General features: G+C 33.8%; 7 protein-coding genes across 12 annotated transcripts; 3 read left to right on the forward strand and 4 right to left on the reverse strand.

Moving 5' to 3' along the window:
• The first annotated feature begins 3,507 nt into the window (after positions 1-3,507).
• LOC120075626 (nucleolar complex protein 2 homolog) lies at positions 3,508-11,974 on the forward strand. 3 transcript variants are annotated; one of them, XM_039029195.1, is made up of 12 exons: positions 3,508-3,758; positions 3,852-3,957; positions 4,043-4,167; positions 6,290-6,361; positions 6,453-7,019; positions 7,218-7,520; positions 7,934-8,263; positions 8,364-8,570; positions 9,294-9,380; positions 10,055-10,149; positions 11,137-11,262; positions 11,355-11,974. In XM_039029195.1, exons 2-12 carry the CDS (start codon positions 3,945-3,947, stop codon positions 11,629-11,631), a joined length of 2,202 nt encoding a protein of 733 aa, XP_038885123.1. In that variant the 5' UTR covers positions 3,508-3,758; positions 3,852-3,944; the 3' UTR covers positions 11,632-11,974. The 3 variants fall into 3 exon arrangements, with proteins under 3 accessions (XP_038885123.1, XP_038885122.1, XP_038885121.1); XM_039029194.1 differs by having other exon boundaries at positions 3,909-3,957; XM_039029193.1 differs by having other exon boundaries at positions 3,508-3,957.
• A 1,514-nt stretch (positions 11,975-13,488) lies between these two features.
• LOC120076390 (mavicyanin) lies at positions 13,489-15,326 on the forward strand. The gene is made up of 2 exons (XM_039030204.1): positions 13,489-13,783; positions 14,798-15,326. Exons 1-2 carry the CDS (start codon positions 13,579-13,581, stop codon positions 15,130-15,132), a joined length of 540 nt encoding a protein of 179 aa, XP_038886132.1. The 5' UTR covers positions 13,489-13,578; the 3' UTR covers positions 15,133-15,326.
• A 6,247-nt stretch (positions 15,327-21,573) lies between these two features.
• LOC120076294 lies at positions 21,574-22,698 on the reverse strand. The gene has a single exon (XM_039030061.1). The coding sequence runs from the start codon at positions 22,696-22,698 to the stop codon at positions 21,574-21,576; it is 1,125 nt and encodes a 374-aa protein (XP_038885989.1).
• A 5,239-nt stretch (positions 22,699-27,937) lies between these two features.
• LOC120075664 (chloride channel protein CLC-b) lies at positions 27,938-31,409 on the reverse strand. 2 transcript variants are annotated; one of them, XM_039029260.1, is made up of 6 exons: positions 31,064-31,403; positions 30,766-30,966; positions 30,485-30,662; positions 29,630-30,162; positions 28,314-29,469; positions 27,938-28,243 (listed from the first exon to the last, which is right to left on the reverse strand). In XM_039029260.1, exons 1-6 carry the CDS (start codon positions 31,255-31,257, stop codon positions 28,136-28,138), a joined length of 2,370 nt encoding a protein of 789 aa, XP_038885188.1. In that variant the 5' UTR covers positions 31,258-31,403; the 3' UTR covers positions 27,938-28,135. The 2 variants fall into 2 exon arrangements, with proteins under 2 accessions (XP_038885188.1, XP_038885187.1); XM_039029259.1 differs by having other exon boundaries at positions 27,938-29,469; positions 31,064-31,409.
• Positions 31,410-50,857: 19,448 nt separating this feature from the next.
• LOC120075088 (ATPase family AAA domain-containing protein FIGL1) lies at positions 50,858-57,318 on the forward strand. Of its 2 annotated transcripts, none has more exons than XM_039028251.1 (14): positions 50,858-51,260; positions 51,705-51,840; positions 51,949-52,338; positions 52,626-52,867; positions 53,655-53,782; positions 53,873-53,991; positions 54,060-54,152; positions 54,731-54,832; positions 54,995-55,097; positions 55,648-55,731; positions 55,815-55,910; positions 56,038-56,165; positions 56,248-56,389; positions 57,068-57,318. In XM_039028251.1, exons 1-13 carry the CDS (start codon positions 50,914-50,916, stop codon positions 56,347-56,349), a joined length of 2,070 nt encoding a protein of 689 aa, XP_038884179.1. In that variant the 5' UTR covers positions 50,858-50,913; the 3' UTR covers positions 56,350-56,389; positions 57,068-57,318. The 2 variants fall into 2 exon arrangements, with proteins under 2 accessions (XP_038884179.1, XP_038884180.1); XM_039028252.1 differs by having other exon boundaries at positions 56,248-56,371.
• Positions 57,319-58,202: 884 nt separating this feature from the next.
• LOC120075306 (sulfite oxidase-like) lies at positions 58,203-63,376 on the reverse strand. Of its 2 annotated transcripts, XM_039028574.1 has the most exons (12): positions 63,302-63,376; positions 62,831-62,946; positions 62,677-62,739; positions 62,510-62,546; positions 62,010-62,091; positions 61,818-61,936; positions 61,573-61,668; positions 60,525-60,635; positions 60,337-60,438; positions 60,116-60,163; positions 58,692-58,907; positions 58,203-58,550 (listed from the first exon to the last, which is right to left on the reverse strand). In XM_039028574.1, exons 1-12 carry the CDS (start codon positions 63,374-63,376, stop codon positions 58,434-58,436), a joined length of 1,182 nt encoding a protein of 393 aa, XP_038884502.1. In that variant the 3' UTR covers positions 58,203-58,433. The 2 variants fall into 2 exon arrangements, with proteins under 2 accessions (XP_038884502.1, XP_038884503.1); XM_039028575.1 differs by lacking the exons at positions 62,831-62,946; positions 63,302-63,376 and having other exon boundaries at positions 58,434-58,550; positions 62,010-62,107.
• Positions 63,377-65,135: 1,759 nt separating this feature from the next.
• On the reverse strand, positions 65,136-68,044 carry LOC120075999. The gene is made up of 6 exons (XM_039029768.1): positions 67,861-68,044; positions 67,674-67,785; positions 67,387-67,517; positions 66,037-66,087; positions 65,632-65,680; positions 65,136-65,497 (listed from the first exon to the last, which is right to left on the reverse strand). The coding sequence occupies exons 3-6, from the start codon at positions 67,498-67,500 to the stop codon at positions 65,325-65,327; spliced, it is 387 nt and encodes a 128-aa protein (XP_038885696.1). The 5' UTR covers positions 67,501-67,517; positions 67,674-67,785; positions 67,861-68,044; the 3' UTR covers positions 65,136-65,324.
• Positions 68,045-70,245: the final 2,201 nt, after the last annotated feature.

Here is a 70,245-nt window from a genome sequence, read left to right on the forward strand (position 1 = left end):
ATAAATGAGCTTCCTTCATGATTTTTCTCCCCCAAATTATATTTGAATTTATATATTTTACTATCAAATTAGATTTTATATAACTAGTTATCGAATTAATCTCAATAAACAAAAACTTTCTGATATTTCTCTCCAATTTATATTTGAATTCATCTTTTGTTATCAAATTTGATTTTATCTACTAACTTTTGATTTGTTTAAATGTTTGTTACAAATTCAATTGTATCTAAATAATTTTTTATTATATTATACATATTGCTATCAAATTAATTTGATCTTTTTTTTTTCATATTTTTTATGTTTTCATTTTTTCATATAAAAACACATAAAATGGCTTATTGTGCTTAAAAATAAACATATAAATGGGAATTAAACTTTAAATGTTTAAAACATGTGTGTATGTATATGTGTACACACACACACATATATATTGTTCAGGTTAATAATAATATTATTGTTATCATCAAAATTAGATACATAAAAAATCCTAAATCTCATCTTCTTCATCTTTTTCACTTAGCCACCCCCTAAAATCTATTTTTCTCCTTCTCAATCTCATGTCTCATGTCTACAATCGTTGGCTCAGTAACACTTTCTTGAATTTCATCGTCTTGGCTAGCTTTTAACGACCACCCTCGCCAGGTCACCAACCTTTTTCACTTGTACATATGTTTCCTGTTCTTTTTTTTCTACTTTGAACGTCATTTTCAACAATGACGTTATGGGATTGATAGTGTTTAGAGTTGACTTTCAATATCCTATGAGCAAAATGATCACATGGAATGAAGACGATGAAACTCCCTACAACTTGTTTGGTGTCAAACGCAATCATATTTCCAATAGTCACATCGAGATTGCAATTGTTGAGATTGGTGTCCTAATTCTCCTGGAGTCGCGTTGTTTGTAATATATATACATTGTTATGAATAAAATAAGAGTTATTTCATTATGGCATTTACTCATATCCAATAAACAAAGCTCCATGGTTATTGTATGTAAACTTAAGCATGTATATGAGATATACAAGTGGATCATGCCTTAAGTGATAACCTAAATAGGTCTATAGTATAAGGGTTAAGGTGGGATACCTGATCCTGGTGACACTACGGATACGGCCCGCTTTATAGAGGTTTGCAAGTGTTGTGAACTACTATAGATGGTATATCCTGACCATTCATGTGGAGACATACGAGTGGGGGTGTCCTATACAAAGAGTTTGTATAAGACTTGACCACATTGATACTGGAGACTTACATCTCATCTAAACAACCACAGGTGACATGACTTCAGTCCTGAGTGTTTTGGGAACTCCTGCCTTGAAGGGCGGTCCTTTAATTAGTATGGGTGAGAGTGACCAGATTGCCAACTCAACATGCCTACCTTTTTGGGGACTTATCTGATTTGGGAGTTGAGAACTCAGTTACACAAGATGGAATTCACTCCTTCCCCGAAGCAGGGGTAAGTAGATAGATTACTCCCTTAAGGGCTAATTTTGGGTCTTGAACATAGTGGTCACAACTTCTCTTTAGAAGAGAGGACTCAGTCATAGTAGGACTATGATTTATGTTCATTAGAGAGATCAGTGGTACTTAAGGAGTTAGATGTAATTATAGAGGCATAACAGTTATTGGCCCAACTATACTTACCAGCGATCTGTGAAGGGTTATCGTGTTGTTGATTGGTTAAGATGGACATATAATATACCTATAGTAAGGAGAGTTCAGTTGTCGATTTTTAGTGGAGTGCCTGGTAGTTAACGGATGGTGCATCCCATGACTAAAGAGTTTAGTCAGTTATTCACGTACTGTTGGAGCTTCGAGCTATAGGTTCATAGGGTCCCCTTGGTAGCTCAATGGATTCAAGTTGAGGATCAGTTCTTGGTGTTGATTTGAAATGTTCAAATTGACAAGAGGTAATTTGATTATATATGATATGATCGGTGTGATGTATGAGATACATCAAGTGGGGGATTAATGTAAATGAGATTTACATTAAGTACCATGGAATAGAAAAAGAACTATGGTTTATATGTTTCATGAGATGAAATATTAAAAATATAGGTTATAAATATAATATGATAAGTTGGTTATCATATATATTTATAATAATATTAATTATTGGATAATTATCTCTTTTTCTCTTCAATTAAATGAGAGGTTGTTGGTGGTTTCACGGTAATCCTAAGATAAAAGGAAAAATGTTTTCCTAAATTTAGTAGTTGTTTTTTTTTAGATTTCCATTCTAAAAAATTACTCATGACGGTTGTCAAGTAAATTAGATTTACTGAACGACAGCTTGGAAAGACTAGACGATCGTGGAGTGTTTCTATACGATAGACACTCAGCTAGCCGATTAGCTAAACGATCGTGCAACTTTAGCTAAACGATCACATAGTATTTGTTAAACAATTGGGCATCGTCTATATGATAGACACTGTCATCTCCCACTTGCTCAATCGTTTACACGATTGTTCTCCTCCGATCTCGTCCTCTAACCAAGTCCACACAGAGCCCACACTTCTGGATTTTCACAACGAGAATATCAAGGTAGCCATTGTGGTGGTGTCATACTCAACTCGACACTGTCGAGGTTTATTTGGAGGTCGTTCGTTGTGTTCGTGATCTGGGTGATCGTTGTGTTCGTGGTCGCTGTGATTGTGTAGTGTAGCAGTCAAAGTGTACGAGCGTTCGAGTGTTGCAGTCTTGTGGGTTGTTCAAGCGTTCGTGATCAAGGGTGTTAAAGATGAGTCTTCAAAGGTATGTTAGTTCTATCCCTTGATCTTTAGAAAAGCATGTTGTAATTTCGTTTTGCGCATAGCCTATTGTTTCCATTTGTGATTGTAATTGTTAATGTTCATATACGATTGAAATTTGGAACAATTCTTTCGCTGCTCATGAAAATCCTCATGTCTGATTTCCTTAAGCAATTCCTTTAAATACTCACTTGCTAACAACTTCACTTATACAATCAACTTTGCTATTTTTCACCTTGGAGGAAGTCCATCGTTATAGACATCTATAAATTTCTAATGACCCCCATCATCTGGCCGTCATCTTTCCTCGCATACACACGTTCTATAGGCAACCCGGAGCGTTAAGGACCATATTGGATGATTTTTAGTTTCGACTTTGGAATATTTATTGTGTATTTGTGGTTCTAAAATGTTTATGTAGAGTGTATTTGTGGTATTCGAGTTGTTTTTTAAGCAGGGTATCTTTGAAAACTCATTGTACTTAATTTTGTTGTTTTTAAGATAGTTTTGTCATTTACTAATTAGTATTTTCATTATATAATTTTTTTTTTTATCTATTTTTATAATTTTGAAATTTTTTTTTCCATTTTTCCAAATGAAACTTTAAAATTTACTATTTTTCCTAATGGTATATATATATATATATATAAAGCCCAAGTAAGCAGCCCAACAACTTCCGAGCCTCTCCACAAGTCAGCCCAATGCCGAAATGTGAAAAGAAAAACCAAATTAAAAAAAAAGAAAAAAGAAAAAGAAAAAAGAAAAAAGAAAAAAGAAAAAATCAAAACCCTCCATCACACCACCCACTTCTCGTCCTCAGCCGCTCTCATTCCCAATCATTTTTCCACGCCTCCACCAGTCCACCGCCACCGCCACCGCGACGACTCCAAGTACACCGGCATCTTCACACTGCACGTCGGCACCGGCAGCACCACAGAACCAGGCCCACCTCCACGGCTCTAAGTCCACCGCAACTCTACGAGCTCGCTCCACTGCTCCGAGTCTGGTAAACCGTCATGTTCGGTTTCATTTCTGGTTTTGTTCAAAACTGAACTGAACCGAACCGTAAACACCCTTTGTGTTATCGTCCTCGCCCCAGCCCCCTTCTATTTGTGTTTAGGTGAACTCTAAATTTTCTTCATCGTATCATTCTAAGGCTCCTTAGCAGGATTCCTCTTGTGCTTATCAATTAATGGGTGTCAAAGGTACTGAATATATTATTTTCTTTTTACAATTTCTTCTGCTCACTCACTGTTTTTGAGTAATCAAACTTTATTACCTTCATATCAGCTAAGAGGCGGGACCTCAAACTAAACCATGGGGAGGAAGAAGAAGAAACGGGGAAGAATGCACTTTCAAAAACAGGGGGCCAAGCCAAAGAGCATATTGAGCAGTTGCAAAGACTCCAACAAAAGGTATTTTCGTCTTGTTTACAAGTTGCCAGGGGAAACGATTTCAATGAAAACTTTGTTAGACTAGCTATTTGTTCTTGTAACTAAAATATTTCCAAGGCTAAAGCAAAGTTATGGGGTATGGTCTAATTTTAGTTCTCGATCGATTTGATGTCATTGTTGTAGAGTAAGAGTGTTTATGGGTTGGGTTGAGCAACTTGTTGGACCCATCATTATGTACTTTTATTGTTATAATTTGTAGTTGCAGGTTAGGGTCTTTAGTGTACTCTACTCCCGGTTGTGATTTCTTAAGATGAAGCCATTTTCGTGAGTTACTTTTTGAATCCTACCAAATTGTTTGGTTTAGACATTTGTCCAACTTAAATAAGCCTAGTTCAACAAATTAATCCCATGCAATCCAGTTGTGTAACATATTGGCTTATTGGGTTGGTTTGGGTTATTTAGATCATTTATAAAATTTTCTGTAGAAGTAACTGTAGTTGAAAGATCTAACCCATTGTACTCCAAGGCTTAAGATTCTTTTTTTCTCTCCTAAAAATATATTTGTTCGAGAGTGAGAGTAAGAAGTCTTAAAAGAGTTATGAAATAGAGCGAAACAATTTTAGCTCTTTGGTAGGGAATTGAACTATGGACCTTTAGGATGGTAATTAGCCATCAAGTTCAATGAAAATAAGATAACAAACTTCGTGCATGCCTAGAGGTTTGAAGTGTGCTAAGATGACAGACTTCTTGCTTGCTGGAAGCCAAAAGTGCATAAATTACATTGCATTGGTGAATTGAGGTGAACAATGAAACAGAAAATCGTATAATCATATATTGTTAACAGAAAGTAGGAATACTAAATAACATTGAATATGAAATATATTGTTGAAAATAGAGTTGGATCTGACAAAATTACTTTACTTTGATGTCTTGTATTCAAAAGAGGGTGAACGAAATATGATTTTATAGATATGAAGTTTTTAAAAGTATCAAAGATTGTGTTTCTTCACCCAAGTGTAAAAGGTGATAGAAGGACAATTGAAAGGTGACCAAGGTAGTTGCATGAGTGAAGGTGGTTGCATAGACAACCACAACCACAAGGCTCATCTTGCCTTCCACCATAAGTGGTTGTTTGGGCTCCCCTTGAAATCCTTTGTGTCAATGATATTTTGGTAGTAACATTTGATTGTCCTTTTTGTCTTACTACACCACACAAATGCTAAAACATTTGCTAATTTATTCTTTGATCTTGTTCCTTATTTTGTATAAAACTGCCTAGAGAGAAAGAAAAGCCTATCAGATCAAAAGCCTATCAAATCTCTATGTCTGACAATTTCTTTGGGGAAACATAGTGAACTTAAGCAATTCTAGTTATTAGTTAGATTCTAATAAGACACAAATAATGCTATACATCTTTTGGTACTTAAGCACCTTGGAGAACACCTTCTGAAAAGTTAGCTATTGAGGTGAGAGAGCCAAGCCACTTAACTACCGCATTGGTCATCCCATTCTAAACGATGTGGGACAAAGGTAGCCCATACTACCTCGGTTCCTAACAATACCTCATCCCGGAAAGTCTACGTCGCTACAGCTAGACTGATGATTCTTCACTTGGAAACACCCGGTCAGAACCCTCCTCCGGTGCTCCTCTCCTGGATGTTGACAACTGGCTCTAATGCCATTGTTAGGTACTTAAGTACCTTGCAGAACCGCACCTTAAAAGCCGGCTATTGAGGTGAGAGAAACAAGCCACTTAGGTATCATATTGATCATCCCATTCTAACCGATATGGGACAAAGGTAGCCCATACTACCTTGGTTCCTAACATAATGGTGGTAATATAAATGGAATTTCCCCTCGAGGTCTCTTAAGAGCTCATCTTAAGAGGTTACCTTTTTTTTTAAAATAAATAAAATAAAAACCTAAAACCTTGTGGAATTCAGTTTTTCTGTTACAGTATGGTCAAGTTGACACGAAAGAAATAGATATGCAATTCCTTTATATATTGATGCCACTTTGTACGTTCTTTTAATTCAATGAGTTATTAGGAGAATGTCTTATCCTCCCATTCTTCCATCCATCCTCTGGCTGATGAAAATTTTCTCCCCAATTTGATTGACGTTGTTTGCCATGTTGTTTATAGGATCCGGAGTTTTTTGAGTTTTTGAAAGAGCATGACAAGGAGCTTCTCGAATTTAATGATGAGGATATTGATGTAAGTACACTCGTTTATTTGAGCTGCAAGCTGCCAATGCTTCAACTGTGTGCTACATAATGTGTCTCAATTCCGTAACAATTTGGTGCAGGAGGATGCTGATGATGATCTTGAAGATGCTGATAATGATGTGGAAGATGCTGAGTTACATGAAAATTATAAGAACTACGAACCTGTTGTTTCTGAGAAGGAAGAAACACCATCTAAGAAAGCTGTAACTGCAGAAATGGTTGATTCTTGGTGTCATTCAATAGAAGAAAATGGAAAATTGGTTGCTCTTCGTTCTCTTATGAAAGCTTTCAGGACTGCCTGTCACTATGGTGATGACAACGGAGATGACCCTTCAACAAAATTTAGTACCATGTCCAGTACTGTTTTCAATAAAATTATGTTATTTGTATTAAGTAAAATGGATGGAATACTTAGAAAGTTTCTAAAGCTTCCTAGCACTGGTGGAAAGAAAGAGATCATACAAGAGCTGATGACCACCAAAAAGTGGAAATCATTCAACCATATTGTGAAGTCATATCTTGGGAATGCGCTTCACATTCTCAACCAAATGACAGACACCGAGATGATATCATTCACATTGCGATGCCTCAAATATTCTTCTATTTTTTTGGTTGCATTTCCTAGCCTTCAACGAAAGTACATAAAGGTATTTCCAACTTTCAAATTCATTAATGTTTAATTTTCAAGGTCCTTATGATGGGATAGTCTAATTGTGGTACATAACCCAATGGAATGACTAAGAATAGCTGGAATGTCATTTATCATTATCTATTCCATTCACACAATATTATTTCATCATTATCGATTTTATGAAGGGCATGATTTTATTATCTGAAATTTTCAGGTTGCCCTTCACTTTTGGGGTACTGGTGGTGGTGCCCTCCCTGTTACCTCGTTTCTATTTTTGAGAGATTTGTGTATTCGACTTGGATCTGATTGTCTAGATGAATGCTACAAGGGGATGTATAAAGCTTATGTCTTGAACTGCCAATTTGTAAATGCAACCAAGTTACAACACATTCAATTTCTTGGAAATTGTGTCATCGAACTTTTCCGTGTTGATCTTTCGGTAGCTTATCAACATGCATTTCTTTTCATCCGTCAATTAGCAATGATCCTCAGAGAGGCATTAAACACAAGAACTAAGGTAAGTAAACTATTTTTATTTATTGTGTTTCATTTCTATATATAAATTATTTCTCCAGTGGATGGCTGGAGATTTTCTTCCTGTGGTCTCTACTTTCTTAGGTATTAATTTCATTGGCAATGCCTGTTTTCTTCTAATGGAAAATTGACGTGATGGGGTGAACAAATTGGAGTTATTAATTATAGTGAGTACAAGGAATGATAAAATTAACTTGGTCAGGGTTTGGGGGTTCTAAGAGCATTTCCAAATGGTTGTGTTATAATCAACTTAGTCTTCGCCTCAAATGCGAAAATGTTTTCCTTTTTGTTTGTGTTTTCCCCATGTCCTACATGGCATATATTCAATCACTTCTTTATTTCTAATTGATAGTATTTGTTTGAGTTTATTTCTTGAACTTGATGTTTTTTTTACAGGAAGCATTTCGAAAGGTTTATGAATGGAAGTACATAAACTGCCTTGAGCTTTGGACTGGTGCTGTGTGTGCTTATGGCTCAGAAGTTGATTTTAAGCCCCTTGCATATCCCTTGGCTCAGATCATTTCTGGAGTAGCTCGTCTTGTACCAACTGCTAGATATTTCCCTTTGAGGTTAAGGTGCATTAAGATGCTAAATCGGATAGCTGCTTCAATTGGAACTTTTATACCTGTGTCCATGCTTCTTTTAGACATGCTAGAAATGAAAGAATTAAACAGACCTCCAACAGGAGGAATTGGCAAAGCTGTTGATTTGCGGACCATATTGAAGGTACTTTTCTACCCTTGAGGGTTTCTTTGTTGTGTACGGCAGCTTTTATTTTTAAATCTTATTTATGTTCTTCAGTTTATATAGTTATTCATCTCTCCAGGTAAGCAAACCCACCCTAAAAACACGAGCTTTTCAGGAGGCATGTGTTTTTTCAGTTATTGAAGAGCTTGCTGGCCATTTATCTCAGTGGAGTTATTCTGCCTCTTTCTTTGAGTTGTCTTTTATCCCTGTTGTACGCCTGCGTAATTTTTCTAAATCAACCAAAGTTCAGAGGTTTCAAAAAGAAATAAGACAGCTTATTCGTCAGGTATACCCCTTATGGTTTATCAAATTTCTATTGCATATGTTTACTTTTTGGAATCTAACACTACTTACAGGATAAGATAATCAGGAAGAATTAGGAGAAGCAAGAGGATAAAGAAAACACAGCAAGAGAATAAGGAAAATTACTTGTTGGATCCTAGAATTAAATTAAACTTGAGAAAGAAGAAAAAGCAAATTGTTCACATTTGCTGATGCATGATAAGCAATCTCCATTTTATCTAAAATATTTTCAATAATGAAGGGGTGTGTTTCGAGATGCTCTTAGAAATATTGTATTTCAATAAGGGGCTTTGTTTTTTTAACCTGTTTGGGCCACAAGATAGATCCTTTCTTTTTCAACGGTAGGTCACTATAAAGGTTGAGACAAAGCATCCTATATTCTTAGAAAGTGCCTCTTGTACATTTTTTTTTTTTTGGGACGGGGGACAAGTATTTCATTGATTATGTGAGATATTGTACTTGGAATGGAGGAAAGCCGATACATCTTGACCAGGAAGATTACGAAGAAAGTCTTCCAATTGGCCAAAAGAACATGAAGAGTATAATTGTTAGGGAGTGTGGCATTTATACCAAGATAGAGAAACTCTAAGAATAGATTCTAGAGAACTATCCACCCAGTAGTGTTAATATAACAAAAAGGTTTGTTTAAGTGTTTTGTATACTGCCGAGTTATTGTACATTGACTTTTGTTATCTTCCATATTTAGGTTGAGGCCAACTCAGAGTTTACAAATGAAAGGCGTAATTCAATTTCCTTTTTACCAAATGATCCTGCTGTATCTTCCTTTCTTGAGGTTTGGACTTTTGCTTTTGTTTGTCTTCTTGTTTAGTCTATACACTGTAATGATTGTTGACTTCAGTATGTGCTGAGCTACTCCAGGTTGAGTTTATATGTATATATATATATATATATCTACATTGTCAGAGGCTCACTTTTTACCTTAGGCTCATAGCCCAACCCACCCTAATTTCCAGGGAGGCTTCACCCCCAACCGGCTGACTCCCTGTTAATTTGCATGTTATGTTCCTTTGCTTCTTTCTTGTGGGGGTAAGTTCTCTGAATGGGTGAATGTTAACATTCCATAGAGTAATTTGTTGATGGAATATTTCCGGAGCATGAGAGGAAAATTATCCTTCTTTGACGGTTTCTTTGTGGAATATGGACGGAGAGTGAAAGATCAGGATAAAAATTAATACACCCTCGAGGATAGTGTTGATGAATGTACGGTGTGGGTTAGAGTCTTTTTCCTGGCAATTTTGTGGTCTTTACTCTTTAGTTTAATTTTCTGCACCACTATTCCATTGCTTTTAATTTTTTTGGAAGTTGTGCATGCCTTTTTTATTTTTATTTTTGTTGTTCGTTTTAGCCTTGGATTAGGACTATGAACTAGGCTTTTCTTGTTAATTATATTTTATTTTATTAAAATTGTGCATGTAATGGGTTTTAGTACCATTCCTTATGTTTTAGGATGAAAAGAAGTTGGGGGCCAGCCCACTGTCGAAGTATGTCTCAACATTACGTCAAAGAGCTCGACAACAAACAGATTCTTTATCTAAATCTAGGTATACACGTCTCTGTATGGGGATATTTCTTCTTCTTTTTCCGTTTTTCTGCTTTTATACATTAGAGATGTTATGTTCAATCCAAAAAAAAACTTATATTACTATTAAAAAAGGAAAACATATATGGATAGTGGAGGAAGAGAAAGAGAAGGTATTCTCTCTCAGTAAGAAACGAGAGGAGACTATGCAAGAGATCTGTGTCGGACTTAAACAGCTGCAATATCCCAAAAAAGTTAGATAAAAGACACCACGTGCAAAGGACTTGACACAATATTGCAACTTTTAGGATTCTGAAGATCTATCCTTTAGGCTAGTTAAGAAGAAACACTATTGAATAGTAATGATAGTTTAGACTAGTTCTCTAATAATTTGGCACGCCTAGCAAAGAAAAACTACCGAATAGTTCTGACTCTCTAGGAAGACTTTTCTACACTGCTGCCTGCTGGATAACCAAAGTGGCCAATCATGCAAATCCGGAGACTACTAGATGAGGGATTCTCATGATGTGTTCTTTTAGATGAACTACACCATCTAGGATATAAATAGGTCATTGGCGTGGAAGGGCATTGATAAGTTGGCACAAGGTAGAAACTTAATTTTGAAGTATGAAATGCATGCCATCATAATTTCTTAAAAACGTTATGATGCAAGAAAAGATGGTTGTGAGACCTCCCCACTACTATAGCAAATTAGTGCACAAGTTAAGTGACGTACGAAAATTGGGATACATATTTTTTATTTAGTAGAATCAGAGATTAACATTCAAAGGGGCTACAATCTAAAGGACAAAAGGGGCAGGATGTCCTTTTACTTCTTGCAAGAAGTAAGAATAAGAATTAACATCATAGCTTGTCTTCTGCTTTTTGGTCGACCGCCTTTGATTTTGCTAATTGAAGCAAAGGTTTCGAAGATAATGTCAATAACCTGCATTGGTAATTGATGTGTATGATTTCCATGTTTCCTTTTTAACATGCTTGTACGTTACAGTGTTCTTTACGGTGAACATTCATCTGTATTTGGGAAAAGTGGGTCAGACAGTGAAGACGAGGATACTGAGGGAAGAGAAGGGACCTCTGTCTTTAGTTCCACCTGGTTGCCAGGAAGCAGTTCCAAGTAAGTTAAATATGTAGTCAACATGGCATATTTTTATGCACTTGTTTTTTTAGTATACAAAATGAACCATGGTTGAGCTTTATAATTGTTAGGGAGAAGCATCCAGAAGAAAAGAAAAGTAAGAAAAAGAAAAGAAAGATGGAGCAACAGGATAAGGCAGCTCCTAGAGATGAAGATGTTGTGGAGGACTTAGTGCTCAGTTCAGACGAGGATGACGGACCTTTAAGTGACACTTCTGCTGAAAGTGATGGCAATGAGGACATTGAACCTGTTAGAAAGCAAACTCGGAAGCCGAAAGCGCCATCACGGGGATTGAAGAAGATCCGTTCGCCTGGAAACAAGGCCAAGAAGAGAAAAACTTCTCGATAAAAATGAGTAGGCAGAGATGTTCAGGTTAGCAAAAACACAATGAAAGAAATAGGTAAAAAAAAATGGTGCCATTTCCCATTGTTTTTGGTCTTCATAGGTTGGTTCCAGCTGAAGTCTAAGTTAAGCAATGCAGCTGGATGATGATTTAGGGGGCCATTGGAGGGGAAATTTTCAATGGTCAGTGTCTGTCTTGTGATTGAGAAAATTTTGAGAGAACAAAACACCAAGCGGCTCATGTTGTTTATTTAATTATTTTCTTATTTTCTTTTCTTTCTTTCATAATGTCAATATCTGCATAGGTTTATGAAAATTTGATATAAATTTTGAGGAAGTTCAAAATTAACGGAAGTACTTTGGTTAAATTAATTGCATCAAATTAGATCTCAATATTAGTCATTCAATTGAATTATGGAATGAGTTTTTTCATTCACATTTTCTTGACTTGAACATCGATCATAAATTTATTTTATTTATGCTCCACATCTGTATCAATTTTCATTCAGCAAATATGATGGAGAACAAAAGTCCACATCAAACCTATTAATCTGAGTCCAGTCACTGTGCCATGCTACTTTAACAATTTGATTTTATATGTTTTCATAATTTTATATCTGTAAGTGCATCAATTTCATGCTCAATATTAGTCATCCAAATAAATTTATAGTACATTATGGTTGTATGCTTACAAATCATTAAGTAGTGATATTTTTCTATATAACAAATGTGTAAGGTGGTGATTTCTAAAAGAAGTAAGAATCTATGTTTGGATTGAGCATCCGATTTGTAATACGGTCAAATTCATTCAGTTCTCACAGTTTCAATCCAATTTTTTCCTACCGCTTTTCACTTTACGATCTCATTTCTTTCTACCCTCGATATATCATGTAATGCATTCCAACACTCCTTTGATTTCCATTACATTATAGTCTCCCAAACAATATCTTTAGCTGCTGAACTATGTTTATGTAGACATAAAATACATGTTTAACAAATAATCCGTATTTTCCTAATAGTAATATCTTTAGCTGTTGAGTTATGTTTATGTAGACATAAAATACATGTTTAAGGGGCAATGAAATTGTAAGGCTCTTTGATTCTCTGCACAGAAACAGAAGAAAATAAGAAGAGAATAGAGAATAATAGGGCAAACGATGGTCGTTTATTTATTTATATACTTCCTCTTCAAGACTCAACATAGACACAAAAACTCCCCTGCAATTTCTTCCCAAAATATACAGGAAATATTACTCCCAGCACCTTTGAGAAAGCCCGGCATTTCTCTCCAACCAAAAAGCATGCTCAACTTTCACCAAATTCTTCTCTCCCGTCCTTCCTTACCAATGTTGTCCTTTATAACCGCCTGGTGATTCCCTACTCAACATCTCCTTCCTTTGCTCTCATAGATGATTGTTCAATTCCCTTTTTAGCCCTTCGTGAGTAGGTATAAGTAATTTGTGGTCTTACAGAAATTTGGTTGCTTAAGCAGAAAGATACAAATGGCTGCTAATAATGGTTTGGTAATACAAGGTTGGCATGTCCTGCATCAGGAAAAGCATTATAGTACTAGTTAATAGCGAAAGAAAGCTATCTGAAAATGACAACAATGTTTTGATAATGTAGTGTTGTTTTGTCGTTTCTATGAGAGTGTTTTGAGTTCTCAATCCAACAACTGACGAATCATGTTCTGTATATATACATAGCTTTGTTTCAACTCCAAGCTTTTCTCTTATCTGTTAAACCAACCGCATTTTGCTTTGCGGCAAATCCACACATTTCAACATCAATTACATTTTTTAAAAAGGGAAAAAAGTAGCCTTAATTTTGAGATCTGATCTATTAATTTAGAAGTTTAGAAAAGAAAAGGGGAAGTTGTATAAATAGAGGATTAGAAGAAGGTAGGCATATCAAAAGCTTAAGCAACTAAGAATTTAAAGAAAAGAGAGAGAAATGGAGGGGTTGAGGTTGAAGATGAAGATGAAGATGAAGATGAAGAGAGATGTGTTTGTTGTGATTGTGGCTGCTGTAGCTTTAATGGCGGAGAAGGGTTTGGCAGATCAAAGACATGTGGTTGGGGGAAGCCAAGGTTGGCAAGAATCTGTTGATTTCGATTCTTGGGCTTCTGCTCAGACCTTCAAAGTTGGCGATCAAATTGGTATGTAAATCCTTTTGTATTCATCAAAACAATATATATACATTTGGCTACATTACCTAAAACACCTCTAAAATTTCCTACTTTATGTAAAAAAAATATATTGTAAAAAATAGTTTGACATGCCTTTTAAATTTTAAAAGTTTGAAAAATACCCTTAAACATTTAAAAATATTATTGTTATTAGTTTTAGTATTTTGTTTCAAAAACATATTTGAACTTTTAATTTTTTTTAAAAAATATCTTTAAATTAAAAATAAAAAAATAAATATATTCTTACCATTAGTATTTGAACACAAATCATTAATACTCATTTCAAAAATATCTTTGAACTTTGAAAAGTACCTGAAAATTTTCTAAAATAAAAAATAAACTGTATTTGATTGTGCATGAAAATGCTATCATAACAAAATATGTTTGTACTTAATTTATGAAATTTAACATGACATTCTTATATAATGGTAATAGACTAATTAATTAAACAATAAAACCATTCAATATATTGATAAAAATTAATTAATTAATAATCAATAATAATTTTAATTATAAATATTTGAAATTTGAGTAATTTATAATTAAATAACCAATTAAATATTTAATAAACGTCATATCAATTATAGTCTAATACTTAAATTTTAATTTTAATTAAATAATATAAAAAATATTTTGATAAACAATATATTATATAAAAAGTGAAAAAAAAAGATAAAAATATGATATGTTAAAGAATACTAAAAAAGTTTTACCCATAATGAATGAATTAATACAAATTAATCACAATAAATAGATAATTATAAACAATCCATAGTAATTATAGGTTTATAACGAAGGATGAAATTAAAATTAATTACATAAATCTATACAATTAATTAATTATCTATTCTAAAAAAAATAAAATTAATTATTAAAAAAAAAAAAGAATTTTCGTACGAACTAATTTAACTAGTTTTGATCTTTGTTATTATAAAAATGTTGAAAATGGAAGAAAAAGGAATTCATATTGAGTTTGAAGTACAGTTTTCAAGTACGATTCGGGGCTGCACAGTGTGGTAGAGCTTCCTGATGAGAGTTCATATAAGAAGTGCGACATTGGGAATTCAGTGGAAACGAAGAGTAGTGGGAACGATGCGATCAAATTGACCAAATCGGGGACTCGATACTTCGCTTGCGGCACCATCGGCCATTGCAGCCAAGGAATGAAGGTCAAGATCCACATTGCCACCGGCACTGCTTCCTCTACTCCATCCCCACCTTCTTCTTCTTCCTCTTCTTCTTCTTCTTCTCATTCACATCATTCTCTTTTCGGTTTCTTCCTTATGCTGCTGCCTTTCTACGCCTTGAGATTCATCTGAATTTTTAATTCATTAATTAGTATGCTTTTGAGTTGTATTCTTTTTCTGTTAATTCGTTTTAGATTTGGGTTTTCATGAGTTTTTTGTTTGGGAATTGAAATGGCTAAGTTTATGTTGGTATATTATTAGTATGAATGAGAAGGAGATAATACTGTGGAGTATCATTTATTAGTATGAATGAGTTTTTGGTTTTGTTTGGAGCTACCTTACCTCATGTTCTTTTTTTTTTCCTTATTTCTTTTATGTATATGAATCGTTTGGGATTTATTATATTTAGTAATTTAAGATATAAGGTTGGAACATTCGATTTTAAGAGAAAGCGAGCTATATTCATGTTGATGGATTATTAGTATGAAATGAGAAAGGGTTAATATTGTGAAATATCATTTATAAATATGATATATTGGTCCTACGACGATGGTTGAATCTGATTTTGTAGATGTGGTTGGATTGTTAAACCTTTCAACTCTGATCTATGTAAAGTTAAGTTAATATTTTTGTGAAAGAGACTCTTAACCTTGCTCTGTCCGTAAATATCCTTAATTTTTGTAAGGTTCCTAGAGAAGAGAACGAAATTGTTCATGATATTGCATCTTTGACTTCTTCAACTGGATCTTCTCTGGTTGGAAAGATTCCAACTTTTATCCCTTCTCTTTTTATTGAAAGGGAGCGAGATATTGTGGTTTAGCGTGGTGCCTTTTCCGTTTTGTGTAGCGTAGTCGTTCGTTGCTATCGTGATTCGCTCTAGGAGTGTATTGTATAAAATAAATTGGAAGAATAAGTTCTAAGTATAAGTGATGCGTTGATGCTTTAATGCGTTTAAGTATTTGTAACGCATTAGTGCGCTAGAAAGTTGCAACAGAACGCACAACACTTCTTTTAATGACGTTCAAGTTTTCCTAAACCAGACCCAAGTATAAATCTAATTTAGGTTCCTGGCAAGTCCAGGGTCGAACTTAAGGATTCAGTTAAATAAACACAAACCTTGCGTTGTATCTATTGTAGGGGTTTTCCTAAATATATGAAGAGCAATGTGTTATTTACACTAAAGTGTTGTGCCTGTGCAAGAAGATACAAAAGAGTTGAGTAGTGAGTGATAGATCATGCGAGAATGGAGTTTAGTGTAAGTGGTATGCGTCGGTCTAAAATGAGTATACACAAACCAGAATGAGATGGGATGATTTTCTTATCTTTTGTTTATGCATTAGACATTATTCAACTCTTCTCAATGCAAATAACATACAACACCTATCTCTAGGATGCATGCGTCTAACACAGAATGCAATAAACACCAGTAAGTCTATCTCTAGCTATACTAGGCATCCTACTTGATGCAACTTAGTTATTCTCTCGAATAATCTAAGTTAAAGATACTTTTACCAAGTGATCAAGTCGGCTTAAGCGTTTGAAATGAAGTTTTGCATAAAGTATAAGTGCATTCAACATAAACAAGAAATAAACAATGGCAACATGTGATGGATCAAATATATGAATTTTATAAAGAAGCAAATTGTCTTTACAAAAATAATATTCAATCAAATGCAATGAAAGTGATAAATAAGATAAAAGGAACTGAGTCAAGCCGCAGAGTAGAATCTCTTGTATCTCTTTGGCTCAATTCTGTTGTATACAATCACTTGTATAAGAGTTGGACGAAGTGTCTTTCTCAAGCTTGGCTTCCTCCGCTCCCTGACCGGCGGTGGTGGTGGTTCTCAACCCTTCTCATCGTCTTGGCACCACAGCATAGCTTAAACTACGACTACGCTAATTACAGAGAGTAAGGATCTTGATAATTTCTGAACTGAATAATTTTCTCCCTGCGAACTCTGGAGGGACTTCATCTATTTATAGGCGTTGGTCATGTCCACACTTGATGAATAGGCAGCATTAAAGTCCATACCCTTGTTAGCATTAAAATTCATGCCCTGGTTAGCAGCCTGAATCTCGAGAGCTTTTCAAACGCTGCCTGCTGCAGATGCTCATACTTGCAAGTGGTGATGTGACACAATTAGCCTGGATCAATGAATCTTCTCTGCGTTGAACTCCCTTTGACGCATGGCCCATGCGTTAGAGCTTTCCCTGTGACACCTTCTTGATTATACATTAGCTTTTTGTAAAGATCCTATAATACAATGCGTTAGTGCTGCGATATTTAATAATAAAACTTCTTTTGCATGAGTTTGCTAATGTTTGAATAAATCCATGCATTTCTTCTAAAAATGAGGAGAATTTATCATTAAAAACCTTAGTTGTTCCAACTTAAGAGCAAAAATAACTTGTATTTCTACAAGTTATCACCACCCCCAAATTTGAACAATGCTTGTCCTCAAGCATTCCAAAATAATTCTTTGTTATCTCCTTTGTCTTAAGTGTGCAGAGTTCGCCTCTCATCATATTCAGTCATAAGTTTGAGACAAGAGTTTGGAAAATGCAACTCAGATTGACTCATTTCTGAAAAGGACTAATGTTCAGTTTCAGATGCAGCATGCCTTTTATCAACAACTCCTTTCGTTTCTCAAAATATTCTCGTTTTTTCTAAACCAACAATGCGTTAGATGTTCTTTTTAAGATAAATGCCAGATAAAAAGAAAAAAAATTATGAATTCACTTATCCATGCATTGTTTCAGGTATCCCACTTTTGTTTTGGCTTGCCCCACGGGTGTCATGCGAGTATCCAACTACGGGTGAGAACCCTTCACAACTAAACTCATATCTAATATTCATGCGTTTCAAGATATATTTTCTTCAGACTAGATAGAGGAGTTCTATGGGACGCGTTGGTCTAGGAGACTTAACTTCGTTTTAGCTTGCCTCCACGGTTGTCATGCGAGCATCCAACTACGGCTAAGTTCCTTTTCCAACTTAACTCATGCCATTTTAAGCTTTTTCTTTTGAAATAATGACAGAGGAGTTGCGTTTAACATTTTTCTTATTTTGTTCCCTTTTCTTTATGATGTACTCGTTTGATGCGTCTTAACTCGGATTTCCCTCATCCCCAAATTTGGAGATGAGCTATACTCATCCCAAATTTGGAGACGAGCTAAATCTTCATTGCTAAAAGAGAAACAAAATTTCAAAAAGGCTTTGAGAGTCCGAAAGGAGTTTAAGTCTTGAAGCTTGCACGCGTTAGAAAGTAAACTTAGGCTTTTTAAAGAAGTTCAGGCCTTGTTGATTTTCCTAACGCCTACTTTATACTTATAGATTTCATATAGTTGATATCATTAAGGTCAGACAACACACAAGACTTAGAAAACATCTAAAGAACAAAAATAAAGTATGCTAAGGTCAAACGCAAGGAACAAAATGATAGGAATTTCTCATTCATTTTCATAGATTTACATGAAGCAAACAAACAAGTAAAGCAAATACAAAAGAACATCAATTAAATCAAAATACAAAAATAACCCAACATCCAAAAACTCTATTATGTTGGCGCATCATCTCTGCGTTCTTCTCCAGGGTCTTCATCCATAAAGCGCAGAGGGTTTCTAAGATGGGCAAGCAGTGGAGGCAGAGCAAACATTCCAACCAAGACCTAATTGATGTATTGCATTGTATAAACGAATTGGTCTTGCATCCTTCATGTTTGTTGCCTTAGGTAATTTCTTAGAACCCGATTCTGTTGCTGAAGACCTTCGATGGATGTGGCCAATGGTCTGAGCTAATCACTGATAAAAGTTTTCAACTCTTATAAGTCAACGCTGCATTGAGGTGGTGTTGGTTCTTCACTTCTTCCAACTGGGTCTTCAAAATTTGCTGCGTTGCTCGATCCTAACCCAGTTGGTTCAAAGATTATTGGAGGAGGCACGGAATTGGGAATTGGACTTGGTGGGGACGAAGAAAGGGAACAAGGAATGTCTTGATCCATATGAGTTGGTTCTTGGTGCATTTGATCAGGACTCCCTTCTGACGGGGCCAATGGTGAGTCATGGATAGTAAGGTTGAGGCTTGAGCCCACTTCTTCTTCCGTAAGTTTAAGCTCTGCTTCATACTCTTCATGCTCTGAAGCTTCATCGTTGTGTTCAACAATCTGGACGCATCTTCTTTTGAGGGTGCGTTTGGATGATCGAGGTTTGGTTGCCACTTCTTTGGTGGGTAAGGCAGGTTGAGGCGGCGAACCACGAAGTAGACGCCTTATTAACTTGATATCTATCAAACCATCGATCTCTTCATGATCATCCCCCAGAGGGATGCTCCCTTCACACAAGCAACAGAATCAGCCATGGGAAGTTACAGTTGTCCTTGCGGTTTGGTTTTTGATGCCTTGATCTGATCCCTTATTATTCTTCCAACGTCCTAAAAGGATGCATTGCATGATGCAATAAGGTAGCCAGGAGCGTTCCTTTGACAGTTTCATCATGCGTTGTAGGCATAATGCTTCTTTTGATCAGATAGTACCATAGGTTTGCGTTTGGAGTTAAGTTCTAGAGGCTATATCTTTGCTCCGTTTCTTAGATGTTTGCCACTTGTTTCCAGGTTTTGGCTACTGTCCTTAACGCATCTTCAATTGACTTGCGTTGGCTACTCAGATGCGATTACTTCTGCGTCTGGATTACTATCAAATGTTGAAAACACTTCGTTTGATCTTGTCCACTGAGAAGTGCACTAATACCTCATCAACAAAGGTTGTGTTCTTCTCCATGTCAAACTCGTTGTTGTAGAACATGCGGACGAGGTTGGGCCAAATACGGTGTGCCCAACGTAGAACTGACTCCACCCCAATGCGTTTATTGTTTTTGTTCATGTAATAGGCAGTGGGTGGCGCTCGGGAAAGAAGCACTTTTCTACAAATATATCACTGAATTGAAGCTTTCTTCCCGAGGTCTTTTTAGGTAACGCGTCGGTTACCTTGCGTTTTCCTACCGCGTGCTCTTTGGCTTCTCTTGCCAGCTTTCGCCCTTGCCTCACGGGCTGGTAGTCTTCCAAGTCCTCCTCTAGTGCGTCGTGCCTTGAACAACTCCCATGCGTTGCATCTCAGGACCGGATGTTGATTGTTCATCTTCTTCCTCTAATAATAATTTCCTTTTCCTTGTCACTCTCTTTGATTTTAAAGGCCTTTCATTCGCGTCGGTTTGGTCTGGGCCAATTCTCCCATCTTCTTCTCTATCTTCTTCTTCTAATTCTGCCTCTAGCATCATAGTGTATCGCTCTGCTTCGTCCAACTCAAGTGATGCATTAGGTGGGTTGGAACGCATCAATTGATTTTCCTCTTGGCCTTGATTAAGGCTCGCCAAAATGGCTCCAAATACTTCTTGCTCGTCCAGTCGAGCCAATTCAGCCAACTCTTTAGGGTTATGCTCTGACGCAGAACTGTCAGAGGGGGGTATGGGTGGAGTAAATGGAGGGGTGCCCACTGGGGTATGAGGCGTCCCAGGGGAGGATATGACAATAGGTGAATGCGGTGGTTGGCTTGATGCGTCTGAGTCGACTGGGTAGATGGTTGCTAAAGGTTGGATTGAGAGTGGAAGCGGTGGACGCATGGCTGGTGACGGTGCGTTGTAAAGGTAGGCTAGAAATAGATCATGCGTTGCACCTACCATAGTTATGTTGGAACGAATGGTGGTGGGGCAAGCTTGGTGTAGGGCTTAGAGGCGGCCGTAGATGACGGACGCAACCTCGGTTTTGCAGGTGTTTTGGGCTTTGGCTTAGGGGTAGTTTAGGGTTTTAGTTGAAGGGTCTTGGTCGGAAGGGTAGCGATGACTTTGGAGGTTTTGGAAGGGAGTTTTGTGGGTGTTGTGGTGGGCTTTGACGGCCTTTGGGAGGAGAAGAAGGTTGCTCTGTCGTGCGTGGGTTTGGATTGGATAAAGGGTTTGGAGGTTTTTCTAGGGCTCAAGGGAGGCAAAAGCGAAACAGATGAGGAAAAGTAGGAACTTATCGGCGAGTCGTTCCCGAAGCTTATGGTCTGGTTCTGACTGTCTGATGCTGACGACATTGTGGCCGGCGGGGAGCTTGGGCAGATCGGAGGTGAGGGAAACGGAGAGGCTAGGGTTTTTCTTTTTCGTTTCAGAGATGGCTCGAGTGAGAAATGAGGAAGAAGAAGGAAATCGAAGCATTTGATCTTTTTATAGGCTGGGAGAGTTAGTGGCCACCTGACGTCCGTAATAAATGTGAAGCTGAAGGGACGTCTTGGGTTTCTAAGCACTCAGGTGCTTTTGTATTTTCGAGATGCATCCCTTCAACTAGGCCATGCATTAGACTTAAGTCTAATGCGTCCGTTATTCCCAACTCGATTATACACAACTTTTTAAAAAAAAAAAAACAAGTAAAATTTCCAACTTATGAAGACAAAAACAAAGAACAATCAATCTTTAAAACATAGACAAACAAACAAACCAACAAACTCCAACGCATTGTAAAATACAGAATGCAAAAAGACAAGATAGAGGAAGCGTCCCTGGAATATATGGCGATGCGAACGCAGGGATGCTTCGATGCGGGCCTTAGCTGGCTTCGCGTAGTGTGAGGGACGACTTTTGACGTTCCAATTCATCTTCAAAGTATGGCTTCACTATTTGGCCATTTACTTTGAATGCGTTGGTGCCATCTTCCCGTGTTACTTCCACTGCTTTATATGGAAAGACTGTTTTAATGATGGACCTGACCACCTGGATTTTAACTTCCCTGAAAAAAAAAAAGGCATATTTCAGGTGACTAGGTAACGGTTTCAACTCGAGTTCTGGTGGTTCCTCAAGTGATGGACGTGTTGGTTTTATCCGCCGCTCACTCAGACTTGGCGGCTCTTGTTCTTTCAGATTCTCCTCTAACGCGAGGACCTTGTATACATGGGTCTCTTCTTCAGGAAGCTCAATACTTTTCAGTTGACAATCTTCACTATCTGGGAACTTTAATGCGTTTAATACATTAAACTTCACCTCTTGATTATCGCGCATAGTCAATTCGCCTTTATGCACGTCAATTAAAACTTTCCCAGTAGCTAAGAAGGGGCGTCCAAGGATAATTGGTACCTCCCTATCTACTTCATAATCCAAGATAATAAAGTCTGCTGGGAATATGAAGTTGTCAACCTTTACCAGAACGTCTTCAATCCTTCCTTCTGGGTACTTGATTGTTCTGTTAGCGAGCTGAAGAGTAACAGAAGTGGGTTGTGTTTCACCAATTCCCAATTTCTTAAAGATTGAGAGAGGCATTAGATTAATGCTAGCTCCCAAATCACACAACGCATGACCCACATCCAATCCTCCTATCGAGCAAGGAACTGTGAAACTCCCAGGGTCCTTCTGTTTCTTTGATAGACCATTGCTTACTAATGCGTTGCATTCCTGCGTTAATGCGATTACTTTCGTTTCGCTAACTCTTCTTTTCTTCGTCAAAATGTCCTTAAATTTTTTTACATATTTTGGTATCTGCTCCAGGGCTTCTATAAGTGGAATGTTGATATACAATTGCCTTAGGGGCTCAAGAAAGCACTTGAATTTTTGTTCATCATTCTTCTTCATCAGACGCCTAGGGAATGGTGCGTTCAGCAGCACCTCAGGCTTTCCCACGTTGGACGTACTGGGTTCTGAATGGCTTCTAATCTCAGGCATTCTTTTTTCTTGATCCATTGAACGTGTGATGCGTTCTTTTGAAGGACTGTTGTTTCTTGGATTCATTCTTCTTTCTTCCAGAGCTTTTCCACTTCACAACATCACCGCGTGACATTGCTCCTTTCCATTATTGTTCCCAAGTGTTTCAGTGTTGCTAGATAGAAATCCAGGTTGCCTGCTTTTCAATTCGTGCTATCTGCCTTACCTGGATTTCCAGGTTTCTGATAGACGACGCCTGGCTTTTCAGCAGCGCATCATTCTGGGCTATGTATTCCTTCAATAGGTTCTCAAGCGGAGATCCTGAGCTCAATGTCTGTCCTCCTCTATTGAAGGACTATTGATGTGACTAATGCGTTTGTTGAAATGCAGGCGGCGGTCCATTCCTTTGCTGATGGTTCACCCCTGGGTGGTGCTCCTGATGATTTCCTCCTGTCCAAGAAAAATTTGGATGGTTTCTCCATCTGGGGTTATATGGTTGGAAAATGGGTTATTTTTAATGAAACATACTGACTGAGGATTTTGTGGGCAATCCGCATAGGAGTGAGGATCTCTACAGCCCACACAGCTAACCATAGGTTGTCCAAACGCTTCTATCTGATTCATCTTCTGCTGATTTGATGCGTTTCCTAGCGTTATGTTCTGCAAAAGGCTGGTCATCTAGCCACTTGAGCAGAAAGTGTGGCTATTGTGTTGGAATCGATAGGATTAACGTTCTGAGATCTCTTTTTCCTGTCATCTCTTCCATCATACGTATCGTCCACCCATTCCATGTTGTGTTTAGAAATGCGGTCTAATATCTCTTTAGCCTCAGTGTAAGATTTGTCCATAAGTCCACCAGTCGCTACTGTGTCTGCTGCCATTTGTGATGCTCTATTCAATCCTCCATAAAACGTCTCCATTTGAATAGTTAGAGTAATCCATGGTTCGGGTAAATTTTGACCAAGCCCTTAAAACACTCTCATGTGGCACTTAAGGTCTCAGTGTCTTCTTGTTCAAAGTTCATAAGCTCTCGACGTCTCCTCGCGTTGGTGGTAGGTGGGAAGTATTTTTGCATAAATTTTTCACCAACTTCTCATAATTATAGAGAGTAAGGATCTTGATAATTTCTGAATTGAATAATTTTCTCCCTACGAACTCTGAAGGGACTTCATCTATTTATAGGCATTGGTCATGTCCACTTGGTGAATGGGCAGCATTAAAGTCCATACCCTGATCAGCATTAAAGTCCATGTTCTGGTCAGCCGCCTGACTCTCGGGAGCTTTTCAGACGCTGCCTGCTGCAGGTGCCCATACTTGCAAGTGGTGATGTGACACAATCAGCCTGGATTAATAAATCTTCTCTGCGTTGAACTCCCTCCAACGCATGGCCCATGCGTTAAAGCTTTCCCTGTCGCACCTTCTTGATTATGTGTTAGCTTTTTGTAAAGATACTACAATACAATGCGTTAGTGCCGCGATATTTAGTAATAAAACTTCTTTTGCATGAGTTTGCTAATGTTTGAATAAATCCATGCATTTCTTCTAAAAATGAGGAGAATTTATCATTAAAAACCTTAGTTGTTCCAACTTAAAAGCAAAAATAACTTGTATTTTTACAAGTTATCAGTAGTTTTTTTTAAAAAAAAAAAAAAAGAATGAAAGATATATTGGTCATCCTTTGATGGAATAATTATCTTTGCCAATGTGGTTTATCACAATAAAAAATGGACTTTTATTTTTAAGTTCAACATAATTTGTGAGGTTGAAGGGAATGGGCATGTGTCTTAATCGGTTGATAAGCTATGTTGGTTGTTTAAATATAATTGTGACATTTAGTGAAACAAATGTCACATGATTTATTTTCAGTCTTTGATAATGCAAGTTTGAATTATTCACAATTCTGTGTTAACTTCTTCCATTTTGAACTTTCATTTTTCAAAACCATATTATATGGATAGTAAGATCACCAAAAATTAGAAAACATATAACTTGGTATGTCGAAGAGAATTTGAGCCAAACAACTTAAAGTTGTCTCCTTAAGACAATTTTACTCACTCTAGTACCTGAGTTTCTTGAGTAATTGTCTTATAGGATAGAACAAATTAACTTTCTTATGGAAGTAGCACCTCGTCCACAAAATCCAACGAACTATACTTTGTGGAAATAAATTGAACTTGTACAAATTTATAAAAAGGGAGAAAAGTTGTATGAGAATAAAATGCTAATGAAAAAGTTGTCCAATGCAATTTGAAGAAGAAACATATATTTATAGACTATTCTTGACTATTTGAATAGTCGTGTCTCTTCTTTAAGTTGGTTAATTACGGAAAAAACATGTTTATTCATGAAATAATGCAACTCTACATGAAAGGTCATATACCATTTATTCCAACAATCCTTCCCATAAATGGTAAGTTGACAATTTAAGATAAAAGGAAAAAGAAAACGTTTAGTATTTCCCAATGAAAAATCTGCATCGAGATAATTAGTAAACACTTTAAACTTTCCCTAGTGAACATCAATCGAGTTTACTTAGCTAATTAGTGGATTTGATGACTTGAATTGTCTGTCATTCTAGAGTAAACTAAGACAATTGAAGTCACATTAAGTTGCCTCTCTAGTTAATACTTGAAAATTAAAGGCTTTAATCACATTTTCCTTGATGATCTTTCAACCAACTCTCTAGCTACGCCTTTTACAAGCAGATCCACAATATTATCTTCTAACTTTACGAAGTCAATTGTGATAATTCCACTAGAAAGTAGTTATTTGATTGTATTAAGCCTTCATCATATATGTCAAGACTTATTATTATTCACTAAAGAGGTTTATGTTGTATTCACACTTTAGGAATACCGTACAAAAATTTTATAGCTGACTCAAACATATCCCAACCTCTTTTTAAATTGTTATTTAATATTCTCAACCTTGGATTATCAATTGGGGAATAGACATTTTTCCCACAATAACATAAGATTTTAAGAAGGTTTCAACCTTTTCATAATTCACAAGGAATTTCTTATATTTTCATATATGGAATTCCATATTAAATATAATTTAACTTCATCCATGGGAAAACATATTCACAAAACGTGTCTTATCCCGATTTTGGAATCAATCATTTTATAGATAAAAAAAATTCTGACTATGTTATGATATCTTCTGTCTTATATATATTATTTTTCTCTAATGATTCCATGGCTTTTTTTTTTTCTCAAATCCACCACTACAGACATTATATAGTGTGTTATCTAGTCCACTCAAAATGTGACTCTTACATAAATATTTTGCATATATTTCTATGCCTAAGTGGAAGAAACTTTTCTTTGTTGGCTTCTCTCTCAAACATTACAATAGTATGTTCTTTAAAAAAAACTTGACAAAGTCAAAATCTTATCATCATTTGGAATCATTGCCATTAAATTTCTCCATACTTTTCACAAAAAATGGTGCAAGATTTTGTATCGGTGATGATATTTATGTAAAAGCGATCACCAAATAATTGTGAACCAAGGTAAATACTTTACCGAATAAGTTCTCACGAAAGAAAACTTAGAGACATTATTCATTATGTTTGAAACGTAAAATGATATGAGAAAATTATGTTTGATACCCATTATGCATAATAGTAACAACAGATCGAAATAAACCAATTAAAAAATTGAAATATTGCAATACTCATGACTAAATCAATAGTCATACATATAACTAATATATACATATCATTCTTTCCCAATTCTGCTTTATGCATAATAAAATTTACACAATAAAATGGTTATACCCAACAAAATTCGTTTCTTTAAAAAAAAAAAAAAAAAAAAAAAAACTCAAATCCACCCCACTAGAAAAAGGTGAAAAGTCTCCTTTGATTACCCAACAAAATTCAAATCCACATAACCATTAAGTAAGACACTTTTCTCTAATAACAAAGTGGTTATAGGCACTAAAAAGTTTATGAAACTACACAAAAACCGTGCAAGCACATTTTCACAACTTTTAGTCGGAATAGCCATAACATGAAAAAAAAATTTAAAAAAAAACATACATATATATAATTTAACAATTTCAATATTTTTCCAAACTAGAAAATTACTCAATTTCAAAACGTACGGAACAATTTCTTTTGAAGTCACATCAGATGTATAAATAACTCTAAAATAGAGTACCTTAAACCAACCGAGCAACACACATTTTTCTTTCTAGTGCCGAAGTCTATGCCCACCCTACATTAACAGAGCAGCACAATTTTTTTCCACTAATTTTCTCTTCGTGGATGGTTGAAATGAGAGAATTGTTGTTGTTTTCTGTTTCAATAATTGTAGGGGAAAAATATATGCAACAAATGATTATATATCTATAACTTGGCGTGGGCAACAAAATCAATATAATACAGAATTCAAAAACCAAACATGTAGAGGAAAATTGTCTTAATTTTTTTTAATTAGATTCTGATGTACATAATTCAAACAAAACAGATTAATAAAAATATTAATTGAAACATAGGCACAAAATCGAATAAAAAAATTGCATATCCTAATTAGTAAAAACCATAAGATCATAAAATTGTCTTAAGATTGTTATATGGATAGTAAAATCACCAAAAATTAGAAAATAGAGAACTTGGTATACCGAAGAAAATCTGAGTCCAACGATTGTCTCCATAAGACAATTTACTCACTCTAGAGCTAATTGTCTCCCAGATATAACATAGTAACTTTCTTATAGAAGTAGCATTCCGTCCACAAGATCGAACAACATTTTGTGGAAATAAACCAAACTTGCATAAATTTATAAAAAGGGAGAAAAGTTTTATGAGAGTAGATTGCTTGAAAAAATTTCAATGCAGTTAGAAGAAGAGGCATATACTTGACTATTCGTGGCCATTCAAATAGTTATGTCTCGTCTTCAAATTGGTTAATTACGAAAAAAACATGTTTATTCATGAAATAATGCAACTCTACATGAAATGTCACATATCATTTATTCCAACAAACCAATCAATACATAACAAGTGAATAAAACATCATCATTTATCATCTTGAAGATCGATGATCATCTCTAAAAAAGGAAATAGGAAAAAAACTACCGTTCATGAAGTTGTACACGGATTTGAATTGGCACTAAAACAAATCATATTTCATCACTGCCCAATTCAAAATTTTCATACTTGGAAGCTTGGAAGTTGCTAAAAGCTCAAATAAGACTCTGAGAATCAAACTAGAAGTAAATGTAGGAAATTTTATCAAGCACAACTATATTTCCACAAAAAAGAAAAAGAGAATCAAAATTGAATGGAGAATCCATTTGTTTATTGGAAAATTGAATCAATAGAAGGCCCAAAATTGGTGAAGAAATAATAGAAACAATGATATGATACGAAATACAGCAGAAAGTAAGTGAAGAAAAAAGCTTTTGGAATATGTGAAGAGTGTATATTTTGTGTTGAATCATGAATGAGATGAGAAAAATTGATAGTTCAATTCCGTTTTTCGTTGCCTTTGATTCTTGCCAGATGAGGAAATGCACTCAGAATATTGTATGGCCTCAAATCTTGCCTCGTCAAAATCCCAATCACCGGCGGAACCTGCAATCAACGATGAATGAATGACAGCGAGTTGATGGAGTAATGAAGAAGAAGACGAAGAAGAACTTACCCCAGCTGCTTCATATTTGGGCACAATCAACAAATGGCGGAGCCCTACTTGCCGGAACAGAACCATAGCTTTGGCCACCGACATGCTCTCCATCACTGTATAAGGCGTAGTGTTCGTAAGAGGATGAAGATCAACGTACATCTCCATCTCCTCTTTCGTCACTACAAGCTCTTCGATCTTCCCTTCCCTCTCCGCCAGTTCCACCCATGTAAATTTCTCCCTCACTTCCCATTCCTCCGTTCTCCTCCTCTCTCTCAAGAACCATTTCTTCTTCAGTACCTGTAGCAGATGCGCTCTCAGCACCAGCCCGTGCAGCTCCGTCGCTCCCACCGCCATTCCCACCGGTGGCACCACCGCATCGGCGTCCACAACAGGGAATCCATTGTGCGTCGTGTTCCTAAGAACCTCCACAATGCGGGACACTTTCTCCAATCCCCGCAACGTCACCACCGCCGGCTTCGCATCGGCCAGCTCGCCTACAGTGATGTTCCTCATCCACGTCTCCGGATTCGCGTCCAGGAATGGAAGCCCTTTCAGATGGAGAATGATGTCGTAAATGCTAGGGTTAAAACTGTCACCGACGGTTTTCGCAATCAGAAGAACAATCATGGTAATCGGAAGGAGAAGGAGATTGTTGGTGAGTTCGAGGAATATGACACAGAGAGAAACGGTCATCCGCATGGAGCCGGCCATTAAGGAAGCAGCACCGAGAACAGCCAAGAGTCCTTGATCGAGATTGGTGTAGGGTCGCATGAGGAGGCCGATGAGGCGGCCATAGCCAGAGCCCATCAAGATGATCGGAAGGAAGAGACCGGAGGGGACGGCGATACCGAAGGTGATTAACCCTAACACGCAGTAAAGGAGGAAGAAGATGACGAGGGAGAGAGGCTGATACTCGGCGGGAGTGTTGATGGAGAAAATGTTTCGAACAGCGTCATCGTTGGTGGTGAGAAGAAGGGTAGCGAGGTCGTTGTAATGGCCTTTGGGACAGTTGAATTGCTTGAAGTTGCCGGAGCGGCCATTGGTAGGGCAAGCGGAATCTGGAAGAGAAGGGTTGCAGGGAGTGCATTGAACAAGGTATGGCAAGCTGTATTGACAGATTGAAGTGAAGAGTGATACTCCTAAGCTTAGTAATAGTTTGTGCATTCTTCCCTTCCTGCAAATACCATTTCACCATTGCAATTTCTTATCAGATCATTCTGCAAATTTGCTTGTCAAAATGAAGTTAGAGTTAGCCTAATCATGAAAAATATTTGAATCTAGTTTCCTTTTGATTTACATTGACGTGGAGAGGAAGTGAGAGTGAATTTTCTTACTGATTGATGAGGTTGTAAACTCTGAGGATTTTGTGGAGGAGATGATTGTAAAGGCTTCCAAGGAACCCACCAAGAAGACCAATGATGGCAACAGGTATGATGTCCATTATATGGTAACTAACAGAAACACCACTGACATCAAACATGATAAGCCCTCCTTCTCCAAACAGCCCACATTCACCTGCCTTGCATATTTCAATGAAAGTTCTTAGGACCACCACAACAATGGCAGTGCTGAAGAAGGTCCTCCACAGCAGGGCACTCCTCCACCAAGTAGCCACCTCTTCTAAAGCAAATAGGACACCCCCGACCGGAGCTCGGAAAGCTGCACAAACCCCTGATGATGCCCCACATGTGATAAGATCTCGCCGATCACGATCATTGTTGAAATAGCGTAGCCACGTCCATTTAACTCGATAATTATCTGGACCACCCTGTCCAAGTAAAGAAGCAATGCAGCTGCCAATGTGTACTAGAGGCCCTTCTTTCCCAAGATCTAGCCCAGCAGCCACTGCTCCAATGCTCCCAATAATCTACAAGGATCAAAGTTTATAATGCCACTTGGTTTTATCCAAGAAAGATATCAAAGATCAAAGGAGTAATTGCATCATCAGTTTCAGTTTCTCAGATTGTCTACATTCTGTGTGAGCTGCAGATCAGTCTGATTCATTTTGTAGATTGATCAAGGATTGACATTGACATTCATGGCATTAGAGAACCTGTTTTAATTCTTACGCCTATTCAATCAATCAAAAGCAAATGAGGATATTACAAAAGACAGTGACGACAATCCAAAGATGATTTGATCAACCGTGTTTGTTGTGCTGAGATTCAACAAGTGTGTGGCATACACACCTTAACGATCAACGTCGTGGCACCAAACATATTAGGAGTGTCTATGCCATTGAGATAAGCTTTGATTTCTGGTATGCCAGGCCCAGCTGCGGTGGGAGCAAAGCATACACAGAGAATAGCAGCAACAAAAGTGAGAAGGAAATTTGCAGTGGTAAAGTAGGCGAACCCCATTAAGTACCTAAATCCAAATCATTTCAAAACCAGAATTTTTGAATTCATTAAGTTTCTGTTTTTACAGATCAACAAAACCAAGTCTAATCGGTATGTATATATGTACTTACCTTTCTTCCTTTATGTAACCAACCACTTTCAAAAGCTTGTAGCCAGCAATATTTTCAATGGCAAGATTGATGAGAGTGGCAATGATCCCTGTAAGAAGTCCAACAAGACAAGCCAATGTCCATTTAGAGAATATGTACTGCAACACTTGAACTCTGGATCTGCTTCTCCAATCGTGCTTAAACAGATCGTTCTCATTGATCCTGAATGAATTCAAACCAAACCCAATTCAAGAAATTGGAGAATTCAAGGAAAAAAGGGGAGAAAAAAAAAGAGGATGTTTTGTTTATATATTCTTACTCATAATCCAAGCTTTCAATGAGAGAAACTTTTGCCCCAACAATGGCAAGAGGACTAGAAGAGAGAGTTCTGCTTCTCTTGAGAAGGGGTTGGTTTAAGGGATTGCTTTCTGGGTCTCTTTCTTCTTCTTGAGGTTCTGCTTCCACTGAGTTTGTGAGAGTTGATTCTGTGACAAGGCTTGAATTTTCCTCCATTGATGCAGTGAAATGGACAGAGAGAAGAGAAAATGGTCAAGTTTTGGAGTTGGGGTTGGTTTGTGGATTGGAAGAAAGTGTAAAGTTTCTCCTCTGTTCTAGGATTTTAATGCAACAATGTTATCTCAATCATGCACTTGTCTTGTCACTTTCTCCCTTGTGGTCATTTGAATGGCCAGTTGTTCATTTTTCCCCCATCCTCTTTACCCTTTTTTTTCTTTTCATGTTTTTGGTTTGTCTATAGTTTTTTTTTTTTTTTTTTTTTTTTTTTAGATATTTATTTATTTATTTAAAAACAATTTATCTATAGTTTTCAACAAGGCAACTTGGCACTCATTTAATTTTATACCATTTGGAACATTAGTTTACCATTATGGCACCTTTCTTTTACCAAGTATTGCATTTTTATATTAAAAAAAATACATTTATTCCCTGTCTTTGTAACTTTATTATTATTGTCTTTTTTAATAAAAGAAGCTTGACCCAGGACTCAAGTTGCTTGGTTTGTTAAAAAAAATTCAATAAATAAAAAAATATATATTTGTGATAATCCACTTACTTGAAAAGAAGGAAGATTCATCCCATTTTAGATATTTGATCACACCAGTTATGTAGAAAAATCATTTTTATTATTGGCTTTAAGATATATGTATCGAATTTGATATCAAATTTGATGAGATATACTTTTATTGAAATATAATATTAGAAATATGAAGATAGGAACAAACTAGATAAACGATTGAATATGGCTAAAAACAATTGATTGTTTACTCACCACTTTTAGAAAAGAGAAAACATTAGAAACTAGAAAGTGAAATATATGGTCATTCATAATTTTATAATATGAAAACTTCAATTATGGTTTAAGAAGTTTTATCCGTTGAAAATTCCACTCTATCCATAAAAGAGAGGTCCACTAGGTCTTAACATGCATACCCACATGTGCCATGTGCTACTCTAACAATGTTCATAAATAATTTTACGATATTAAAAATATACTATAGATTATACGTCTCATCTTAATATGATGTGATACTTTTCAATTTTAAATAACATATATATTAAAAAAAAATTAAATGATGAAATTAATCTAAGAATTTATCCCTTAGACATTATCATTAAACGTCAATTTCATGTCTTTTTTATTTTTTTGACTATTAATTAATATGATGCAATTGAAATTAAATTAACACAATTCGTATCTGTCATTTTTTGCAAATATTATTGCTGATTCCTCACGGCTAGTTGGATCCGTGAGATAGGGATGAGCACAAATCGCTAATCCAATTGGTTTGGAACACGTGGTGTGTTGTAGACCGATGGATCAAGAAGAATGGACGGTGGATCATAAATGGCTTTTCGGTGATCGAAGAGGTAAGCCGATCTAAGTTTGGTAATAAAATTGTTATGTGATTTCAATAACTTCGGCCAACAACTTTATAGCTTCGTTTTCATAAAATAAAATAAAATAGAATTATTGCTTTATTTGTCATGTCCGGTCCAACTCGACCAATGTGGAGCTTATGGGTAATTATTATATATTTTTTTCTAATATGGAAATGTAAATGAATATATATTCAAAATGAGGAATAATTACTTTTGGTTTCATTTACACATTTTAATTATGAAAATAATAATATTTGATATCGAATTACTTGTTTGGCTTGGAAACTACTTCTGAAAAGAATAATTAATTATAATCTCCTTTTAGTCGAAACCCTTTTATTTATGATTTAGCCAAACTATAAGGAAAAAGAAAAAATATATTTTTTAAAGAAACTTATTTATTATTTAAACCGATCTAAGATTTTCATAACCTACTAAAAACAGTAAACAAACAAAAGAAAACACCCTAAAGCAGAAACACATATACTTAAAAAAGGAAAATGGAAAGAAAAAATAATAATTTCACGTACAAATATGCATTGAGATTGTATTTGAAAAATATTATAAGGTTATGAAAAATAATTGATAATAATGGTGGCCAAAATGTCCAAAACTAATAAAGGGACAGGTTTCTTTTTCAAAAAAGAAAAAAAGTAATTATAATTAAGGGACAGGTGGCGAATATTTATAGGTCCGATCCACGTAGGAGAGGATGCCATCGAGTCCCCATGAAAGGTCAGAAATATGGATAAATCTCAATTATTATGAAATTATGGGGAATGGTATTGGAATTGGAATTACTTAAAAAAAAAATGGAAATTTTAATGGATGCCCTTTCGGCGTTTGGTTTCCACATATTTCTTTATATTTATATAATTTAAATATGAAAGAAGACTATGTTTGCTTGTTTTGGATGGTAGTACCAATTAATACATTTCATTTATTCACATCGGTTCAATTTTAATTCTACTTTTAAAGGATTTTCTCGGCCACGATTATTTAGTAAAAACGTAAATGTAATAAATTGATGGTAATATGAAAAGTAAGCTCCATTTGATTAAATTTCATGTTATTTACTTGTGTTCATCCATACTAAGTCCATTTCCAAATTTGTAATAAAAAAATGCAAATTGATTAACGAGCGGAGAGTACTCAATCTAATTGCGTATAGAAATTACATCGTATTGTTATTGTTACAGTTATCATTATTGTTACTGTTATAACATGAAGAATTATGAATTTTGTCACATTTATTGTTACTATTATCGTTATCATTACAGGTAGCAGTAATGGTAACCGTAAATGCGACAAAATTTATAATTTTAAGTAAACGTGATTAAAAAAATCCAATTACATTTACAATATGACCTATTTTGATTGATCTATTAATGAAATTTTATTACAATTACATCAATTTTCATCACTGAATGGTAAGCATGGTCTTAATTATTCTTAATAAATCTTAAATTTAGTTTATACGATTAGTTTATTATTTAAAGAGATAAAAAAAATATCTATTAGTTTTTTCATTATAAATTTTAAAAATATATATATACATAGTGTGATTTTTTACCTGGAAATTATGATTATTATTTAATCAGATTTTGAAATAAATTAATTTTGATGGATTAAAATTTAAGTTTTGTTTTGTTTTTCTTTAGTATGAAAAAAATATATATATATATATTACAAATGAAGTCTGTGGAATGATATTTCATTGCATTTATTTCATAGGTATATATCACAGTTATCTATGTTTCCAAACTTGCTTATTAATATTTGTGCTTTTTGCTGGGATGATATTGCAAATATTTGTTTAAATATATTAAATAGCTTTTTTTTAGTACAATATAATAAATAGTTATATTAATGCACATTTGTTTTTTTCTTTTTAATTATTGTATTTTATATTTTATGAATAAACATCGTGTCCATGACTTGCGCAATAACACTATTAAACATAACAAAAGATGGCCCATCTTATCATCCTCAATATTTGAACAATTAAAAACAAAATAAATAAATTTATATAACTTTGAACGGATTTCCATAGTCAATGGAGTATCTAATTTGATTATCCCTAAATTAATATTCTTTCTAAATCATAAAATTAGTTGGGGAAGAAAGAAAAATAAATTAAAGGGGAAAAATATAATTTGACTATAATTATGGGGCACCTTTTAATTATATCGTAACTAATTAAATCTTTTTTTTCCTTTTCCAACAAACAAAGACGGACTTCAGGTTGAGGGAGAAAAGAGAGTGTGAACCGAAACGGTGCGTTCTCGAGACGCCACTTCTCCCCTTTATCTGGGAACATAGAAACAAAAAGCATCTTGGTAATTCCATTTCACCCTTTTTTTTATTATTATTTTCTATTTTTTAAATTTAGTTTTTTTATAAAAAAAAAAAAAAATGTTTCTTAGCGAGTAAATTAAAAATAACATGTGATGATATTTCAAAATGTACCAAAAAAAAAATATATTGTGACGGATATATGTGATCAGGTTGTAATTTCATTACATGATTATATATACAAAATTAATTTTAAAGTATTAAAAATCAACTTAGATATAATTTAAGATTTAACATTGAAGGTTGAATCATTCATTAGACATTTTAATTTTTTAGAATTTCATACTCATTTTATTTTACTTTAATTTTTGTAAATATAATAATTAAGGGTGGAGATCGAACCGACCCCTAGGAAAGAAGATCAAATTTTTGATCGAGGATGTACCCTTGTCCCGTCCTCATTCCCATGGAGATTTGCAATTCTCGTCCCGTCCCATTCTCCGTTTGAGGGAGTCGAGGTCGGGGAATCCCCTTTCAGGAATCAGATCCCATGGAGAAAAATTTTCTATTTCTATTTTATTTTTTCATTTATTTAAAATTAATTATAATTTTGATATTTATATTAAAATTGTAAATACTTTACCTAACAAATTGATATTATTATTATTTTATTTATTTAAATGAAGTTTTTTTTAAAAAAATTAAAAATAGAAACAATAGCTTAATTATTGTTTTATATTTATATAAAGTTATTTATGTTATATATATTAAATAATAAAAAAAAAGTAATTATATATATAATAAACAGTAGCATATTGATTTTTTTTATTTCACTTAACAACATAATTAACTTTTAATATATATATATATATTAAAATATCCAGGGTGGGTTGAGGATGAGAACATGGGACGGGGATACCCTTTCCGTCCCCGGTTGAGGACCCATTTTGTATCCCTGGTTTGACACCATCCCTAATCAAACCATCAAAGCGAGGACACGTAGAACCCGATCCTGCGGAAATTTTTGTCAACTCTATATATATCATATACAAACTCATCTTATATTTTTAAGTTCTATATGATTGTATCTATCTTAGTCTTTGACGAAATCTTGAATTCATGGAAGTTGTTTTAAATAATATAAGTCATTTAGAAAGTTTTCATAGAAACCATCCCAATTAAAGATTTATCTTCCTCAATAAGAAGAAAAAAAATCAAATTAACATACAAAGTTTGAAAACCATGATAATATTTAAACGAAATTTACTTATTATTACTGCCATGTGAGTGAAAAAGTATTATCACATTTTTTTCTATTTTAAAACAAATTATAAGTAACAGGTAGATCATCCCTAATTATAAGCAATTATTGGGTTGCTTTTCTCCCAATTCGAAAAACAATTATTCTTATGTATATGATGTAAATAAACTATTTGTTTTAATAATTATCATAATTTAATTACTCTTCAAGTAATGACTTCTATAATGACTAATAATTTACTACATTATAATTATATCTTACCCTTCCCAATAAATTAAATTAGGAAGAAAATGGTATAATTATTTATGGAAAAGGGTACGAAACTAAAGTTTTCATATTACTAATAACACATTTTTTAAAATTCGTTCAAATATTTTTTTTATCCATCTCGAATGAGATCGAACACCGATATTTAATTAAAAAATTAACTTCTTTTTTTTTTATATAATTTATCGTTTGTTTTGTCCCTTTGGGTCTTTCTCGCTACATATCGGTACATTAAACATCAAGATTTTACTAATTTTTTTAAATAATATGTAACACAAGATTTATATCAAATTTTAAATATTTTCAAATTTTCTTCAAATTTGGTTTTATAAAAAATTATATTTAATTCTTATGTATTTTTTTCAAAACTTGGTCAAAGTCTATTTCCACAATGATATGAATTTCTAATTTCTAAATGAATTTGTCAATTAGATTTTTTTTAGATGAATAGTGTATTTTGAATTTTAAAGTTTGGGAAATGTTAAATTTTGTAAAAAAAAAAAAAAAAAGAAGAAGAAGAAGAAAAAGAAAAATAGATAAGATAGGAAAAATATATAAAATCTCGATATCAATCTGCTCAATAATTCATAATCTCGATATTAATCTGTCCGAGATTAATATCGAGATTTATATATCTTACCTAATTTTTTTGAAAAATTTAATCTTCCCCAAATTTAAAAATCAAAATCAATGATTACATGAGATCCATCTAAAAGATCATTAATAAATTGATTTGGAAATTATAAATTAGGTTAAAGATTTAAAAAATTACATAAGATTTTGATATAATATTTGGCTAAGATAATCAAATTTGGAGAAAATTGAAAATATATAAGATTTAGTATAAGATTTTGGTAGATTACATAATATTTGAAAAAATTAGTAGAATATCGGTGTTTAATCTGGTGAGATATACCGAAAAAGACAAATGATCATAACAATCTATAAGTAAAAGAAAATCGTTAATTTTTTAACTAAATCTCTATAGTCATCTTAGAAGGACCATAAAAATGGTTTGAACAAATTTACAAAAAAAAAAAAAAAAAAAAAAAAAAAAAAAAAAAGTTAGTAAGATGAAAAGTTAAACGTGAATTTTCCTATTATTTATTACCTATTCTAGATATTTTACCTAAGTTTTATGCATCATTAAAAAGTGGAAAGGACACAATGACAATAACTTGAGAAAACTATAATTATATCTTACCCTTCACAATAAATTGAATCAGGAAGAAAATAGTATAATTATTTATTACCTATTCTAGATGTTTTACCTAAGTTTTATGCATCATTTAAAAAGTGAACAACACAATGACAATAACTCCAAAAAAGAAAAAGAAAAAGAAAAAAAATACAAAAAAAAAAAAAAAAACACAAACAATGAAAACTTGTTTTGTAAAGTTCGCAAATCAACTTTAACTGACTGTGATTCGGAAACAATAATTCAAAATAAGATTTGATCCTTATGTTAATTTTTTTTTTGGGAAATTAATAATTTTTTAATCAATCACTTTATTTTCATTTACGCAAGATTTTAACTTTTATACTTATTTATACAATAGTTTAGTCTATATACTTTAGAAAATGTAATTACTTAATTACAATCATAAAAAAAATTGTTGTAAATGAGATTTTCCTTAAAAAAAATGCAAAGGAGATATAATGATTGGTAATTGAGATGATGGTTGGAATAATCACTTATCCACGTCTTATTTAAAAATAATAAGTATAAGGTATGCATACTTGATCGTCACATGCTCGAATCTTTCTTTTTAAAATTGTATTAAGAAAATTGAACGTTCAAAAAGATATAGATTTACACATTATCATTTCTGTCTTTTTTCATATGTCGCAAAATTACTCATGGATATTAAGAAAAGTCAAGATCGCTAAATTTTAACAATGGACAAGAATTTATATTTTTACAAAACTCATGATACGACTTGAAATTACATCTAGGATTTCATCAATTCATGACAAATGTGAACCCGTGACTATGTTTATTTCTATAAATAAAATTGTAGGCTGATAAATAATATAGAAGATGATTTAGTTTACTTTCAATAACATCTCATTTAAAATTCTAGTTTTATCCTTAAAATATTTAAAAATTTCATTAATTTTTTTTTTAGTACAATAGGGATAGAGAAATTTGAACCATAAACCTCTTAGTCGTTGCTAACACATCCATATACCAAATGAGTTGTGCTCTCTTTGACAAATTCTCATTGAGATTATTCTAATTTATAAGCGATTTGAACCTCTTAAAAAAATAATAATGTTAATAAAAGTAAAGCTAAGATTTAAAAAAGTAATAATGAAAATAAGGGAAAAATCGTACAAATAATACCAAATTTTGGATTGAAGTAAAAATTTGACATACTTTCTAAATTTTAATTTTGCCCTTTTATTCATGTCGTATTTGGGAGAAATTATCAAAACGAACATCATGCAAGTAGATTGAGCCTCTCGCTTCTTTCTCTCACGCTCGATATCCTCTCTTCTCTCACTCTCAACAAACACCATGACCTCTCATTCTGTAGATACCATCACTCTTGCTCTCACTCAGTGAAAACTCCCCTCTACAACATAAATGTTGTAAACAAATTATTAACAAATAAAATATTATTATTTTTCAAATGAGTGTTATTTATTAGTTGCATAACTCAAAATCCAATAAACTGAAATCCAAAGTTATTTAATGTAAATTGAATAGTATATGGTTGACATACAAGTAGATTACGTTCAAGTAATAACCTAAAAGATCATAGTATCTATATAAAGTTGAGTGTCTTATCCTGGTAACACTATGAATACGATCCACTTTGTAAATGTTACAGATGTTGTATGTGTTACAAACGATTTGATCCAAATCGTTGATGTCAAAACCATTCATGTTAAGACGTGTAAGTGAGGGTATCATATACAATGAGTTTGTATAAGATCGGACCACGAAATATATAATCTCTCTTTATTATACCATTGAATAAAGAGATTAATATTTTAAACAACAATCATATAACTCGATCTTAATCCTGAGTGAGTTATGAACTTCTGCTCATGAGGGTCATTTTTTAACCTGTATGGGTGAGAGTGATCTTAGTTTCCGACTCGATATGCCTACCATTTTACGGACGATACCGAGTGAGGAGCTAGGAACATAGCTTCACAAGATGAAATTCACTCCTTCCCAATTTTAAAGTAAGTAGATGGGTTGTTCTCTTAAGTATTGACTTTGAGACTTGAACAATGAGGCCTCACCCTCTCATTGGCCGAGAGAAATTTTATTTATGGTCAGACCATAAACAAAATTGTTCATTAGAGGATTAGTGGTACTTAAGAAGCAAGAGGTAATTATAAGGGTAAAATGATAATTTGCCCCAATTGTAATTACGAACAAGTTGTGGAGGGTTGACTTATGTGTAACGGTTAAATCAATGGACGTATAAATATTCTACAGTTCATAAGAGGGCAACTATAGGTCTTCAGTGGAGTACTTCATAATTAATGAAGGTTGATTAATTTTATTAAGAGTTTAATTAATGAATATTGTATCATTGGAGTTTATAATTGTAGGTCTGTTAGGTCCTTTTGCTAGTTCACAATGGGTTAAACAAGGATATCAATGTTGGGATTAGTGTTCTAATTCTCCCGGAGTCTTGTTGTTTGTAATATACACATTGTTATGAATAAAATAAAAGTTATTTCATTATGGCATTTACTCATATCCAATAAACAAAGCTCCATGATTATCGAATATAAACTTAAGCATGTATATGAGATATACAAATGGATCATGCCTTAAGTAATAACCTAAATAGGCCTGTAGTATAAAGATTAAGGTGGGAAACCTGATCCTGGTGACACTACGGACACAACCCGCTTTGTAGAGTTTTGCAAGTGTTGTGAACTACTACATATGGTAAATTATGTCCATTCATGTGGAGACATGCGAGCGGGGGTGTCCTATACAAAGAGTTTGTATAAGACCAGACCACGAGATAATTCGTCTTTGTATATAACGTCGTTGATGCTAAAGACTTACATCTCACCTAAACGATCATAGGTGACATGACTCCAATCCTGAGTGTTTTGGAAACTTCGGTCTTTGAGGGCGATCCTTTGATTAGTATGGGTGAGAGTGGCCACATTGCCAACTCAACATACCTACCCTTTTGGGGACTTGTCTAATTTGGGAGCTGGGAACTCAGTTACACAAGATGAAATTCACTCATTCCTCAAAGCAGGGGTAAGTAGATAGATTGCTCCCTTAAAGACTAATTTCGGGGCTTGAACATAGTGGTCACTTCTCTTTGGAAGAGAGAACTCAGTCGTAGTAGGACTATGACTTATGTTCATTAGAGGGATAAATGGTACTCAAGGAATTAGATGTAACTACAGACGCATAACGATTATTGACCGAGCTATACTTACGAGCGATCTGTGAAGGGTTATCGCACTGTTGATTGGTTAAGATAGACACATAATATATCTGTAGTAAGGAGAGTTTAGCTATCGCTCTTTAGTGGAGTGTCTGACTGTTAACGGGATAACACTCTATGAATGGTGGATCCCATGACTAAAGAGTTTAGTTAGTTGTTCACGTACCATTGGAGCTTCGAGCTACAGGTCCATAATGTCCCTTTGGTAGCTCAATGGATTCAAGTTGAGGATCGGTTCTTGGTGTTGATTTGAAATGTTCAAATTGACAAAAGGTAATTCGATTATATATGATATGATCAGTATGGTGTATGAGATACATCTAGTGAAGGGTTAATGTAAATGAGATTTACATTAAGGACCATGGAATAGAAAAATAGCTATGGTTTATATGTTTCATGAGATGAACTATTAAAACTATAGGTTATAAATATATTATGATAAGTTGCTTATTATATGTATTTATAATAATATTAATTATTGGATAATTATCTCTTTTTCTCTAATAACCAATTGAGTGGGAGGTTATTGGTGGTTTCATGGTAACCGTGAGATAAAAGGAAATTTTTTTTCCCTAAATTTAGTAAGATTTATGTAATATTGATTTGAGAATTCCATTCTCGAAAAAGTTTTCACAGAAAGGTTGTCAAGTAAATAAGACTTACCAAACGACAGCTTGGAGAGAATAGACGATCGTGGAGTGTTTCTATACGATAAACACTCAGCTAGACGATGAGTTAAACGATCGCATAACTTTTGTTAAACGATTAGGCATCGTCTATATGATAGACCTCTGCCATCTTTTATTTACTTGTTTACACGATTGTTCTCCTCCGGTCTCTACCTCTAACCAAGTCCACACAAAGCCCACACTTCTGAATTCTCACACTGAGAATACCAAGATAATCTTTTTGGTGGTATCATACTTAACTCGACACTGTCGAGGTTCTGTGGAGGTCGTTCGTTGCGTTCACTGTATTCGTGACCTTGGTGATGCTTTGTTCGAGTTCGCTGTGATTATGTAGTATAGTGATCGTGGTGTACGAGCGTTTGAGTGTTGTAGTCTTGCGGGTTGATCGAGCGTTTTTTTATCAAGGGGTCTTGAAGATGAGTCTTCAAAGGTAAGTGAATTCTTCCTTTTATCGTGTAGTAAAGCATGCTGTAATTTCTGTTTTGCGCATAACCTGTTGTTTCCGTTTGTGATTGTAATTGTGTTGTTTATATACGATTGAAATTTGGAACAATCCTTCCGTTGCTCATGGAAATCCTCATATCCGATTTTCTTCAATCAAGTGTTGAAAGAATTTGAAATGTTCAAATTTAATAAGGAATTAATATTAATTGTATATGATACAATTAAAATAATGTATAAGATACATTATAATATAAAGTTAATTATTGTTGGATTTTATGTCCTAAAAACTCGCAGTTTATAAAATGATAAACATTTTCTATAATCAATAAACTTGTTATTGATCTCATAAATTATATGAAAGTCTAAATCTAATAAACTAAGACCCATGACTATTGTATGAGTACTTGAACTTTATGTAAAGACATAAGAGTGGACCGGGTTCAAGTAAATAGTCAAAATGATTTATGGTACATGAATGAGGTTGGGTACCTTATTCTGGTAACAGTGTGTGTAACAACCTACTATGTAGTTGTTACAAAAAATTGTAAAGTGCTACATATGATGTGATCTTAATTCGTACATGTGTATGACATGAGGAGTGGGGGCGTCATATGCAATGAGTTTGCATAAGATCAGGACCAAGAAATAAGTCACTCTTACTTTATAACGTTGTTTACTGTTTAAGACTAACCATTTCACCTAGATGATTTAGGTAACTCGATCTTAATCCTGAGCTAACTATGAACTTCTGTTTATTCGGGATTGCCCTTAGATTTGCATAGTTGAGGGTTGACTCAACAGCGTCAGGTGCTCAATAAGACTCCCATTTCAAGGGTAAGACCGGATAGATAGCTGGGGACATGGGGTGCAAGAAGAGTTCATGCCTACCCGATTTAGGGATAGGAGAAAGGTTGTTATCTCAAGTACTAAATCCAGGTCTTGAACAATGGGCCCCACCCTTTCACTAGGCTGAGAGAATTTGGTTTGGTGATTGGATCACAAACCAGTTGTTCATTAGAGGATCAGTAGGACTTGAGGAATAACAACTTGTGAAGGGTCGACTTGCTGATTATGGTTAAATCATGTGGACATAATATATCTAGGAGTGCAACTATGGGCTTTAGTGGAATGCCCATTAGTTAATGAATGGAAATTAATTTAGTCTAATGAGTTTCGCCAATTAATCTCGGATCGTTGGAGCCCATGATCTGTAGGTCCGCGAGGTCCCCCTACTAGCTCGTAACGGACTAGCTCTAGAATAACGTGATAAGTTAATTTGAAACGTTCAAATAGAATTGAGGGAATTAGTAATTATATGAGATATAATTATGTTTAATTTTAGAATTAAATGGAATAGAAGAATTTATATATATTTAAAAATGATTTAAATATATAAAGATGGATATATGTTAAAATTAATTCAATATTTGACATTAATTAATTAAGTTTTATTTTATAATTAATTTATGAAATTAATTAAATTTTCATTTTTAAAATTAAAATAGATTTACAAAATCAAAATTTTATTTTGAGATAAAATTGAAAAAGGAAAAACAAACAAAACACAAAATGGAAAAAAATATTTTTCCATTATCCATCTTTTGAAGTAACTCACACATATTGCATCTTCTTGCCTTTGTCTTCTCCAAGCATGAGCTGCAACTCATGCAACTCTTCTCTTTGCATGTTGATCTGCAATATAATGAAGAGGCTGGAGTGAAAATCGGGCATGCAATCTATAGAGTTTTGAGAGAAAAATTGGTTTGAAAAAAAAGGTTCTTCAACAAGGTTGCTGCAGTGAGCATTTCTCCTTCTACCCTTGATTCAAGCTTGTTTTGAGTCCCACAACTCAATCTAGAGCACCAAGATAATAGTGGGAAAGATATTGAGGTGGTCTATAACAAGATTTGGAGAAGATAGCAGCTGGTGAAGGAGCTTTGAAGAAGTTCTACAAGAGGTATGTCTTGAAACTCATTTTTCCTGATCCTTGTGTTTCCGCTGCTGTTGATACAATCCTACAAATTTTGAATTAGATTCAAAATTAAAACTTTATAATATGAGAGTATTAATACTTAAATAAGATTGAAATATTAAATTAATATGAATTGAATTCATATCAATACTATATGCTATAATTAATGCGAATGAGATTCACATTAAAACTATAAAGTATGAGAGAATATGTATATTAGAATATGATTTATATATGTACATTAAATAAAATAATTAAATCAAATTTAATTAATTAGTGTTTAATTATTAAATAAATTACTTGAACTAGATGTACTTAATTTTTATTTAACAAATAAATAAATAAATAAATTTTAATTTAATTAATATTTCTATTAAAATCATGAATTAGATCCCAAATTTTAAACTATTGGGTTTTTTTTCCACATAACGATTACTTCCACTTCCATCCTTCGGAGCAATTTGGATTAAGGTTTTGTAGATGCATGGGAATTGAATGGCTGTAAATGAAAGATAACTTTGTTGGATTATATATAAGAATGAGAATAGGATGTTGGGAATGTGTAACACCCCGATTTATTTTGGAATTAAGTTTTAATTTATTTTGTAATTAAGCTTTAATTTATGTTGGACTACTTGGATAAATGAGAATCTGATATTTATGTATTTAGCTAAGTTAAAATATAATCTAATTATTTAGAATTAATTGGGTTTTGATTTGGCTTGTATTTGGATATTTGATTATTTATGGAGATAATTAAATTTGTTGTTGGAAGTTTTAAAAGAAATATGAATATATATATAAGAGGAATGGGGAATTTGGAATCTAAAAAGGAAAAGGAAAAGGAAAGGGGTTTTATGTTATATTTATATTTATATTTACATGTGGGAAAGGAAAAAAAAAAACACAGAGAAAAGAAATTAGATTTTTTTTCCCCTCTCCCTCTCCTCACCCACGCGCAGATCCATCCATTTCTCCTTTTCGTTTTCCTTCAAGAACCGCAAAGAGTCGTTGCCTCGTCTCGTCACCACCGTCAAAGCCATCGTCTCCGTCCTCTAGCCGCGTCGCGCCTGACGCCATCTCACCTAGGTCTTCGCCGAACGCGTTGCCATTCCGTCGTCGCGAGCTTCGACGCTTCCAGTCGCCTTTGAGTTGTCGTGCATTGAGTTGCTAGCCACACCATCTGTCCTTCGTGCGGTTTGGAGTCGTGCCGTCCCTCGCCAGTAGTTCGCGTCGCCATTCAGCCAGCCATGTACATATCCGTATCTACCACCGCGCCCAGCCATGAGCCGACATAAGTTGTTGGATGGTTATTCTTTTGAATTGAAAGTAATAGTGGCATGATCAGATTGGCTGATTGAATTGAGTTTTGTAATTTGTCTTAGACCAAGCCATAACTTTGGGTTGATTCAAGTTTACTAAAGAAATTCTAAGGAGATTTTATTTTATGTGGTTTTTTTTAACCAATTTGAGGTAAGTGGTATTATCACCGGTGTCTTCGTGCCAGGTGGCCTAGATTAGATTTATAAAGTTAATTAATGGACTCTATAAGCATAATTTTGTTGTTGTGATATACTTGTTGCATGGCAGTTATGAGTATTATGAGCATGTTTGAATTTCTAATCAGTACTGAAATTATGTATGTGATGCATGATTAGACCAATAAGGCAGTTTATCGTCTCGCCTTGATGCATGTTTTATTTCAGAGGACCGACGGGTCTAGTTTCGTGTTTGACGGTGTGTCTTTAGGTCGCTAAACATGTGTGAATCGGCAGGTTCACGTTTATGTTATTTTTCCATGTTTGACAGTGTACCTTTGGGCCGTTAGACATGTGCGAATTGACAGGTTCACATTCATGTTATTTTTCTATGTTTAACAGTGTGCCTTTAGGCCATTAGACATGCGTGAATCGACAGGTTCATGTTCATGTTATTTTTCTATGTTTGATGGTGTGACATCAGGCCACTAGACATGCAAGTTAAGGCAAGACAGTACGTCCTTTGGTTTCTTTTCATTATCTGAGACAATTGAAGTTGGTTGAGCCACGGGCCCATCATTCTCTACTTGTGGATGCATAGCCTGATCCCAGTAATGGGATCAATTACTGAGTATTACTCAACCTTTATCTTTATATTTTTTTCAAGTAAGGCAAAGATACTCGGACGACTGATAAGAAAAATCCGTGACAATGCCAAAGGAACTAGAAACGTTTCTGCATTTGAATCTTTATGTCTTCTCATGTTTTTATTTTATTTTATTTATTTATTTCATGTTAAGAGGTACCCCAAGTCAAACGATTTAAAATCTTGAGTTAAAGTCAAAATAGTTTATTATACACTTAACAGTCCAAAATCCTATTATTTTATTTTATTTTATTTTTCCTCAATGTGGATATTTATGCATGCATGCAGTAACGATTCCCTTTTTAGTTGTCCTAAGTAGAGTTGTTACAAAATGTGTTATACTTAAGTATACAATTAACCAGAACTAATTTCAATAATTAATTTTCATTTGTTAATTTATTTTTATTGCATTGAAGTTACTAAATCAATTTTAAGCCATTAAAATTTAACTAAATTTACCCACGCACCCTCTAATTTAATATATTTATTATCAAATAATTTTTGTATATTGCACATTTATATCATAGATTTTTATTGAAAAAATATTGGTAATTAATTTAAATATCTTTTTTATTTGTAGTTTTATTAATTGAAGAGTTAATTAACTAATTATTTAATGTCAATTATAGGCCTTATATATATACAAAAGAAGTTGATATAAACTAAATAATTTTAAACATCAAATAATGTTTTTAATTTTTTTAAAAAATGACTATGATTATGGATTAAAACTAGAAGTACAGGTGTACAAGATTATTTACTTGAAAAAATTACTTATTTTATTATTAGTTAATTAATTAATATTTTTTAAAGACTAATTAATAATTTTAATAACTAATTTATGGTGATAATATATATTACCAATAAAAAGGGATTTAAGCAAATATAATTGTGATTATTCATTTTTTTTTAAAAAAAGTATGGTTTTTCATATTAATTCATAGTAATGGAATAAATTATTATATTAGCATTGTTATTAATAAAATTAATTATATGTGCCAATTATGAATTTCATTTAAACATGTTTATAAAAGTTAAATAAATTAACTAATATCAACAAAGAATAAAAATAAATAAAATAAAAAGATAAAAAGTAAGAGAGATAAAAACATTTGGAAATAGAGAAAACCCATCTATTTGGGTGGTTATGAAAAACCTGCATAGATGGGAATATGAAATGTCTTGGAATAAGATATTCTCATTCCCAAGGTTAAAAAATTGTACCAAACATGGTGATAGAATGTCATTCCTATTCCCATTTCTTATTCCATGAACCAAACGGGCCAAAAGAAAAGTTTTTTTGTAGAGTTGGTTTTCCCTTCCTCACTTTCACAAAGAAAATTTCTCACAAACCTTCTTTTCCAGAGAGAACCACATAGAACACAAAGTGGGTGGTGTTTTATTTGTTGTTTTACGTTTGTGCTGTAAAATTCATCAAGATCGAGAGAAGTTTAGAAGTCTATTCTTCAAAGGCTAATTTATGTTCTTTGTAATTTGCTTTTTCCACAACATGCCTAATTATTATTATTATTTTTTTAAATTCTTGAAAAAAAATACTTTATTCCAAATTCAAAGACAAGAGCAATAAAATACTTTCGCATAGGGATTCAATCCTTTTAACAAACCCATTGTCAACAACCTTTCTCTAGTGGCGCTTGAAAACCCATTGCTCGGACCCCTGTTTGACCCTCACAAGAAAAAAAGAAAATTGGGGAGAGGAAGAGGTAGAAAAAAAAAAAACTTAAGGCTATTTTGGTATGTTTGGCTTATAATGGTCTTCATATTTTTCACACGAAATTTATGGAGAAACGTGTTTCGAGAGTTGAACTTGTGTTTATGTTGATTTGATGCAAATATAGTTCGATCTTTAGTACTTCATCATCTGTTTCCATCTTAATTTAATACATACGATTGATTTGAGGGAGCAGAACACGTGACGTCCTTGAAGTTGAAATCTTGAAAGAATCTTTGTATCTTCAATAAGAGTGTTCAGCTTCAAGAGCTAGAGAGTTTTATGATTGTTGGGAGAATTATATCTAGGCTCTCTGGAGTGCAAAATTTATAACTCTTCAAATATAGGATAACTATTCTATTTATAGAGTCCCCAGGTGAGTTTTATAAACTTGGAATTGGCCCTTTGGCTCAACTAATTAAATTTGGGCCTTAATTGGTCTTTGAGCTAATTAAGTCTATTTTTGGACTCAATTTGTTTATACGAAGTTTTCTGGTGGAACGTGTTTCGTGGAGTTAAATTTGTTTATATGGATTTGATGTGGATGTGATTTTATCTCTAATACTTGGTTCTTGAGGAAACAAAGCACATGATATTCTTGAAGTGGAAGTCTTTGAATAATCTTTGTATTTTCAGGAGACTCGTATCTTCAAAGAGTGTTCAATTTCAAGAGTTAAGTAGTTTTCTTATTGTTGGGAAAATTCTCTGTAGGCTCTCTAAAGTTTAAAATTACTGAGTCTTAAGATAAAGAGAACTCTTCTATTTATAGAGTCCCTAGGTGTTTTTTTTTTAAGTTGGGCTTTGTTGTTTTATGGATTTGGCCCTTAGGCCTAACTAATTGGATTCAAGACTTAGTTGATCGTTGGGTCAAATTAAGTCTTTTTTCTTTGCTTAGTAGGACTTTAGCCCAAATTGGAATATTTAATTGTACTAAAATAATTAATTTGATCAAACGGTCAAGACAAAAACATGTAGGATCGTTAGGATCAACCAATTACAGTCTTCAATTTCAATCCGAGACACATGTTAATTTTTAATCAGTCTCAAATTTGATGATTTATAATTTCGTCATTAATTTAATCAATGACGCGACAATTTGTAGTTGGTCCAAAATTTCTCATTCAACCAATAATATGAGCAAGAAAAAATAAAATTCTTCATTTTAAAAAAGGGGTACTTGCAAGAATAACAAAAAAAATTACAAATTTAGTAACGGTTTTTTAAAATTTGCAAATATAACAAAAAAAAAATAAAAATAAAAGCATATGTGCATTTTTATTCTTCCAAAATTACCCTGGTTGGTGTATCAAATATATCATTAGTTTATTTGATATACTTTATATCTAGTATATCGGTCATCTGAGACTAGTATACCAAAGATAAAGTATATAAGCTACACAATTGATGTACCAAATTTATCACTCATAAACTGTATTTATCAGTCAATAAGTGATTGTTAATTTACTATTGTTTGCTTGACTTAATTTCAATTCTTTTTCGTCTGTTGTAGGATATTATTTTTCTAATAGATTATAATTAACCTATAATGGTTTAATCCATTATGTTAGTATCCATTTTCAATAAATGTTCACAAACTTTTAGTACACTATTGCTACACTTGAAATTGAATTTTGAGCATGTGTTAATATATAATCGATATATACTTAAATAAATATATTTTTAAAAAATATTGATATACTAATGATATACCAATGTTTTATACTTGAAATGAATTTTGAGTTAATGTTGATGTAATACTAATACACCAATGCTGTACTTAAATTTGTATTTAAAAGAAATATTGATATATTAATGATATACTTGAAATTAGTTTTTCACGAGCATTGATACAATATTGATAATCTAATTTGTACTTTAAATAAATTTTGAATAAATGTCTAATTATAACTATTAATGTACTTACAATATATATATTTAATATTGAATTTTGAATAAATGTTGATATACAATTGATACACCAATACATTACTTAAAATAGATTTAGATGATAATTGATATACTATTGATACATTAAAAATATATATGAAATGAATTTTTAATGACTACTGATTTAGCATTCATACATCGATGTCACAATTTAAATAAAACTTGAACGAGTGTCGATAAATTATTAATACACCACATACTTAGAATTGCATTTTCAACTCATTATGATACACCATCGATACACTAACGATTTGCTTATAATTAATTTTGAATTAGTATTAATACACAATTGAAATGCCAATGTTAAAATTTAAATATCATTCTTCTAGATGATATACTTCATATTTGGCATATCAACAACATCATGGATATATTTTTTTGTCTTTCTAAATCATGTATATTAATAAATTAATATGCGAAATATGAAATATTTGGTATACAATTCATATAAAAAAATTTGAAAACAAAACAAAACAAACTAACTAATATAATTATAGTTGGTCAATTACTTGACCAAATAAATGCATTTAACACATACCATCAATATCAATAAAGAATCAAACAAATAAAAATAACTCTATATCAGTAAGAAAAAAAATATTTATCATAATTGAACAAACAATAATGTCAACCATAACACAATCGAAGTTATGATATATCAGTTGTAGAATTAATATTCTTTAAACAAAGTATATCAATTGATTGATATACCAAATATAATGTATATCAATAACTGTTATACTAAAATATAAAGTATATCAAATATAGTTACTGATACATAAATGGAGTAAAATAGTAAAAATAAAAAAACTGAAAATCTGGCTTAAATTTTTTACTATATTTGTAATTTAAAAAAATTATTGCTATATTTGCAGATACATTTTTATGTATATTTCTTTTTGCTGCCTATTACAATTCTCTTAAAAAAGAAAAAAAGAAAAAAAAAGGGGACATAAATCCGTATTGAAAATTTGTTTGGGCTTTATACGATTATCTAAATATTAGGCCCATATCCAATTGCACTAATGCACTTGCATCCGCAAGAACAACAGTTACAGAGCAGAGGCTCAAGTGTGAAGCCAAAGCGCTAACACCTGAAAATGGCGGGAAAAGAGGAGTTGCTGTCCAAGCAGACCTCTATGCACTCATCTTTGTGTTCGTCTTCTCTATCCAAACAACAAATCGGTGATTCCCAACCGGAGGAGACATGCTGGAGAAAGCAAGTAGACCAGAATCTGAAGAGGCTCCAATCGCTCCTCTTCGGCGCCGATTTCGCTCTCGAAAAAGGCGATTACTCTGCCGCTCATCTTCTTGGTCTTCGTCTTCTTGGATTTCTCGACTCTCAGACTCATACCGACGTTGATCAAGCTTTTATTCATCCTATTAGGCGCGAGGCTGTTGAGAAAGTTCATGTCGCTCGCCGATCTCTCATGCCCGAATCCGATCGGTATGAATTTTAAAAGCCTTTACATTATCTCTACTGTAGTCTTCTTGTGGAAGCAATGCTATTTAGCGCCAGGGAATGAATTCGAACTATAGCTTTAGCATTGGACACTCATTGTTCAGTACTTTCGAGAACTTAGAATTGTAATGGATTTGCTACTTAGCTCAGTCGACAGTTTAACTGAAAAAAATTGTGGTTTTAATTGGAATAGAGCTAGGTGAAACAATCAGAAAGCAAACGCATTCACGAAGAAGGAAAATATAAATGAATTTCCGATCCTGATATGTGATCTTTGGAGACTTTAAACATTACATTATCCTGTATTAGTTCCAATTTAGTTATATCTCATTAAATATTCTGATATTTTGATCTTTGAGACCGAAAGCATTTTGCGGTGAAGTACTGATTAATTCCAATTTGGTCGCAACATCATCTGTATGCTCTCAGACAAGTGTTTGAACAAGCAAAGACAGCTCCAGGATGTGTATTTAGCATGAGCAAAGAAGTGGATTTCGGCAAGATTAAGCAGTCAAAGTACTTTCAGGCACTTCAGCACTCTAATGGAAGGATTATAAATGAATCGGTAACTGACAGCCATTGAATAGGTTTATTCATTTAATTTCCTACGACGTTCGAAAATTTTAGTACAGAATGTCTTGCCATGTGTGCTCATCATATTATATCTTTTCAGGATCAGCTGGAGAGGGTGGATAAGTTGAGTACCAAGGCACGAGGAATCACTGCAGAAGCAAAGGTTACATCCCCCCTGTATAAAAAAGATCATGGCAGGAATAGTCCTAGTCTGTACAGGAGTTCTTTGAACTCAAGTAATCGCCTTGACGATTGTATTATTGTAGAAAAGGATCCTTCATTATATGATCATAAAAAACCCCAAGGTATATCTTTCACAAAACTTGAGGAGGAAGGGCGGGCTTATGGAAATATGGTTTCAACACCGACAAGACGTGTTCGGATGGAAATAAGTAGTCCTAAGGTAGACAATGCCAACTCACCATCGAGCACTGAAGATGCTAATGCTGACTTTTCTGGCAATGCATTTGTCACAGCAAGAACAAAACTGGTATTTCTTTCACAGTTAATGCATGGTGCATATTCTTGTTAAAGCTATTTCGAAGTCAGATAAAGTGAACTCATTTTGAGAAGATTTAGGGCCAGCCAATATCCTGACTGTAAAGCAACTTAATGTTAATATTCTCTCTATGGAAAAATGTTTATGTAGTAGGTAAGATATTCTTGCATTATTCTCCTAGCCTGAGCCAAGGGATTCTGGTCTTCCCCTAGCCTGTTTCATTTATTTATTAATTTACCAACAACTTTTGAAGACCTTGTTTGTTTTTTCACTATTAGGAAATGGATGCAAAACAAAGACGAGGACTTGCAGGATCACCAAATACTTCGGTCTCCCCTCAAAGCGATTATAATGTTTCATATAAAGGATATGGGATGCGATCATATGGTTCTTCACGTCGTGGAGTGCGTGGTAATTTTGTCCCTCCTATTAGGTCTAGTGGGGGCACTGCTGGGAACATGGTAAATTCACGAATTGGTGGAAAAGGTGAAGATGCTTTGGATGACTCAACTAAGAGATGGTAAATATTTTGACCGCAAGATCTAAAGTAGACTGATGAAAGTTCCCGACTTCATTTTATATCTTGTTACTTCCCAAACCATCTCTAAGTAATTGGATGCTTTCTCCTTATCTAGACAAACTAAACTAGAGGGTAGTGGGTTCCTCTTCCTGTTCAAATGCTGTAATTCTGTGTAGCTGCTGGCTCTGCCACTGTTCTGTATACAATGCTCAAGGGCTTGTCAATTGTTGTGATGCTTCGACTAATATTTTGCCTTCTAAGTAAAGTTTTTAGTTGTTGGCCTGACTTCCTGGAATTGTTGACTCTTCTACATGATGTAGGATAGTTACAATAAGTTCTGGTACTAAGGTCCCGTTTGGTAACCATTTTGTTTTTTATTTTTGTCTTTGAAAATTAAACTTATGGACACTACTTCCATCTCTAAATTTCTTCTCTTGTTATCTACTTTTCACCAATGTTTTAAAAAACCAAACCAAATTTTGAGAACTAAAAAAAGTAACTTTCAAAAAATTGTTTTTGTTTTTGGAATTTGGTTAAGAATTCAACCATTATACTTAAGAAAGATCCAAAGAATTTAGTTAAGACCAAACCATTGTTCTTAAGAAATGTGGATGAAATAGGCTTAATTTTAAAAAACAAAAACAAAAAACCAAATGGTTATCAAACGGAGTCTAAACTTTCCAACAATTTACAGAATGCTTGCTTGAAATCCTTTAGATGTGACAAAGAATTATAAGTTGCTTCTTGTAACTATTCAGATTCTGATACACTTCATGTTGTATTCTAGTTTGGACATGTTGTGCGGACCTGATGGTGAGCTTCCTGAAAAATTAAGGAATTTGGAGCCTCGACTTATAGAACATGTTAGCAATGAGATTATGGACAGGGATCCGAATGTTCGGTGGGATGACATAGGTATAACAAGATGTTTCGTTTCATTCTTCAATACAGTTGTGTTGGTTACAAAATCGTGCTGATTTGAATTCGTTGCACAAAAAATTGTAGCTGGTCTTGAACATGCAAAAAAGTGTGTAACTGAAATGGTTATATGGCCGTTATTACGTCCCGACATTTTCAAAGGTTGTCGCTCTCCTGGAAGAGGTCTCCTTCTTTTTGGTCCACCGGTAAGTTTAAAGCTCAATGAATATTCTACACAGGAAGTTTTGTGGTATAATCTATAATTTTCTTTCAGGGAACAGGTAAAACAATGATCGGAAAAGCAATTGCTGGAGAGGCAAAAGCAACTTTCTTTTATATATCTGCTAGCTCATTAACTAGCAAGTGGGTAAGTGCTAACGTGATTGGCATTATTTATGTAATACTTATGGATATTCTTGGACTTACGGGAAAAGATTGATTGATCTTAATGTTTCAAAGATGGTTTTTAGATACCCTGTTGACACATCGTTAGATTTTAATCGAAACTAGGCTTCTCTGTCATTTTGAACTACTCACTTTAGGAATATAGAATGTTTTTGCTTCACTGCTTACTTCATTGTTTTATCACTTATCATAGTTCGATGAAAAAAAAAAAAATAGCTATGGTAATACTTTTCAAATAGTCTATAGATTGTTTGTGAATTGATTGACATACAATTTCTTTGCTTCTTTAAAAACTATTTTGGATAGTTGCAAAGATTGAGGTCACTGTGCATTTTGAACTGCTATTTAGGAACTATTATTGAGATTAACCTATAAGAAAAACAAACTTTTAAAAATAATTCCCCATAACATTTTTTACTGGGTTTTTGTTTGAAAAATAAGTAGAGAACTTCTCAAAACAACTTCCAACCAGTCTCTTAGTTTTCTTGAAAATATGTTTAATATGCGTCAAATAGTAACTTTTCCAAGTGGTAAATGTAGATTGGTGAGGGTGAAAAGCTAGTGAGGGCCCTCTTTGGGGTTGCCAGTTGTCGTCAGCCAGCTGTCATCTTTGTTGATGAAATTGATTCGCTTCTGTCTCAGGTAGACTTCTTATTTCCTACACATGCTTGAATTGGTTCTCAGTTCGTATAACAGTGTTGTTCATCAAGCAAGTTTGTTAAACAAGACTATTCGTGTTGATTTAAGATCATTTCATATATATTTTCTTTTAGCATCACTTGTGAAATTTTCTTCCATTTGTAGCGAAAATCAGAAGGTGAACATGAATCAAGTAGACGACTCAAAACACAGTTCCTTATTGAAATGGAGGGTTTTGACAATGGCAGCGAGCAGATTCTTCTCATAGGTAATGTTTTCCCATTTTTAAAATATTGCTTGTGATTCCATGTAAATAATTTTTCCATTTGTCTGGTGAAATTGTTTTTCTTTCCTGACTAAATCAATAATGTTTTGCAAACTGAAAAATCCTCTATACTTTCTAGTGTTTAGATTCCTAGGAAAAAGAATCAAGAAAAAGAAAAACTGCCATTAGTTTTCTAAAGATTTAAGTTGAACTTGTGTTTTTCTTGAAAATTCTGGAAATGCTGTATAATGAGTAAGTTCATGCAGATGAGTGATTGTAATGTAACCTTACATTCAAAATCTTTTAATTTGAAAATAAAGGTCATGAGTTGTATAATATTTGATACTATCCCAAGAGAGATGTTCTGAATCATTTTTTTTTTCTGAAGTCATATATTTTCTTATGCACAAGGCTGAAAGTGGACACGATCGCTCTTAACATTTACCTTCTAGTATTAATAATGTTCATCTTCAAACTCTTCAAGCCTGCTATGGTTTTTATCACACAATTTTTAAGCAACTGTTCACATTCTAAAGATATTCAACCTATCCAGGTGCAACTAATCGACCACAAGAACTTGATGAAGCTGCAAGGAGACGGCTTACCAAGCGACTCTACATTCCTCTCCCTTCTTCAGGTACAAGTCATGATTTTATCCGTGGTAACTAAATGCACTCAACGCTCTTAGCACTTGGCTAACTGGTTTTATTGACAATATAGAAGCAAGAGCATGGATTGTGCGTAATCTCCTGGAGAAGGATGGATTATTCAAGCTTTCTAAAGATGAAATTGATGCGATATGCACTTTGACTGAAGGTAGTAACTACATTACAAAGTTTAGACCTACTAGATTCTTACCATCACTATGTTACCTAGGACTGAATGTACAATATCGGTCTTTGACCTTCTCTGTGAATTCTTGCTGGAAAATTTTCATTTTCAGGATATTCGGGTTCAGACATGAAAAATCTTGTTAAGGACGCTTCAATGGGGCCTTTAAGGGAGGCTCTGAAACAAGGCACAGAAATTACATTGCTTAAAAAGGAGGATATGCGGCCTGTAACCCTTAAAGTAGGATTTTAATAGTTTAGTATAGCCGTGTTTTCTTTCTCAGGGTTATTATCCTTTATTTCTTTCTGGCTTATTTTTGTAGGACTTTGAGAGCGCAATGCAAGAGGTCAGGCCCTCTGTTTCTTTGAGCGAACTTGGCACATATGATGAATGGAACAAGCAATTTGGGAGCTTATCACTTTGAATCTTTTTACTTGACATAGAAGGTACGCTGGCGGGCCAAGGTAGGACTAAATTATAAGTGATATTTAAACCAATGTCACTGTCTTCTATTTTGAGACCTGAAAGAGAGAGCCTTACATCTTATGTGCAGCATTTAGAAATTTATTTCGTTTATGTGCGAGTTTGTTTTGAGTGCTTTAGGAGTATTTCTTCCAAAAGTACATTAAGCCCCGTGGGATTTTTACTTGTAAGTCTCTACATATCTTCTGGTTAGTGTAATCTCCCTATATCTTGTCCGTTACAAAATTGACAAATAAAGATGAACAAAAAACCATAAACAATAAAGAATCAACACATAGATTTATGTGGTTCACGTGTTAGCTACATCTACAGGACAGAAGGAGAATAATTTTATTAGAGAATTTTTCAGAATATAGAACAGAGGTACCCTTTTAAGGATAGAGAGTTTATATAGCGTACTTCTCTTTACCTTAGAGTTAGAAATGTATATAACATAAAGCTGACAAATGCATGACTTAGGTTTATTTATTTATTTTTTTTTCGTGTAATTTTTCTCAAAATTGAACCAACACCTTAGATTTTATTCACAAAACCTCTATTTTTATCCATGGCCCCAAGAGGTGCGTTATATGTTAGCATGTCGAAAAATTTAAACGGTCATGCAGCTTGGCCTTTATGCTACGAAATAATGTATGTACCTGTGGTGGTGTATTCTGTAGGCCTCTGATCTTTCTACAAATTCGAGGTGGAGTGTATGATGAAGTTTATCTTGGATCCTCCCTTGAAGATCCAAATGACAAGTTGATTTCTTCGTGTTATTTTGTGGGAGGAGGCTTGAGATGTAATGTACTTAAATGCCCTTGTAGTTCATGCTTTTTAGCTTTTTTTTTGTAGTAATCTATTTGTCACGATGAGAATTACTTTTCAAAATTTTGTTTACTGATAGTCCTTTGTTGGTTCGTTTTCATGAAAGTGTGTGGTCACTAAAGGAAAATCTAAGAACCCAAGAATTAACTGATACTGCAATTTTTTTTTTTTTTTTTTTTTTTTTTTTTTTTTTTTAAAACCTTTTGCTGTAAAAAAAATGACAATGATTAGGTGCATCTAGACGACACCTAATCTCATGCAACCATTTTTCACATAGAAAAAAATTAAAATAATTAATTTTTTTATTTAAAAAATTATCACTATGACAAATTTTTGTTGAACTGTTTGGGTTGTATAAAGATAGATATAATCCATACAACACATGAGTTAATTAAAAACATGCATCCATACAAATGAAATAATGGAACTTCATCCATTTCATATGTGATTTCCATGTAAAAAATTATTCCCTTTGAAAATGGTTGGCGGATACGAAAAATAATCTACATCCCACATTTGAATAATCAATGGACCTCACAATCTTAATAGATAGATAAACTACTCTAATTGTCAATTAATTTTGAGTTTGAACTCCAAGTTATCTCATATGGTATCAGGACCCGTGAAGTCCAAACATGCAATTGATCTAAAATAAAAAAATTGAGATCTGATCCAAGAATGGTGAATCCAAAGAGGTACTATCTTGAAGAGACATGTTGAGCATCCCATATAGGAAAAATGAAGGGACTATTTCATTCATTGTCAATTGATTATGGGATGAAATCTTAAGTAGTAAAAAAGTGATTAAAAATTCTAAAAAAATTTAGGGTGTGTTTGGAATACACTTTCAAGCGTTTAATTTAAAAAATGATTCATTTTGAAGAAATTGGAGTATTTGATAACTACTCAAAATAGCTTTTCAAATATATTTTTCGTTTTTATCAAAAGTGTATAAATAAAAAACGAGTTTTTTAAAAAAATATTTTTTTCTTAAGTAAATCCAAACAGGTCCTTAAAAACACGCTTGAACGAACTATATTATTCATCAGAGTAAGCAAGTTCCAAATTCTTATTCGCATTTCTAATGGAAAATCTAATCTTAGCTAAGTGGAATTTGGTAAAAAGAAGAGTTGATGCAGCACATCATTTATTTATGAGAGATGAAAAAGGCAGATGATGCAGTTCTAAGCTTTGGGTTTCATCTCTTTCTTCTTTGTTCTATATATTGGAACGACCAACTCGAACTCGAACTCTATGCCATGAAGTGTTGAGTATACCTCTTACATTCCATATCTCTTCCACTTTTTCTGGTTGCACATTCGCTGCTGAATCAACCTGCATTTACAAATTCAACTCAAAGCTTTCCACACTTGTAAACTAACTTTTGTACAGTCCACTTCACCACCTTTTTCAATCATATAGACTTGCAGCTTTGCACTAAGTTAAGATTTCTATGCATCAACAGAAGAGACTTACAGCTTTAGCTACAATTTCGGTGTTTTGTAGGACGTCGACCGTGACCTCGAAAAACACCCATGCCCACTTGTAACTGCTCATACTATCAGCAACATATGGGACACCAATCTTCTGATATCTGGTGGCTTCAATCCAGTTTTTGCCACCATCAACAGATATGTCCACTCTCTCTATTCCCCGTCCACCTCCCGACACTGCATAGCCTCTAACTGTAACCTGACATACATTTGAGATATATGATCTCGAACAAGAGATTGGAGGCTAGTATTCAAGAAGCTATCCAAACTATAACCATTATACCAGCAGAGAAAAAATTAGGTTCAAGAGAATAAGATGGAACGAAAAAAAGTAATGCAACGAGATGACATCTAGATTATAAATATGAAGATAGAACAAGATGATGTAAGACCCTAGTTATAGTTATCTTTGGATTATTAGTATGGTTATTAGTAAGGAGCGTGTTAATAAATAGTTAGTAAGTTTGTCAGGGTTTTTAGTTATAAGTAGAGAGAGGAGGTTGGGAGAAGGGGGAAGAATTTTGTAGTGATTTCCTTTGGTAGATTTTGGAAGAATGTAGGCTTCTCTCAAAAGGCTTTGGTATATGTAGTTTTTTCATAGTATATTGCAATATATATTTCTATCTTTAGTGTTTTTTGTTCTTTGTATTCTCGAGTGTTCTTATTAGGACATGGATGTATCCTAACACATTCTCCAAGTTTTGCTGATTTACATGTGTCCCAAACTTGCAAATTAATTTGGATGAACCCAGAAGATTGGAGGTTCTTAGAACTGTAATAGGCAATCCTTTGCATGAATCATCATTGTTTTTATATCATTCTTCAAATATTGAACCTAGGTCACGTTAATCAATCTGTAATGAAAATTGGTGTAATTGTAATGAAGTTCTATCGATGGATCAATCGTAATGGATCTCAATCGTAAACGTAATTGGATTGTTTTTTTTTATCACGTTTATTTAGAATTATGAATCAATCACATTTACTATTACCCATTGACCTTAACGGTAACAGTAATAGTAATTGTAACAATATTAGTAAATGTGACAGATTCATAATTATCAAATTGTAATAGCAACAGTATCAGTAACGGTAACGATAATGGTAAAGGTAATTCATAATTCTCAAATTGTGACAACAACAATATTAGTAATGATAAAAGTAACAGTAACGGTAAAGGTAGTGAGTCTACATAAGTTTCAAACACAATCAGATTGAGTACTCTTCGTTCCTCAATCAGATTGTGTGCTTTGATTATAAAAATGGAGGTGGATCCTACGGTTCATTACGATTACGGAACACAGGTAAACAATAACAAACGTAAGAAAATGAGACCCACTTTTCAAATTACTATTGATGGATTACATTTCACCTAGAATAAACGTATCCTTACATAAATAAACTAACCTTTCCAGGCTTTATATGGTCTACGTCCTCCAAAGAACATATGGCACACTGCAATTCAGCAAGTTCAACATCATTAGTCAGGTGAAAAGTGTACATTCAAAGTAAATGATGATGAACAACTATCTTCTAATTTTCCTCATCAACAAAGAAAAAAAAACCAAAAAAAAAAAAGGGAAGTAACAAGCACAATCAAGCAAAAAACAGTAGCCTTTAGTAAGAACCTGAACAGGGAAATCCATTTGAGGCCTCCTTGCCGACCAATTAATATTACTCCAATCTACAGAAGGAGGAAACATTTTGTAGTCTTTCTGCATAAAGAAACCCTGCAAGCCAATACCATCAACTCCATTGTAAAGAATGGAAAATTCTTGAGGTAAAAGAAAATTGAATTTTATACTTCAATTCCTACTTGGCATTCCTCTGCATTTATGCTAATAGAATCAAGCCATTTAACAGAGCGAGCACCAATAACACCAGGGACAACCACACGCACCGGATATCCATGATCCCTGTTAAGAGGCTTTTTTCGAAAAAAGTAGAGACTATTAGAGTATAGTAGAGTTGCACGACATGCAATGTAATAGCATAATATCGAGAAGTTCTCCCACCCCTTCTACCGGTATTATAATAACAACGATTATGTGTTTAGGGAGTTGAATTGGTCATTATAGCATGTGAGTTATAATAGTTTGTAAATTACATTAATATGTCTTTAGGGCGCAAATTATTTTAGTCTGGGTTATAGTAATCTATGTTTGACATACAAACTATTTTAGTATGGATTATAATAGTCTGTTTGGAACTCAGACTATTTTAGTTTGAGTAGAAAATAGTAAACACTGTTGAAAAGAGTGAAAGAGATTATGAGTAATAAATGATAAACAATGTAACAAAGAGGGATTTGAGGTAGTAATCATGTAGATAATTGTATGCTATAATAATTGAAAACACCAACTATTATAATTAGATCCCCAAACATGGAGTGGGATACACCTACTTGAAGTTGGGGGCCCAAATACCCTCTAAGTAATTACCCAACATCAGAACGAATATACGAATATAGGCAGGAAGAGCCTACCAAACATTAATAAAAAGTACAATTACAAACACACAAGAACAATTTCTCCCTTTTGGGAGTTTGTAGACCCAAACAATTTTCTTTCTTTTCATCTATCAATGAACTCAAGGACACAGTTGAACAAACTACAAATCATGTTCAAGTAAGGTCGCTCCTTTTCATTTACAAGTAAAAAGTTTGCTTCTTGTTTAAAAAAGAACTAACATAGAAGAAAATTAAAAAAAGGCAGGCACATTCAATAAAATCGAGTTCATTCATTGTTGTGTAAGCATACAATCAGTATATTGTCTATTAAGTAGTAGAGAAAAGGAGTTTAATTTGGCAAGATATTCAATATGTAGAGATGTAGTTTGAACTGTTTTAAAGCTACATAACTTACTTCTCCATTCATTTCATAAGCAAGTAGAACATCTGCTTCAGGATTTGAAGCTTGGATAAGTGGAATTGATGCCTTGTATGGGCCTCCCTTTTCTTCCTGTACTTGATAATCATAGCAACCAAAATCATTCCTAAAGGAAGTCAACTTTCATTAACATAATTCATATTATCATTAATGACATATCACATGTCCTCTTTTTTCTCATATTCTTTGGAAAAGAGCATCCAACTAGGCCAACGTTGTACCTCGCACTTATCGACACTCACAAACTCAACATGTTTGCCACCTTTTTGTGTACAATAGCTGAACTTAGATATTCCAACAAGTTCAAGAACATCAGCCAATTTAGCACCACCCCAGATAGCTGTAAAGGTTAAAAAAAGATTTTAACTTTATAAGCTAACACATCTAGAACACTAGCTGTTCATTTCACATACCATTTCCTAGAGTAGAAATATCCCAGCCAACTCCCTTCACTTTTCTGACTTTGCTCATCGCTGTCCTTCTGTTACCTGCGCACTATGTCCATGCAAACCTAATGGTGTCAAATTATATAAGCAATCATCCAATAATGGAAATCGTTCTCGAGATCCCACATTGAAAAATCAAGGGTCCTCACAATGTTTATGAGATAGATGGGCAACTCTAATTTCCAATTGATTTTGAGATGAAACTCATGTTATCTAATATAGTATCGTAGCGATAAGCCCTAATTGACATTTGGCACAAGAATGATGAACCCAAAAAAGGCACTATCTTGATGGACATGTTGAGGACCCCATGAAAAATCAAGGGATCTCATACTCTATAAGGTAGATGAGCTACTTCTCTTATTGTCAATTGGTTTTGAGATGGAACATCATTGTTATCTAATAGAAACTACTCTTAAACCTTGTAGATTATAGATGCTCCAACTAATGGCTATTAATGAGAATACCTGTAAAGTGGCAGTGACATTGTACTTTGGAAGCATCCTGTTACATTATAAAAATCTTAGGTGCTTTTTGAAGCATGTTAAAAGTTAATATACAAAGTTTCACTATGCTGGTATGTTCATATAGAAAAGGAAATGCTCTTTTAAATCCAAAATACCACACAGCTCACCTGATATCTTTCATGAACAGCTCTTTTGAGTTTTCTATTAGACCATTTATAGAAACACAATATCTACAATTTGAAAAGAAAAGGTTGGTCCTTAGTAGTAATTAAGAACATTTACCCCAAAAAAGAAAGAAAAGAAAAGGAGGAAGAAGGAAACCTTTCAATGTCATCCACCAAAGGAATAGGGCCATGATTTCTCTTGTAAAAAAAATCTACAGGTGTGATATAAGAGGAAATCAGGGCTGAGCGAGGTGGCTCTGCATTGAAGGGCTCCTGAGGCAGAGATATCAAGGGAGAGAAACAACAGCATAAATATTCATAACAAAGCACTTCTTCCTTTCGGAGGGATTTTGAAATGGTTAAAATCACTTTATGTTACATTTAAACTTTCTGTCACATTCAAAATCAGCTAAAACACAACTTTAATCACTTAAAATTAATTTAATGTTTACTTTTATACTTTTAAATGCAATTTTAATATGATTTAAGAAGTTTTTGTAAGGATGACCTATATTAAAGAGATTTTGAAAGTGATAAAAGTGATTGTAACCGTTTCAGAATCACTCTAAAGTCTACCACTCTTAAAGAAGGAAAATTTGAATAAGGAAAGGGAAAAGAAAAGGCTTGCCTTGGCGTTGATAAGGAGACATGGGTGACGAAGAGGGTCTTGTGAATAATCTGAGGGTGCAATTAATCCAGGCATTGCCACAGGCGAGGGGAGTGAAAGTGATGCTGATGAGCTGAGGGAGAGGCTGTCTGTGATTGTTGAAATCGTCACAGCCGGGTGAGATGACAATGAGAAAAGCCCACGTGGAAACTGACGTGGCTGCTCGTTCTGACTTGTCGCTTTGCCAAATCTGTGGGTGGTTTTGGGGGATGTTTACCCATTGTTTCACATTCTTATTCTTATTTTTTAATTTTATGATGAATCAATCAAACTACTTGAAATTGTTTGATAACAAAAATATGTTCCAACTAATTCAACTACTTAAATTGAGTCATCACTCTTTGATAAAAACATTATTTTGATACTTCGTTTTTGTGTAACGTGACTTTTCTTAGCTTCGGTATCAGCGATGTTTTCATTTTTTTTTTTAAAGAAAATTATAACAATTTTTAGTGAAATATCAAAAACAATTTTTTTTTTTTTTAAAAATAAAACTATATATAAATTTTTAACATTTTAAAACATTGTTATAGAGTGAATGACAAAACAAAAGTACTGTTAAAAATATAAATAATCAACTTGGCAACAAAGGAGACCTTAAACATTCCATAAGAAAATACTTTTTCAACTAAATTCATATTTTGAGTTGGTTATTATAGTATGTGGATTATAAAAATCGATGTTTGAGATGCAAACTATTTTAATTTACATTACATATGAGGAGAGATGATGATTACAAATAGTAAACACTAAATAATGAGGTTTTCAAATAGTGTTATTGTAGTTAAGCGTAAGTTATAATTATTGGAAGGCTAAATTATACAAACTGCCATTGAACTTTGTATTTTGTGTTAAAAATACCATTGAATGTTTAAAAGTTTCAAAATTACTTTTAAACTTTAAAAAAGAATATAAAAAAAAATACCTTTATCGTTAGTTTTGAATGGAAAGTGTTTTGTTTTAAAGATACCCTTAAACTTTCAAAAGTTCCAAAAACATCATTGAATTTAAAAGAAAAGTTCAAAAATACCCTAACTGTTAATATATGAACAAAAATCGTTAATATCTAGTTGCAAAAATACCTCTAAACTTTCAAATTGCATTAATATCCTATACCCTTACCTTAAAAATAAAGGAAGTTAGAAATATTCTTACCGTTTTAACAAGGTTGTACACTAATAATTGGATATGTGTTAATAATCAAATGCATCTTTTTGTATCAGGCTATTTACAGTTTTGATAGGTTTTAAGGAAAGATTTTTATTTTCAAACTTTGTGAGATCTTATGATTTAACTTGCAACTTTGGTTTATAATTTGTTGTGACAAATTGATATACGAATTGAACGAGAGAAAAGTGAGACCATCTATGTGAAAAAAAAATATATATATAATTTATTTTAAATTTGATTCTTTTCAAACTCTAGAAAACTTTCAACATTGATCAGGGTACTAACAATAGAAGCATTTTCAAACTACTTTTTTGTAAATTCATATACTAGCAGTAAAAGTGTCTTTGAAGTTATTTTTTTAAGAGTTCAAGGATATTTTTGAAATAAAACATTAATAATTTTCATCCAAAACTAATGGTAAGGATATTTTTAAACTGTTTTCAAAATTTATAGATATTTTTTAAACTTTTGAAGATTCAAAGATGTTTTTAACATAAAATATAAAGTTTAAAGGTATTTTGTATAATTTAACCTAATTGAAAACTTCAACTATTATAAGAGGAAACCCAAACATTAGGTAAGTTATAATAGTTTACTCCATCCAAAGCAAGTTGGAAGCAAATCGGGGCCAAACACCCTCTCACAAGGGCTCTTCTAAATTCTTAGATTATCTGTTCAATGCAGCTAACTATAGATAAAACTTATAACTCAATCCACAAGTTCTTGATATTTACATTTTTCTAGAGGTATTCAGAACAGAAGCATGCTAAAGTAATATATACAAATATATAATAACATTAGTCTCTTAAGTGTACTAAGATATTGAGTTTGGAACAGCAGAATCAAGTAACTTAAATTTAAGGATCTTATGTACAGATGCAACAGGCTTTAACTCCTTTCTGGGAGCTTGTTTTGGTTCAGCTGCTTCTCTCGAGCGACGATTTGATTCAGATGGCTCAGCTTCTTCTTCAACCACAGGGACTTCCTCTACATTAGGGAACGTGACTTCAGTGTAAGACAATGGTCTTCCAACATCTATTGAAATGCTTAAAGAGAACAAATTGAAAACTTGCTTTAAAGTTCAGGAATCAAATGGCTTCATTTCATTTAAATTTTCTCACCTTCTGCGAAGGTAAGACACGTGCCTATGGTTTCTTCATATTCTCCAATCTACAAAAGAGAGGTAAAACAAATATTTTAATATGAAAGTTACATAGAATTATTGCCTGTTAATCACAAAGAATAGACTACAACAGCCTTGCCAGTTGCCCCAAACCAAAAGATTAGAGAGTAAGATCAATGTCATTTAAATTGTGAGCATTAGCATAAATTACTATACATCTGAAGCTTATCCTTAAATGGTAAAAATTTAGGTCCTCTAACAACCATAGTAAACAAATCAACTGTAAAGAAGGAAATGGTGCATAAATGTGCTCATGTGTAAACTCAATAATGCCATGAGACTACATATTATGGTTCTGCTGCAGTACACTAGGTGTAGAGATTGTATCTTATTAGCAACTTACCATCTTAATTTTGTCGCAGATGGTCAAAATTGGATTCATGGTGTCTAAACCCTGAAAAAAAAAATTAATCAAAATTCACATAAACCGTACAAATTAACAGAATGCTTGCCCAACAACATACATAATTTTTTTTTTCTTAAAGCTCGCTGCATGTAAGAATAAAAAACCAATCAAACCCTCACACGATACTCCAGGAAAATACAAATTGTGTATCGGTCTGGGCTTCTAGCACTGAATCCTAGTAGAGGGGAGTACTCATGGTTGGAAAGAATTTGTAATAAAGTAATTAAACGTACTAGTTAACCACTTCTCTCTATATAGGTATACAGAATTAAAGTATAACCTTATTTTGAGTAGTTGTCATGACGACTAATGTAATTTGCTCTCTCTCTCTCTCTCTCTCTTTTTTCCCTCAAATCAAACCAATTTATGAAGGTGGGGCTTGCCCTTATCTATTGTAACTTGCATTCATTCTTTTTTAAATCAATTAGATGCCCTTTCCTTTGGCTTAGCTCTCCACCAAGTTTGGTATTGCTGTTTAACTAAGGCTAATGTACAATATGCATAAGCAAACAGGAAGCAGTGTAACAAGGATTCTGAAGTTGGAGAACTAGCCATGGTGCACTTAAGGAACAGTAGCCCAAGTAGCCCTCCTGAGGGTACATAGAAAAAGGAGATTGGCCCTTGCAAAATTCTGAAGTGAGTGAGAAAAATAAGTAGCTTTTTACCATAACCTACCATCTGATCTCAACATTTCTAACTTTCCTTCAAAAATTTCAAGTTTTTTTTCTTAGGAGGAGGTTAATGGTATAGGCATAAGGGTTAAATTGTAATCTTATGTTGATGAGTTGTTAGGATTAAGTTTTACCTAAGGTTATTTTATATTAACTTCATGGAACCTAATGCCATTCACTCTCATTCCCCTGAAATCTAACCTACTTAGACTTATAAAGATGGAGCTTCACCTTTTGCATTCATTTTTTAAAAATCAATAAGACAACCCCTTTCTTGGCTTAGCTCCCCACTAATTCTCACAACAAATGGCCTTCAATTTGCTCCAAAGAATATCAATAAGTATCCCTAAATATGCCATTAAATATATCATATATGGACAAATGTACAATCAATTTTCTGTATGATACATGTATTGGAAGTTATGGAGATTATTCTTGTACCTGTTAAAGTCTAATTCAATTCAAATGTAGTATTCTTAACTGCTTAAAGGGGAAATTAATAAACATCTCATTTTTAATTTAACAACGTAAACTTGAAAGCAAATATTTAAATATCAAGAATTAGTTCGCAGAAAAAATTTAATTACTTGATAATTAGAGTAGGTCAGAAACATACAGATAGAACATATGGAGCATTGGGTGGAATGTCAAGCAGCGATACATCACCAAGGTCAAGCAATACATATTCTTCCTCGACATCACAGGCAGAATCAATTGTAGCTTTCTCCATGTTCCTTAGAGATACCTCTGAAAAATAAATTGAATTTGTCAGCGGCTCAGCAATATCAAACAAAGCTTATGGCTAACCCCTGATTTTGATAGGTTTCCAAATCAGTGTGTTTGAATGCACATGAGAAAAAGATACCAAAGGAATTTGAAATCAGTTGCGGTTTGATTTGATACCTAGGTAATATCAAATAAAAATTTGAAATCAGTCGGAGCTCCGGCGGTAGCGTGGCGACGATGGACGCTCGGCGGCGGAGGAGTCGCGCGGTGGCTGGGCTGCTAAGCGGTGCTGCAAACCGGATGAGACTGAGAAACAGAACGAGAGAGAGAGAAAGAAAGAATGGGGAATAGAGGAGGGCCTTACCGGCGGTGAATGCGGCGGATGGCGAACGTCAGATGTAGGCGAGAGCAGAGGCGGTCGGCGGTTGGACGGAGGAAGGGCGCCGGCGTCTTCTTTGTTCGTATGCGTTTAGCGTGGGTAGAGAAAAAGGTTGCAACGGGCTTGGAGGAGAAGGGCCCCTGACCCACTCATGGCTCGCGTGAAGTATTAAAAAAAAAAAAAAGGGGGTTTCTTTATTTTATTTTATTTATAAATTTTCTCACACACAAATGTATGTAAATCTAGTTTTAAATTCTCTATTTCTTCCCTAAATTTGAAAATTTCAAAATTTTCGAATCTTTCATCAAATAAAATTCAAACAATCAATAATATTAATAATCTTATCAAATTATCTAAATGATTGGCTAAAAGTTAAAATAAAAGGTAAATAAAATCCAATAATTTAAGATAATTAATTTGAATTTATCAAAGAAATAAGAAGAGAGTTTGGAGTTTTATGATAGTCTCTTTAAATGTTGAATGTGATGTTTCTATCAATTAATATTTAAAAATTAATAAATAGATAATTTTTTAAATGTAGTTGATTGATATGCTCTTGAAAATTTTTTAGTTCCCCAAGAGTACTATATTCGTGCACGATATAAATTTATTTTCATAATTATTATTGGACTCCACATCACATTTGATTTGAAAAATTATTAGTATATTTTAATTAATATTTTGTTTATTTGTTAATTTACATTAATTCATATTTTCGAATTAATTACTTAATTATCATATTTTTCTGTACGGCTATAAATAGTGAATTTAGATGGTAATAAGAAGTTTTTTTTTTTATATATAATCATTTGGATATAGAAATTATGCATTTAGCTAAATGAACTAAATCCTCCATTTTAAACATTGCTTTTTATTTCTTCTTCCAAATAGAACTTTAGAACACTTGCATGAGAATTGATGACATGAAACCAACTATCTTCCTGTAAATAAATAAAAAAAAAAAAGGGTTTAGTTAAATGAAGATTTGGGAAAAGAAAAAAAACCGGACCTAATTTCTTAATAAAACTTACTAGTTCAAGCTACTTGCATTGCATAAAATGAAATTCATCTTCACTTCCAAGACTTTCTATCACACCCACTCTCGAGCCATGTTACCCTTACCCGGAAGGAGATATAAGGAAGGTAAATACCACTATTTTGTGATACTTACTGCCCATCTGAATGTTTTTATCTTCCTAAATTTTAAGCCAAATATAAACAACAGCTATTGACTTAACTTATTTTATTACAAACAGTATAACGTTTATACAATCTCCAGACTTAATTCAATAATTCAAAACTCTTAGCTGCAATTGTTTACAACAACAACTTAAATTCGAAAGTGTGGCTATGGTGTGACAGACCTTGACTTTAGCAACACCTTGAAACTCCCCTCTTTCGTTACCTTAGAAGAAAAATATAGAGGAAAAGAGTGAGCTTCAAGAAGCCTAGTGAGTGACTAAATTAAAAAATAAATCTCATGCTTGAACTGGAAACTAGTAATTGAAAACTGAAATTGAAACTGGCCAAGTAAACATTCTTGCATAACTTTAAAACATAATATTTTTGTAACGTAGTTGAACTATTCCTCGGTTGAGAGTAACCTTCTTACTCAACTCCCAATAACTAGCCTCTTATCTGAGAGCAAACCTTCTTGTCCACTCTCTACTGTACTTAACTTTTTAACTGCTTTATTATTTAACTGAGAGAAGGAATCCTCTTGTCCAACTTTCCATACTATTTTAGGTTAAGGTGTGTCGCCTTTGTCCACTACCTTTCACCTAGTCTTTCTCATGCTATCCCAGGTTAAGGTGTGTCGCCTTTGTCCACTACCTTTCANTAGTCTTTCTCATGCTATCCCAGGTTAAGGTGTGTCGCCTTTGTCCACTACCTTTCACCTAGTCTTTCTCATGCTATCCCAGGTTAAGGTGTGTCACCTTTGTCCATCACCTCACCTAGTTTTCCTCATGCTGTCCTAGGTTAAGGTGTGTCGCTTCTGTCCATCACCTTTCACCTAGTCTTTCTCATGCTATCCCAGGTTAAGGTGTGTCACCTTTGTTCATCACCTTACCTCATGCTAACCTAGGTTAAGGTGTATCACCTTTTTCCATCACCTTACCTAGTCTTCCTCATGCCTTCATAGGTTAAGGTGTGTCACCTTTGTCCATCACCTTACTTAGTCTTCCTCATGCCTTCCTAGGTTAAGGTGTGTCACCTTTGTCCATCATCTTAGCTCATGCTAATCTAGGTTAAGGTGTGTCACTTTTGTCCATCACCTTACTTAGTCTTCCTTATGCCTTCCTAGGTTAAAGTGTGTCATCTTTGTCCATCATCTTACCTCATGCTAACCTAGGTTAAGGTGTGTCACAT

The sequence above is a fragment of the Benincasa hispida genome, chromosome 4 (genome assembly GCF_009727055.1).
Source record: "Benincasa hispida cultivar B227 chromosome 4, ASM972705v1, whole genome shotgun sequence".
Lineage (NCBI taxonomy): Eukaryota > Viridiplantae > Streptophyta > Magnoliopsida > Cucurbitales > Cucurbitaceae > Benincasa > Benincasa hispida.

What these genes read in the sequence shown, in the direction of transcription:
- LOC120075626 (XM_039029193.1), top strand. An exon ending in CTGTATCTTCCTTTCTTGAG is followed by an intron (nt 9,381 to 10,054) that starts GTTTGGACTTTT and finishes CTTATGTTTTAG; the next exon opens with GATGAAAAGAAGTTGGGGGC. An exon ending in TTGCCAGGAAGCAGTTCCAA is followed by an intron (nt 11,263 to 11,354) that starts GTAAGTTAAATA and finishes TATAATTGTTAG; the next exon opens with GGAGAAGCATCCAGAAGAAA.
- LOC120076390 (XM_039030204.1), top strand. Translation starts at nt 13,579, where the DNA reads ATGGAGGGGTTGAGGTTGAAGATGAAGATGAAGATGAAGATGAAGAGA. An exon ending in CAAAGTTGGCGATCAAATTG is followed by an intron (nt 13,784 to 14,797) that starts GTATGTAAATCC and finishes TTTGAAGTACAG; the next exon opens with TTTTCAAGTACGATTCGGGG.
- LOC120076294 (XM_039030061.1), bottom strand. Translation starts at nt 22,698, where the DNA reads ATGGATCAAGAAAAAAGAATGCCTGAGATTAGAAGCCATTCAGAACCC.
- LOC120075664 (XM_039029259.1), bottom strand. Translation starts at nt 31,257, where the DNA reads ATGGAGGAAAATTCAAGCCTTGTCACAGAATCAACTCTCACAAACTCA. An exon ending in CCACGACGTTGATCGTTAAG is followed by an intron (nt 30,163 to 30,484) that starts GTGTGTATGCCA and finishes TGATCCTTGTAG; the next exon opens with ATTATTGGGAGCATTGGAGC. An exon ending in GTTTACAACCTCATCAATCA is followed by an intron (nt 29,470 to 29,629) that starts GTAAGAAAATTC and finishes TGGTATTTGCAG; the next exon opens with GAAGGGAAGAATGCACAAAC.
- LOC120075088 (XM_039028251.1), top strand. Translation starts at nt 50,914, where the DNA reads ATGGCGGGAAAAGAGGAGTTGCTGTCCAAGCAGACCTCTATGCACTCA. An exon ending in TCCTTCTTTTTGGTCCACCG is followed by an intron (nt 53,992 to 54,059) that starts GTAAGTTTAAAG and finishes ATTTTCTTTCAG; the next exon opens with GGAACAGGTAAAACAATGAT. An exon ending in CATTCCTCTCCCTTCTTCAG is followed by an intron (nt 55,732 to 55,814) that starts GTACAAGTCATG and finishes TTGACAATATAG; the next exon opens with AAGCAAGAGCATGGATTGTG.
- LOC120075306 (XM_039028574.1), bottom strand. Translation starts at nt 63,376, where the DNA reads ATGCCTGGATTAATTGCACCCTCAGATTATTCACAAGACCCTCTTCGT. An exon ending in ATGTCACTGCCACTTTACAG is followed by an intron (nt 62,092 to 62,509) that starts GTATTCTCATTA and finishes GCATGGACATAG; the next exon opens with TGCGCAGGTAACAGAAGGAC. An exon ending in CCGAAATTGTAGCTAAAGCT is followed by an intron (nt 58,551 to 58,691) that starts GTAAGTCTCTTC and finishes TTGTAAATGCAG; the next exon opens with GTTGATTCAGCAGCGAATGT.
- LOC120075999 (XM_039029768.1), bottom strand. Translation starts at nt 67,500, where the DNA reads ATGGAGAAAGCTACAATTGATTCTGCCTGTGATGTCGAGGAAGAATAT. An exon ending in ATGCTCCATATGTTCTATCT is followed by an intron (nt 66,088 to 67,386) that starts GTATGTTTCTGA and finishes TTTTTTTTTCAG; the next exon opens with GGTTTAGACACCATGAATCC. An exon ending in TCTGCGACAAAATTAAGATG is followed by an intron (nt 65,681 to 66,036) that starts GTAAGTTGCTAA and finishes TCTCTTTTGTAG; the next exon opens with ATTGGAGAATATGAAGAAAC.